The sequence below is a fragment of the Equus quagga genome, chromosome 13 (genome assembly GCF_021613505.1).
Source record: "Equus quagga isolate Etosha38 chromosome 13, UCLA_HA_Equagga_1.0, whole genome shotgun sequence".
Classification (NCBI taxonomy): domain Eukaryota; kingdom Metazoa; phylum Chordata; class Mammalia; order Perissodactyla; family Equidae; genus Equus; species Equus quagga.
In genome coordinates this window covers 39,570,027-39,637,038 of record NC_060279.1, presented here as the reverse complement: position 1 = coordinate 39,637,038, position 67,012 = coordinate 39,570,027, and the positions used below count along the sequence as shown (strand labels likewise).

The 67,012-nt window shown below is 48.4% G+C and overlaps 7 protein-coding genes and 1 non-coding gene across 16 annotated transcripts; 4 read left to right on the top strand and 4 right to left on the bottom strand.

Moving 5' to 3' along the window:
• Positions 1-9,913: 9,913 nt before the first annotated feature.
• Positions 9,914-15,975, bottom strand: S100A16 (S100 calcium binding protein A16). 3 transcript variants are annotated; one of them, XM_046683390.1, is made up of 4 exons: positions 15,825-15,960; positions 13,128-13,237; positions 10,977-11,154; positions 9,914-10,694 (listed from the first exon to the last, which is right to left on the bottom strand). In XM_046683390.1, exons 3-4 carry the CDS (start codon positions 11,127-11,129, stop codon positions 10,536-10,538), a joined length of 312 nt encoding a protein of 103 aa, XP_046539346.1. In that variant the 5' UTR covers positions 11,130-11,154; positions 13,128-13,237; positions 15,825-15,960; the 3' UTR covers positions 9,914-10,535. The 3 variants fall into 3 exon arrangements, with proteins under 3 accessions (XP_046539346.1, XP_046539344.1, XP_046539345.1); XM_046683388.1 differs by lacking the exon at positions 13,128-13,237 and having other exon boundaries at positions 15,825-15,975; XM_046683389.1 differs by lacking the exons at positions 13,128-13,237; positions 15,825-15,960 and adding an exon at positions 11,871-12,006.
• A 1,139-nt stretch (positions 15,976-17,114) lies between these two features.
• S100A14 (S100 calcium binding protein A14) lies at positions 17,115-19,352 on the bottom strand. Its single transcript, XM_046682511.1, has 4 exons — positions 19,198-19,352; positions 18,718-18,824; positions 18,139-18,285; positions 17,115-17,916 (listed from the first exon to the last, which is right to left on the bottom strand). Exons 2-4 carry the CDS (start codon positions 18,745-18,747, stop codon positions 17,779-17,781), a joined length of 315 nt encoding a protein of 104 aa, XP_046538467.1. The 5' UTR covers positions 18,748-18,824; positions 19,198-19,352; the 3' UTR covers positions 17,115-17,778.
• Positions 19,353-21,520: 2,168 nt separating this feature from the next.
• S100A13 (S100 calcium binding protein A13) lies at positions 21,521-29,983 on the bottom strand. 3 transcript variants are annotated; one of them, XM_046680411.1, is made up of 3 exons: positions 29,851-29,983; positions 28,732-28,925; positions 21,521-21,747 (listed from the first exon to the last, which is right to left on the bottom strand). In XM_046680411.1, the coding sequence occupies exons 2-3, from the start codon at positions 28,882-28,884 to the stop codon at positions 21,604-21,606; spliced, it is 297 nt and encodes a 98-aa protein (XP_046536367.1). In that variant the 5' UTR covers positions 28,885-28,925; positions 29,851-29,983; the 3' UTR covers positions 21,521-21,603. The 3 variants fall into 3 exon arrangements, with proteins under 3 accessions (XP_046536367.1, XP_046536368.1, XP_046536366.1); XM_046680412.1 differs by lacking the exon at positions 29,851-29,983 and adding an exon at positions 29,083-29,632; XM_046680410.1 differs by lacking the exon at positions 29,851-29,983 and adding an exon at positions 29,113-29,623.
• A 734-nt stretch (positions 29,984-30,717) lies between these two features.
• On the top strand, positions 30,718-34,556 carry S100A1 (S100 calcium binding protein A1). Its single transcript, XM_046682841.1, has 3 exons — positions 30,718-30,851; positions 32,906-33,058; positions 34,228-34,556. Exons 2-3 carry the CDS (start codon positions 32,918-32,920, stop codon positions 34,369-34,371), a joined length of 285 nt encoding a protein of 94 aa, XP_046538797.1. The 5' UTR covers positions 30,718-30,851; positions 32,906-32,917; the 3' UTR covers positions 34,372-34,556.
• Positions 34,557-36,261: 1,705 nt separating this feature from the next.
• CHTOP (chromatin target of PRMT1) lies at positions 36,262-45,575 on the top strand. Of its 5 annotated transcripts, XM_046682281.1 has the most exons (7): positions 36,262-36,553; positions 37,484-37,565; positions 38,899-39,052; positions 39,670-39,753; positions 41,597-41,783; positions 42,449-42,586; positions 44,254-45,575. In XM_046682281.1, the coding sequence occupies exons 2-7, from the start codon at positions 37,501-37,503 to the stop codon at positions 44,457-44,459; spliced, it is 834 nt and encodes a 277-aa protein (XP_046538237.1). In that variant the 5' UTR covers positions 36,262-36,553; positions 37,484-37,500; the 3' UTR covers positions 44,460-45,575. The 5 variants fall into 5 exon arrangements, with proteins under 5 accessions (XP_046538237.1, XP_046538240.1, XP_046538239.1 ...); XM_046682284.1 differs by lacking the exon at positions 42,449-42,586; XM_046682283.1 differs by lacking the exon at positions 39,670-39,753 and having other exon boundaries at positions 36,263-36,553; positions 41,600-41,783.
• A 10,412-nt stretch (positions 45,576-55,987) lies between these two features.
• On the top strand, positions 55,988-58,089 carry SNAPIN (SNAP associated protein). The gene is made up of 4 exons (XM_046682478.1): positions 55,988-56,182; positions 56,398-56,444; positions 57,148-57,266; positions 57,863-58,089. The coding sequence occupies exons 1-4, from the start codon at positions 56,040-56,042 to the stop codon at positions 57,962-57,964; spliced, it is 411 nt and encodes a 136-aa protein (XP_046538434.1). The 5' UTR covers positions 55,988-56,039; the 3' UTR covers positions 57,965-58,089.
• An 819-nt stretch (positions 58,090-58,908) lies between these two features.
• ILF2 (interleukin enhancer binding factor 2) lies at positions 58,909-65,709 on the bottom strand. The gene is made up of 14 exons (XM_046682477.1): positions 65,622-65,709; positions 64,881-64,940; positions 64,625-64,667; positions 64,058-64,162; positions 63,599-63,676; positions 63,159-63,261; positions 62,591-62,656; positions 61,672-61,788; positions 61,111-61,189; positions 60,766-60,853; positions 60,093-60,154; positions 59,906-60,020; positions 59,582-59,672; positions 58,909-59,427 (listed from the first exon to the last, which is right to left on the bottom strand). Exons 1-14 carry the CDS (start codon positions 65,624-65,626, stop codon positions 59,267-59,269), a joined length of 1,173 nt encoding a protein of 390 aa, XP_046538433.1. The 5' UTR covers positions 65,627-65,709; the 3' UTR covers positions 58,909-59,266.
• A 253-nt stretch (positions 65,710-65,962) lies between these two features.
• TRNAM-CAU (transfer RNA methionine (anticodon CAU)) lies at positions 65,963-66,034 on the top strand. The gene has a single exon. It is a non-coding gene; the product is annotated as a tRNA-Met (tRNA).
• The last annotated feature ends 978 nt before the right edge of the window (positions 66,035-67,012 follow it).

Here is a 67,012-nt window from a genome sequence, read left to right as displayed (position 1 = left end):
AATTTCCTAAATGATAAGAGCAATACAAGTGTCTTGATATTCATAACAAACCTCTTTCAACCATACCTGAAGTTATGTTAATGAGGTGACTTTTGGAAAGCACCTATGGACAGAGGCTGGTTGCCAGGGGAACCAACCAAGTGTGATTAGAGGGTTAGAACTTTCAGTCCCACCCCCCCTGACCTCGAGGGAGAGGAGAGGTGCTGAAGGTCGATCATGCCTCTGTAATGAAGCCTCCATAAAAACCAGAAAAGGATGGTGTTCAGCGAGCTTCCAGATTGGTGAATACCTGGGGGTTTGGGAGAGTGGCGAGCCTGGAGAGGGCATAGCTCTGCACCCCTTTCCATGTACCTTGTCCTGTGCATCTCTTCCATCTGGCTGGTCATGAGGTATATCCTTTTAGAATACCTGATAATCTAGTAAGTAAAATGTTTCTCTGAGTTCTGTGAGCCACTCTAGCAAATTAATCGAACCCAAAGAGGGGGTCATGGGAACTTCTGATTTATAGCCAGTCCATCAGAAGCACAGGTAACAACCTGGTGTCTGAAGTTGGGGACAAGGGGACAGTCTTGTAGGACTGAGCCCTTAACCTATGGGTGGGATCTGATGTTATCTCCAGATAGTGTCAGAACTGAGTTGAATTGAAGGACATCCAGCTGGTGTAGGAGAATTGCTTCATGCGGGGGGGTAAGGGGGGCACACATCAGAATTGGAATTTGTGTCAGAATTGGAGATGCTTTTTAGCATCTCCTTCTCTTCTCACTCCATGCTCTATCCCTTGGCAGCTCATCCATGCCCAGTGCTTAGGTTTCCATCCGTATGTTTCTGACTCCCACATTGCCAATCCAGCCCTCTGCTCTGAACTCTAGATGTGTAAATCCAACTACTTCTTTGACATTACCACATGACTATCTCAAAGGGATGTCTAAAACTCAACTTGCAATACCCACATACCTACCCCCCAAAAATCTGGGCCTCTTCCAGTGTTCCCTGTGTCAATGACCATCCATCTGGTTACACAAACCAGAAATATGGGAGTTGGACGCCTTCCTCTCCCTGGTCCATCATGTCCAGTCCATCACGGCCTCTTTTTATGCCTTAAAGTCTCTCACAAATCTATTCCCTTCTTACATCTCCCTACCACCCGACTCCCAGAACTCACTGTTCCTCTTCTCTGCTTTATTTTTCTTTGCACAACATATGATTTCCTTGTTTGCTGATCATGGATCTCCACCTGAGCGGACTACAGGCTCCATGAGGGCAGACGGAACAGTAGCTGGCATAGAGTGAGCACTAAATAAGGACACGTTGTCTGGATGAACAAGTCTCCACTGTGACCACCCTAGTTCAGGGGACAACTGTAGTTAAGAGCAGCAGCTCTGAAATCAGGCTGCCTGGGTTCCACCACTTATCGGTTCTAGGATCTCCAGAAAGTTATGCGACTTCTCTGTGCCTTGGTTTCCTCTGCAAAAAGGAGGCAACGGAAGTATTCACTTCAGTGCATTGTGAGAATTAGGGAGTTAACACATGCAAGACGCAGAACAGCACCTCGTGCGGAATAAGTACTCAGTAAAAATCAGCTGTTATTTGTTGAAAATTACCTCCTCACTGGTCTCCCTGCTTCTACTCTGCTCCTCTTTCTTCATCTTTTCCATATTGCAGCCTAAGTGAGATGTTTCAAAATGCAAGTCTGATCATGTTGCACACACAAGTGTGCTCACACACATACTCACATCACTGAAAAAAACATTCCGTGGCTACGAGTCCTTAACGTGTGCCCCAAGGTCCTGCCTGCCTCTCCAGCCTTGGCTTGTATCTCTCTCTACTTTGTTCTTGGGCTTCAGCCACACTCACTTTCCCCAGTAACTTAAACTCATCATGCTCCCCACCCTGCCACAGGGCCTTTGCATATGATGGTCCCTCTTTCTGGGCAGCCCTCTTCCTCTCAACTCCACTCTCACCTTCGCCCTTTGCCTGGACAACTTTTACTCATCTTGCAAATCTTAGCTGAAGTGTTGCTTCTGCCAGGATACTCTCCACTCCCAGGCTAAGTCAGATTACTTTATTAAAAATTGCTACAAATGTGATCCTTAGAAGTTACCTCAATTTGTAATTATCCACTTGTTTGTGGAATCACATGGTTATTTGCTGTCTTCCCCTCTAAACTGAAAGCCCTATAAAATCAGGAAACATATCTGTTCCTGCTCTTTTTGTTGCAGCACCTGCTGTCTGGCACATACAAGGTACTATATTCTGAATGAGTGAATGAAGGGGTCTGCAGCAGAAGCAACCACAGCCACCATTCAGGGGCCTTAAGCAGTCACTGTTGGCCCTCCATAGTTATTGGGACCAAGATGTAAACAAGAGCCTCTGCCCTTTGGGCGATCTACACAGAGTTAGTAAAAGAAGGAGTCCGAGTCACAGGTCTGCTGGTCACCATCTGTGCATCCTTCGCTAAGTCACATCACCTCTCTGAGCCTCAATGTCTTCATCTGTAAAATATGGATCATGATTCCTATCTCACAGGATTGTCAGAGGACCAAATGAGCCTTGGATGAGAAAGTGTTTTTTAAAACTTGTAACATTGGACAAGCAGAAAGGAATTTTTCATTTTTAAAAAGGAACTTTACTAGGAATCTAAATGGAGAGAAAAACCAAATGTACAGGAAGTACAAAAGCTGACACAGGTAGTTTGAGGCTCCTTGCCTTCATATGACAAGATAAGCCAGGTTCTCACTCCATAGAATGAAGAGTCTGGCTACAGATGGGCGCAATTTATTGGGCGCCCACCATCTCAGTCCCAAGTGACTTAGATAATAGGCCAGGCCAGTGTGAGACCCCAGACAGAGAGATCCTTCTCAGCCCGCTGTAGGACCTCTCAGGAGCCTGCGTCTGGGCCCCTCTTCTCTGCTCTGCTCAGGCGCTGCTCACACTGTCTGGTTCCTGCACTGACAGGAGGAGGAGGAAGACCAACCCTTCTGTCGCCCCAACACTCCCCAGGGAGGCCTCTGGCTGGGCTGCCTGACCCTGCAGTGGCTGCTTTTGCCCCTCTGGGGCCTCTGTGGCTCCTGGCCCTGAAGCCCAAGCCCTGACTGTCATTAAGGTTCTCTGACCTCTGCTGAAGCTCAGTGTGCTCTTCAGGGCTCTAGGCTTAAGCTTAGACCCCCAAGAAACAGACCTCTAACTGAGGTCACACATCTGCTCTTTCCCGCCAGTTGTTCTAGTCTTGGAGGGGTAGAAGTGCTGGGCTCCAGACGCATACCAGGGGCAGTGAAGGGAGCACAGCCCTTCTGTCAAAAAAACAGAAGTGGGTCCTGGGGAACAGGGCTGGGGTTGGCCCACCTGACCCCTGACTCCCTCTCGTGCCTCCTAAGAGAGGCTCTCTCTGGCCTCTGATATGGAGGTAACATTTCCCTATCTCCCCAGTTTCCTCTCTCTTTGGAAGGAAGGATGGGAATGCTGAGTGGGGCGAAAGGGGACAGGCCCAGTGTGGAGAGTGGAAAATGACTGAGGAGTCCATCATTGGGAGAGAGGAGGCGGGAAGGGTAGGTCTATTCTGAATTGCTTCTGAGATTTCTCATGGCATCCCCCATACTTTGAGCTTCAAGGAACCACCTCACCTTGGCACCTGACCGTCATCCCTGCTCTATTCTCCAAGAGGATCTCTGCCCCTTTTCCTCCCCACTAGATCTGTCCCTCTCCTGCTTCCATTCCAGTTCCGCTCATCCCTCCTCCACAGCTTTCCCAGGTGGCCCCCACCCTGCGTCCCGGTGACCTGGCTCTCTAAAGCAGCGGTCTTCACAGGGTTTGCTTCTGTGCTCCCTAAGGGCATTTTGAAAAAACTATGTACTGCCTCTCCTGTATTTTAAGTTGACAGCTAAGGTTTTTCATCATAACTTTAAATCATTGCAAAAGGTATAATTTCTGAAATGTTTTAGGTATTGTGACATTTTTAAATAAAACCATTGAGACTGTTTTAAATGTGTGTTTGATGAAATCTAAATCTAATCATAATGGTTTCATACTCTTCATCGTCCATTTAAAAAATGTGTGTGTGTATATATATGTCTTAACAAATTTAAGAAGATTGGAATCACATCAAGTGTCTTTTCCAATCACAATGGAATGAAAGTAGAAACTAACAGCAGTACAAAAAATGGAAAACTCACAAATATGTGGAGTCAAATAACAAACTCTTGAACAACCAATCGGTCAAAGAAGAAATCACAGGGGAAATTAGAAAATATTTCAAAACAAGGAAAACAAAGAGACAGCATATCAAAACTTATGGGTTGCTGCAAAAGCAGTACCAAGAGGGAAGTTTGTAGCAGTAAACGTCTACATTAAAAAAATAGAAAGAGAATTTTTAGGGCAGTGAAAATACGCTGTATCATATTATAATAACAGATACATGTTGTTACACGTTTGTACACAGAATGTACAACACCAAGAGGAAACTGTAACGTAAACCATGGTCTTCAGGTGATCATGATGTGTCGAAGTAGGTTCATCAATTATAGCAAATGTACCACTCTTGTGGGAGATGTTTATAATAGAGGAGGCTATGCATGTGTAGGGGCGGGAGTATGTGGGAAATCTCTGTACCTTCCCCTCAATTTTGTTGTGAACTTAAAAATGCTCTAAAAAAAATAAAAGAAAAAGAAAGAATCTCAACCTAAATTTACTCTTCAAGGAAATAGAAAAAGAAGAACAAATTAAACACAAAGTTAGGGGCCGGCCCAGTGTCGCAGCGGTTAAGTTCGCACGCTCCACTTCTCAGCAGCCCGGGGTTCGCCAGTTTGGATCCCAGTTGCGGATATGGCACTGCTTGGCAAAAGCCATGCTGTGGCACGCGTCCCACATATAAAGAGAGGAAGATGGGCATGGATGTTAGCTCAGGGCCAGGCTTCCCCAGCAAAAAGAGGAGGATTGGCAGTAGTTAGCTCAGAGCTAATCTTCTTCAAAAAAAAAAACAAACCAACCAACCACAAAGTTAGCGGGAGGAAAGAAATAATAAATATTAGAGCAGAAACAAATTAGCAAATTAAAACAATAGAAAAACTCAACAAAACTAAGAGTTTAAAAGATCAACAAATTTGACAAGTCTTTATCTATATTAACTGGAAAAAAAAAGAGAGAGGACTCAAATTGCTAAAATCAGGAATGAAAGAGGAGACATTAAAATTGATGCCACAGAAATACAATGGATCATAAGACACTACTGTGAACAAGCATACGCTAACAAATTGGATAACCTGGAAGAAACAGACAAATTCCTAAAAACATACAACCTACCAAGACTGAATCATGAAGAAATAGAAAATGTGAGCAGACCTGTAAGTAACAAGGAGACTGAATCAGTAATCAAAAACCTCCCAACAAAGCAAAGCCCAGGACCAGATGGCTTCACTGGAGAATTCTACCAAACATTTAAAGAACACTAATGCCAATATTTCTCAAACTCTTGCAAAAAATTGAGGAGAAACTAATACTTCCAAATTCATTTTATGAGGCCAGCATTACTCTGATACCAAAGCCCAACAAAGATACTGCAAGAGAAGAAAACGACACACCGATATCCCTGATGAATATTGATGTAAAAATCTTCAACAAAGTACTAGCAAACTGAATTCAACAGAACATTAAAAGGTTATGCTGTATGACCAAGTGGAATTTATCCCTGGGTTGCAAGGATAGTTCAATATACAAAAATTAATAAATATAATACACCACATTAACAAACAAAGGGGAAAAAACACATGATCATCTCAACTGAGGCAGAAAAAGCATTTGCCTAAATTTAACACCTTTTCATGATAAAAACACTCAACAAACTAGGAATAGAAGGAAACCAGCTCAACATAATAAAGGTCGTATATGAAAAACCCACAACTAATATCATATTCAACAGTGAAAAAACTAGAGGCTTTTCCTCTAAGATCAGGAACAAGGCAAGGGTGCCCACTCTCACCACTTCTATTCAACACAGTACTGGAAGTCCTAGCCAGAGCAATTAGGCAATGAAAGGACAGAAAAGGCATCCAAACGGGAAAGAAAGGAGAAAAACTCTCTCTGTTCCCAGATGGCATGATCTTATATGTACAAAATCCTCAGGATACCACAAGGAAACTGTTATAACTGTTATGTAAATTTGTTATAACAAATTCAGCCAAGTTGCAAGATACAAAATAGACACTCAAAAATCAGTTGTGTTTCCATACGCTAACAATGAACAATCCAAAAAGGAAATTAAGAAAACCATCCCATTTACAGTAGTATCAAAAAGAGTAATATACTTAGGAATTAACCAAGGAAGGAGAAGACTTGTACACTGAGAACTACACAACATCACTAGAAGAAATTAAAGACACAAGTAAATGGAAAGGCATCCTGTGTTCATGGATTAGAAGATGTAATATTGTTAAAATGTACGTTCTACCCAAAGTGATCTGCAAATTAAATGCAATCCCTATCAAAATCCCAATGGTGTTTTTTGCAGAAATAGAAAAAACTATCCTAAAATTCATATGGAATCTCAAAGGACCCCAAATAGCTAAAACAATCTTAAGAAAGAAGAACAAAGCTGGAAGCCTCACACTTCCTCGTTTCAAAATGTATTACAAAGCTACAGTAATCAAAACAGTATGGAACTCACATAAAGACAGACATATAGACCAATGGAAAGAATGGAGAGCCCAGAAATAAACCCGCACATATGACATCAAATGATTTTCAACAAGAGTGCCAAGACTGCACAATGGGGAAAGGATAGTCTCTTCAACAAATAGTGTTGACAAAACTGGATATCCACATGCAAAAGAATGAAGTTGGACGCTTACCTTACACCACATACAAAAATTAACTCAAAATGGATTAAAAACCTAAACATAAGACCTGAAACTATAAAACTAGAAGACACATAAGGGGAAATTTCCATGACATTGTAATGGCCAATGATTTCTTGGATATGACACCAAAAGTAAGTAACAAAAGCAAAAATAGACAAATGGGACTACATCAAATTTAAAAAACTTCTGCAGAGCAAAGAAATCAACAGAGGGAAAAGGCAACCTACGGAATGGGAGAAAGTATTTGTCAACCATATATCAGATAAACAGTTAATATCCAGAATATATAAAGAACTCCTACAACTGAATAACAACAACAACAAAAACAGACAAATAACTCAGTTAAAAAATGGACACGGGGCAGGCACAGTGGCGCAGCGGTTAAGTGCGCACCTTCCACTTCGGCGGTTGGGGTTCACAGGTTCGGATCCCGGGTGCAGACGTATGCACTGCTTGTCAAGCCATGCTGTGGTAGGTGTCCCACATATAAAGTAGAGGAAGATGGGCATGAACCTTAGCTCAGGACCAGTCTTCCTCAGCAAAAAAGAGGAGGATTGGCAGCAGATGTTAGCTCAGGGCTAATCTTCCTCAAAAATAAATAAATAAATAGATAAAAAGTAAATAAAATAAAATAAAAAATGGACAAAGGGAGCCGGCCCAGTGGCACAGTGGTTAAGTTCACACGTTCCGCTTCTCAGCAGCCCAGGGTTCGCCAGTTCGGATCCCGGGTACAGACATGGCACCGCTTGGCATGCCATGCTGTGGTAGGCATCCCACATATAAAGTAGAGGAAGATGGGCATGGATGTTAGCTCAGGGTCAGTCTTCCTCAGCAAAAAAGAGGAGTATTGGCGGCAGATGTTAGCTCAGGGCTAATCTTCCTCAAAAAAACAAATGGACAAAGGACTTGAATAGACGTATCTCCAACACAGATATAAAATGGTCAACAAGCCCTTGAAAAGAGGCTCAATATCACTAATCATCAGGGAAATGCAAATCAGAACCATGAGATATCATCTCACACTCATTAGGATAGCTACTATCAGATAAACAGAAAATAACAAGCGTTGGCAAGAATGTGAAGAAATTGGAACCCTTGTGTACTGTTGGTGCAAATGTAAAATAATGCAAACAGGATGGAGTTTCCTCAGAATTTTGAAACTAGAACTACCATATAATCCAGCAATTCCACTTCTGAGTATACATACGAAAGAATTGAAAACTGGATCTTGAAAAGATTAGCACTACTTTGTTTTTTGCAGCATTTTTCACAATAGCCAAGATGTAGAAGTCACCTAAACGCCCATTGACAGATGAATCATAAAGAAACTGTGGTCTATGCATCCAATGTAATATTTTAAATATTATTTAAAATGAAGGAAATGCGACATATGCAACAACATGCATGAACCTGAGGACTTTATTCTAACTGACATAAGCCAATCACAAAGAGACAAATACTGCATGGTTCCACTTATATGAGGGACCTAAAGTAATGAAACTCGCAGAGGCAGAAAGTAGAATGGTGGTGGGCAGGGGCCGAGGGGAGGGGGAGATGGGCAGCTGTTCCCTGGGTATAGAGTTTCAATCACTCAAAATGAAAAAATTTTAGAGATCTACCATAAAGCAATGTACATATAGTTAATACTGTGATGTACACTTAAAATTTGTTAAGACGGTACGTTTATTTTGTGTTTTTTACCACAATAAAATATATATGTGATAAGATTCCCCCCTCAAAAAAATGTGAACAAGTTCTTCTTCTCCATCCAGTCAAGGCAGAAGAGCAAGAGCAACCCCCGGGGCAGATGAAGGGTAAGCCTTCTATTTTTAGCTGGGGAAGGGTTGCTGTGAAGGAGAGGTGGGAAGGGAGACCAGCATGCTGCCTGGACTGCAGGCTGTTCTGAGGCAGACCAGTTTTAGAAGGTTGAGGATCTGTAAAGGGATTGCAATAAATTTGTCTGTGCATCTTTTGAAAAATCTTAAACCTTGGGGTACACTGCCCCAGGCTGAAAATCACTGATCCAAGTCTCTGCAGGCTGGACTTCCTGCCTGTTTCTCTGCCTTCCCATGAGGTAGGGTCTCTCCCTGGCAGGGGCTCCCTCAGGGCAAGAGCAGTAGAGAACAGAGAAGCTGGCATTGTCCCTCCAGCAGCTACAAGTTATGGTTTCCTTTTCCCCTCCCAGTTTCACTCTGGTTGACTGAACCATCTTTTCTTTTCTTTCTCTTTGGCTGAGACAGACTCACCCCTGAGCTAACATCTGTGCTAATCTTTCTCTATTTTGTATGTGGGTTGCTGCCACAACACAGCCACTGACAAGCGATGTAGGTCCAGGCCCAGGAACCAAACCTGGGCCACCCAAGTGGGGCATGCTGAACTTAACCACTAGGTCATGGGGCCGGCCCCCACAACCCTCTTTTCTTGTACTCCTTCTTTCCCACCCCACAAACTTCTCTGAGTATTAGAATAATCCATTGATGAGGACTCAGGGTCTCAGGGCTGCTCGTGACCCAACACTGAAGGTGGTGGCCCCTCTCTCATGAAATTGCAGTGAGGACTAAATGGGACACACTCTGTGCCTGGACATAGAATATGAGTCTGAGGGCCAGCCCAGTGGCGCAGGGGTTAAGTTCACACATTCTGCTTCGGGGGCCCGGGGTTCGCCAGTTCAGATCCCGGGTGCAGACATGGCACCACTTGACAAGCCACACTGTGGCAGGCATCCCACATATAAAGTAGAGGAAGATGGGCATGCATGTTAGCTTAGGGCAAGTCTTCCTCAGCGAAAAAAAAAAAAAGAGGAGGATTGGCAGCAGATGTTAACTCAGGGCTAATCTTCCTCAAAAAAAAAAAGAGTCTGAGTCTGGGCTGTGAGGGCCCAGAGATGGGGACATATGGCCTTCGGCCCTTAATGGAGCAGGAGGGACGTTGCTGCTGGCCCAGGGCTGACAGCACCTGCTGGAACCCAGGAGCTGTGGCTTCTTTCTTGCTCTGCCCTTGGGGTTTCTCAGTGAGATTCCCATTTGCCTCCGGGCCCAGGGTAAAGACCACCAATGCATGAGAGGTTCCAAGGAGTGGAAAGGTTTTAATGAGCATCACAAAAGGACCCAGTGAGAGGGATACAGACTCCAAATCCAGCCTTTATAGCCATTGTTTCAGTGGCTAAGCAGGAGGGAGGGGCTCAACCCTGCTTAGCTGTTCCCAGACCTAGAGGTAGCTGGAGAGGAGATCCTGGAAGTGTTCTCTACCCAACAGAGGGGCTAAGGGAAAGGGGAGAGGTCTCTGCTGCTGCCAGGAGCAGCGGAGACCTCAATCAGCAAGCTGACCTCCAGAGGTCAGCAGAGACCCAGAAGCAGGCAGGAACATCAGACATTAGAAGGATAGATGGACTGAATAGGTGAGAAAACTCTCAGGGATCCCCAAACAGCATTGAGATCTCACAGAGGGGCCCCCCGGGGCCTGCTGGCTCCAAGGACTGAGACCCTTAAGGAGGTACCCCCAGACTGAGACACTCACAAAGGGGCCCCGACATCCCCCCTTCCCTGTTCAGCAAGGGTCAGGAGAAGGTCTGCCAGGAGAAGTGAGGACAGAGGCCTGGGTGGGCGGGAGGCTGAGGGGGGAGCCTGGAAAGAACATCAGGGGCTGGGTATTGGGGCAGTGCCATGAAGGGACAGAGGGAGGGGTCCTCTAGCTGCTGCTCTGTTGCTCCTGCTGGCGGATAAGGTTGGCAATGGGACTAGTGATACCACCTATCAAGGTCCAGTACTCGTCAAAGCTGATGCGCCCGTCGTGGTTGGCGTCCAGGTTCTGGATGAGCTTGTCAGCAGCCTTTCGGTTTCCTGTGTCCTAGGGAGGAACCAGGATCAGCAATGCTGAGGGTGATAGCCCCAAAGATCCATCAGGCAGGACCCTAGACAGAGTCTCAGGATCTGGCCTGGGCAGCTGCTGCCCTTGGAAAATGAGAACACAGCCCTCACTGGCTCAGGCCCAGGTACCCCGAGAGGACAGAGGACTAGGTGAGGTTGAGACCCCAGTTTGGGGGGATAACTCTGAAAGTACAGCAGCTACACTGGGGAAGGATACCCTGAGAGGATAAAGGCTTCGGGGGCTTGGGTGAGGGGAACTTACTGTCAGCATATGATTGAGCTCTTTCTGAAGCATCTTCCGGAAGCTGCTCTTGCTGATCTTGTTCTTGACCAGGCTGTGCTTGGACACGTATTTGTAGAAGTTTTCCACCAGCACGACGACCGCCTTCTCCAGCTCCGTGTAGCTGTCCGCCATCTTACTGCCTCACTCCTCGTGGGGCCTGGGCACCATGAGAAGGGAATATAAGAGACCCCGTGGGCCAAACCTCCTCCTGTCTCTCTGCCCTTGTCCTCCTCCCGCATGCCTCCTCCCCCTGCACCCTTGGTGGCCAGGCTGGCTGGTCCTCAGGAGGAGGGAGGAGGCAGGAGGCAGGGAAAGGGGGTTACAGAGAGGGTGTGGGGGTGGGCCTGGAATGACAACTATGTGGCTCCTCTAATCCAGGTGTTCTCCAGCTCAACTGCTTCAACAGGTTCTTTAGGCCCTTCCCCAGCCCCAGGCACTGGGCTTGTCAGAGCCCCAGTGAGAGCAAGAGGCTCCCGTGGGAAGAAGAGCAAAGTAAGCGACCATCCCTCTGCCCTCTCCACGTCTGGCCCACGCAGGACACCTACCCTGGGGCCAAGCATAGCTAGGAGCTGCCAGGATGAGCCAAGGGGCCTGGGGGGACAGGAGCCATCATCCACCACCCCCACAACTGTCTGAGACCCCAGCCCCAGGCAGCAAAGCAGGAGGTAGGAACCTAGGCCCTCCCCAATCCCTTCAGCCAGGTTCCTGGACAGGGAGCCCAGGGTCTCAGGCTGCCCGTCTCTGGGAAAGGACAATGTCCTGATCCACCAAGTCAGACTTTGTACAGGCCCCCAGCCACACCCTGCTGGCCTATCCTCCCTCACACCTACTCCGAAATGTACAGCAGGACGCAAAGACCCCCCACTCCATTACCTAAGGAGGAGCCAGGCCCTCTTCTGCCCCAGATGGAGATGGAGCCGCAGCAGCCAGAGGCCACACACGTCACCCCCTGGCCCCAGGACAAAAGGCACTCACATCCCGAACGGATACAGCCTACTGAATAACAGGATATGAAGGGAGCAGGCGGGTCTACTCTGTGAGTCGCCGCCCATGCCCAGAGCCCCCCCAAGTGAACCCTGGCAAATGAGCCTCCCCTCCCGCCCCCAAGCCCAGGAATGAGCTGCAGCTGCCCTGTCCATTGGGTCCTGGCAAGGGAAGGTGGACACAGCCACCCTCAGAGCCTGGGCATCCCACTGTCTGATTTGGAAGGGAGATCTGCTTTGCCAGGCCCTACCGCAGCCCCTGCCCCTGCCACCTGCTTTCTAATCCCCCTTGTGGCCGTCCCTCCTCCGGTGCCCACTGCTCTGCCCTCTGCACCTAGCTGAAGCCCGTCCAAATCACACGTCCCACGGAAGCCTGCCCTACCCCTGCCCTCAGCACTCTCCTCTGCTGGCTCCCGTGGACTCTCAGCCAGCATTGTCTGGGGCCCACAAACTGATGTGGCCCCAGTCCCTTCCTGCATCTTGTCTCCCCAACACCAGACATTCTTTGAGGCAAGGATAGGGTTTCTTACATGCAGCCATTGTATTCTCTGAACCAAACAGCAGAACTCACAGACTTTAGGACCACTTTTTTAAAATCCTGGATATACAACCTCCCAGCATCTCTCCTCTCCCACGTTGCCGGGCCCAATCCTCACTCAAGGTGGATGTTCTATAAATATTCCACATCCTTCCAGCCCTGATACCAGGTACCCAAGGGCCCTGGCCACGCTTCTAAGATTTTTCTTTGACAAAGCTTTTTCTGAAGGAAGAACGGTTCCCAGACAGACTAAGGCAGGATGCAGGAAGGAAGGAGAGGGGTCAGGCTGGGGCATCTCTGACCAGGAATCCTGCCCTTCTCTCCTCTGCCTTGTCCATCTGACCATTCTAGTCTGTGGCCAAAAGGATGAAGTATGGAACCAGATCTGCAGGAAACCACATTCTTTTTCCATGCTCTTTATTTATTAAGTGTGTAACTGTGTGGTTCAATGTTTATATCTTTGTAAGACTTCCATACAAACACTCTAACATTCACAGATGAGGAGGAAAATAATTTTGCAATCCACGAACTGTCTGCTCTCCTGCCCTTGGGTGAGGAGTAGCCCAGGCCCATGACCAGCATGCTGGGAATTCTGAAAATTGTACCCACCTCAGCAAGAACTGTGGCAAGCCTACTCCCAGCTGGCCTTGGGAGTGGGGAGAGAGTTCAGAGAGCCCCACCCTTAACCATCCCAGACTTTGTTCCCTAAGTGAGGAATCCTGTGGGAAATAGTGAGGGAGAGGAAAGAGAAATAAGTCAGTTTTGGGGGTGGTGTGCCTCTGCCCCTCTCCTCCTTGGCCCGCTCACCCGTCCCACTACCTGTCTTCTTGGAGTCTTGTTTCTCTAACCAAGGGAGCCTCCTCCTGCCCTTCCTCCACACCAGCCTCTCCCCACCTGGCAAGACACAGGTGAGCACCCAGAAGACAGCTCACCCATCTGCTGTCAGGTACATGGTCACACCAGAGAGGTCGCTTCAGCATCTCTAGGCTTCAGTTCCCAGGCCTCCCACTAGTCTGCCCCCCAACCTGCTTCTAGTCAAATGGGCAACTCCAGAGATAATCATCTGGGTAAGTGCTTTTCTGAAGTTTTTCTGAAGCAAGGGTGTCAGAGTGGGATAGTCAGGTGTCATTACTCTCTTCCTTCCTCCCTCCCCTGGGGGCCAGGAGAAGGACTCTGCCACCACACACTTCCTACAGTCACCTGCTCCTCCTGCCTGCCCCGTACTCCTCCCATGAGCCAGGTTGGAGGGTCCCTAGGGTGGGGTTGGCAGGGGCGGGGGGAGGGGGTGCTTCCCATCAGCACCTGACTCAGAAGGGTAGGGCAGGAGGTAGGTCCTGCATTGACTTTGCCACAGGTAGATCGTGACTTGAGAGAGGGGGGAGGTGGACATGTACCTTGGAGCCTTCCAAAACAATGGAAATGGAGGGACCACTTGTTCTCCAAAGGGCGCTCTCCCCTGGGGCCCCCAGCCCTTCCCCAGTGTTCTCATTGTCTTCTCCTTGGCTGATTCATCGTTGAGCAACCAAGAGGCCCCTACCTCCACTCCACCCACCTCAGCCCAGCTTGCTGACTTCTCTAAAAGCCCATATTGCCCTGACACCTTGCCCTTGGGTCTTAGCCACACAAGCCCGGCCCTCCCACCCCAGGTTCTGGGCCCAACCCCTCCAAGTGCTTCCTAACCACCCTCCATCCCTTCGACTCCCCAGTCCACTTCAATGTGGAGCTCAACATCCACCACATCCTCCAAAATTCACCTTCTCTTCCCACCCCAACACACACTTTTTGAGTCTTAAATTGTTTCCAAGTGTTGGGATAGGTCCCTGGCCTCCCATGCCTCCTGGTCACCATCCTCTCTAGGGCCCAGCCCACTCTCAAGCCTAAACTAGGCATTCTCTGTGTCCCTTCCTTCCACCTCAAATTCATTCACTCGTTTCTTCATTTGCTTACTCATTCATTCACTAATTCATTTATTCATTCTCATTCATTCACCTACTCGTTCTCTCATTCATTCCTTCATCTCCTTCTTAATTCACTCCTTTGCCGCAACAGCCTTCGATCCCCAGGGGAGGAGCAATCTGCCCTGTGCCCCTAACACTTTCCTCTATCTGCAAGGCTGTTTCAGACTCACATCTCCAGCCTCAACAGCCCCGTTCTCTGCTCTCTTTTCTCAGGCTCCATTCCCAGTGCCAGAGGCTAGTATCTCGCACAAGTGTCCCTGCCTCACCCCTCCCCACCCTCACGAGACTCACTGCATCTACTTCACACATACACATACATGGAGCAAGGAATTCTGTCATTCCTGACCCCCTCTGCTTGGGTGACCCATCTACCTGCCACCCACTTCTGCTTTCGGAGCACGTAGCCAGAGGAAAAAGCCTGCTCCTCTGAAATGTTTTCCAGACAAGTGAAGTTGGAGGAGTTTGGTGTGGACACACTGACATGCGCTGCTGCCCCTGCCTCACCAACACCCAGACAGCTTTTTACACAGGATGGGGAAAGGCTATGCCTCACTCCCCAACACCTCCAGGGCTCCCTCTCCCAGCACCCCTGCCCTCACCCCACCCCACAGCGCTGGGCAGCAGAATGCTCCTATAGTGCAGGTGGCTCCACCAAGCAAAGCCAGTCAAGTCAGAACCTGCCTGGGTCCTGAGGTGGAGGAGAAGCTGCCCAGGTCCAGGCCCCTCTCCCAGAGCTCCCAGGCTCCCGGGAGGCCTCACCCAGGCTCCTCCCAGCTCCCATTGTCCCTCCCAAGGAACAGCTCCCAGAGCACAATGGGGCCTGCGGCCAGGGACCTGCCTGAGTCCCAAGGTGGAGAAAAGCCACCTCAGCACCTGTTTCCTCTCCTTGGGCTCTCGGACTCCCTGGGCCCCCCCTGGCTCCTCCTGGACCCCATCACCTCTCCCAGGACGCAGCTCCCAGAGCTCAGTGAGGCCTCTGGCCAGGGTCTGACCACCCCTCAACCCCCACCAACACGCATTTGCCCTTTCTCTGTTAGGGGGTGATCAGAGCAGCTGTGGGCAAAACTCCCAAACACTCTGCCTGGTGGCCTAGACCCTGGACAGGAGCCCAGTCAGCTGCTGGGCCGGGAGGGGGTCTCCCTACCCTGTCCACTCCTCTGCAGGCCTCTCCAGCCCTCAGTCCCACCAGAACTCTCCATTCCCGTACCAGCCTTGAAAGTTAACAATTAACGAAACCTTCCTGCCCAGTCTCTGGCAGGCCCCCTTCCCTGCCCCTTCTCCTGGCCTCCCAAGCCTGTGGGGCCCCCCAGTAGCCGCGGACCTCCAAGGACTGGCCTGGGGTGCTCACCTGCCTCTCCAGTCCACCTCCTCTCCAGCAAGGCTCTGGGGCCTGGGCTCTGGCACTGCCAAGCAGCTCCCCGCTCAGCCCAGCCAGGACTCCTCCCCGCTGCACTCCCAGAGTCTGTCCCACTCCCTCCCGGCCCTGCCTGGCTGAGCTGGCTCTGTGGGGAGGTAGTGACTGAGCTCCCTCTTGACTTGGCCCTGGGGTTGGGCCCTTGTTAAAGCGATACACACCTTTTTTAACACCCCTCCACCCCAACCCCAGAGGGAGTGGTAGAAGCTGGAACTCCCCCAACCCCACCCTCCTAGCCCTGAATGGCCTGAGCAGAACCTACAAGGCGGATAAAGGAAGGGAAAGACTGTCACCTGCCCTTCTCACCTGGGTCACTGGGAGCCCAGTTTCAGGGGACCCCAATAGACAAGTTCAGCTGGCATTCCAGGCCAGCCTGGCTGGCCACAGAAACTTCCTTGCTGTTGGGGTTTCTGGAGTAATGCCTGATTTCTGTGGGCTCAAGTCAGAAAGTAGACACCAGGGACCAGATCTGGCCCCTTGGTCTTCCGTCTCCAGTTCAGCCCACCAGAAGATCCTGGCACCCATCCCTGGGGCCTCTCATGGGCAGCAGAGGACTCCTCTGGAAATGCCCCTCCATCCTCTCCCCAAGACATCCAAGGAAACTGTCCAGTTTGACATCCTTATCCGGAGGTAACAGCTGAAACCAGAGGGGACCTATTCACCCACTCCAAAAGTGGTGACTTCAGCTCACTGGACTCTTACTCCGTGTCAGGCCCTCTGCTAAGTACTTGACGTGATGCGTCACATTATCCTCCTAACAATCCTGTGGGGGAAGTACTATTAATATCCCCATTCTACAGATGAGGAGACTGATACTCTGACAGCATGCCCAAAGTTCCAAAGATAATAACTGGCAGAGCTGGGTCCAAACCCAGGCTGGGCAGCCTGTTTCTCAGTCTCACATTTCCCTGGCTACTAGTCAGCCAGGCTCCAGCACACCTGGGTTCATATCCTTTTCCCCAGGTGTGCACACACGCCCTCTTCTCCTGTCAGAGGGCCGGCTCACGGCAAAGAGAAGCCTATCCCTCAGAGGAGACCAAGTCTCCCATCTTTTTGGCCTGGTACCATCCTCAGCCTAAATCCACAGGGAAAAATGAGTCCCCATTCACTTCCACTGCCCACCACTGCAGCCCCACGTCCCGTGCCGCCTGATGACTCTGCCATTCACCCCAACCTCCCCCCGTGGACCCATGGACCCCAGCTATGTCCAATCAAGGCAACATCTTTCACTTTTTCCATTTTTTTATTAATCAAATGATACAAAACAACCATCATTCTGTAAATGCCCAAGCACCCAGCTGGTCCTCTCATTCCCAAAGTCACACCCTTCTCAGCCTCTCCCCAACCCTGCTCTCTCTCTTCCCCTGCCCTAGCCCACGGACAGAGTCCTGGCAGGAGGCTGAGCAGAGCTGGGGGCAGGAAGGGCCAGCACTGGACAGACAGCTACGGTTTGGGTTGGGGGAGAGATTAGGAGGGGTAGCTTCTCAGAGACCCTTTTTAGTACCAAATATCCAGCCCTATTCCCAGCTTTCTTCAATCATTTCCCACAGCCCAGCTGCTGTCTGCCCTTGCCCCACTACCAAGTTACTTGGCCCTCACACCATCCTTATCCCTCCAACATCCCTCCACATCCATCCCTGGCCCCAACCCGCCCCCTGAGCCTCCCTCTGGTGGAGACTCCTGGACCCATTAGCTCTATAGAGCTCCCAGGGATGAAGGGCACAGAGCCCCAGGGAGGGCCATTATAAATCTGAACCTTGCAGAGGTGAGGCAGGTGCGGGCTGGGGAACAGTGTGGTGGTACTGGAGAGAAGAGTTTTATTTCCAGGCCCACAGTCTCTAAAGTCCCCTTTCCCCCACATCCTCCCACAAATTCCAGGGGAAGCTTCTCAACTCCCCCGGACAGGGCTCTCCAGCTTCACACTCTTGGCGGCTTCTCCAATGAGTTCCCAGAAACTCCCGAACTCCAGTTTAGAGTCGTTACAGCTGCCCAAGTTGGCAATTTTCTCTTCCAGCCCAAAGTTGCTCTGAGGGAAAGAAGACACCACAGCTCAGTGAGGCAGCACCTTCCAATCTTCCCACCCTACCCTGCCCAGGATCAGGAAGCAGGAGCCGAGCCTACCTGGCCCTGGCAAGGGGGAAGGGCTGGGAGTGGCTAGTGCCAGGGGCCATGGCAGACTGTGTGGGGTCTGGAGCACTTATGTAGGAAGTCAGGGTACTGCCTGGGGTGGGGTCCACTCCCTCAGTACCGGCATAAGGTGGGGCAGCTGCTGGGTGACCAGGTCCTGCAGCTCAGAGGGCGTCAGCGTCTCCTTCCCACCCTCCACTGAGTACTGGTGGAAGTTCTTGATGAGGGTCTCAATGGCCTTCTCCACATCACTGAATTCCTGAGCATCCTGAGGGCGGGGGACATCACCCACGTCAGAGAGGTCACCCACCTTACAACACCCTGCTTCCCCAGGAGGCCAGCAAGGCAGAAGAGAGCTGGAAGGCACACAGGCTCCCGCCCACTCCAAAAGCCAGCATGCAGCCCCCTTCACCCCCACTGGCCTCAACCCTGAGCCACAAGTTGGACAAGGCCTCCTCCCCATTACACCCCGGCACCCAGGCAGGGCAGGTCCCAGCAAGCGGCCAGGCATCCTCTTCCTGGGAGGGCGCCATCTGCATCACCCTGTGTGGGCACCAGAGAGGGGCCTCAGGTCTCATACACAGGGTCTCAAGTGCAAAGCAAGGCCAAGGTGAGGGGGCAGAAGTCACTGAGGGACACAGACCCTCAGGGTGAAGGAGAGGAGTACAGAAGCAGAAAGGCCAGAAATGAATGCGCCCACCTCAGCATTGGCTGACCGACACTGTCCCATGGTGCCCGTGCACTTGGTCCTTTGGTGAGCGTTTGGTGGTCCTATTGCCTGCCCCAGAGGAGCTGACGGCTCATGATCTGCTTAGAGGAGTGGGGAGGCCCAGGTAAGGGAAGAGCTCAGCATTTCTCAACTACCCTGTTTGGCTCCACCCCAGACACTCTGTGCCTCACCCAGTGGGTCAGAGCCAACTCCACACAAGGCCCTGTCCCTGCCCAGGATCCGGGAGCTAAGGTCTGGCCCCTGGGCCAACCCATTGAGAGGAATCCCTTGGGCCTCACTTTAGCTTCACTCCTTCCACCTCCTCCAACCCCCCACCTCTGTTCCTACACACACACCAGCCTCCAGAACCTGGTCCCCAGCCCTTCCCCTGGCAGACTAGAGCAGGACAGGCTAAGTGTGCCCCCTAGACAGGGACAGCCCACTGGGGTGAAAAGCCCTGGGTCTCCTTACCTGCTGGCAGCCACTGAGACAAGACTGGAGGAGCCAGCTCACCTGAGCTCAGCTCTTATACCTGGGGGAAGGGAGGGGAGGCAAAGGGCTGGGCCTCATCCCTAAGCCACCCCTGCTATTGCAGCTGCCTGGGCTGTGAGCCAGCTGTGTGGGCCCCACCCTCCACTGGCCAGAGCTCCAAGAGTCGGCCCTCACCCCTGCCACGGGAGGGAATCATGGAGCGCTGGGTCTGGGACACCCCTGGCGTCAGACCAGCAGGCAGAGTGGAGGGGAGAGGGGAGGGGCGTTGTGGAGGGAGAGAAGGAGGGCTTGGAAACACTGTGGAGTCTAGCCTGGGAGGTGGGAGGGCCTTAAGGAACTATAGGGCAGGAAATTGGAAGGGCTCTGAGTCAATAACCTGGAAAGAAGGAGCAACAGAGGCTGATCCAGGCAGGGTTTGTGGCACAGAGGGAATGAGGGACGTGTGAGTTGAGAGAGGTTGTCAGGGCCCCTCTGTGCTTTGGTGTGTGTTGCACACGCGTGCACACACAGATACACTCACACACTCCTCCCACCACAGCCAATTGGGACAGTGGCACTCAAGCCTGCCCAGATCCCAGATCCCAGGCTTCCCCTGTCCTGATGGCAGAGATGAATGAGGACTCCGTCAGGAGGAAGGAGCCAGAGAAGGGCAGCCTGGTAGGGGGCCAGATGGGGTGCTGTCCTGACTTCCTTTCTGCTCCCCTCAGCTCAGCGTGCACATGTGGGTTATCTCAGACCCAAATGGGTTATCTGGCAGCAAACGACTTCTGCAAACTGGTTAGGCTGCCTGCTCCTCCCTCCCTCAGAACCCCATGATTTCCCTAACCCAGTGACTGCACAGTAAACTCCTTCCCAATCCAGCACCCAGGATGACATCCCAGGGAGCCTGGACGGTAGGTAGGTCCAGGACTCGGCACAACCCAAGTGGCTCTTCTCACCTGATGGGAGGAGGAAGGGAGAAGGGCAGGGAAGTCAGTGTGGGTCAGAGAACAGTTGGGGTGGGGCCGAGAGACCAAGTTCCTGGGCTCCTTTCCTAAACTCTGGGATCAGAGCATACCTCCCAGTGCCCCTCCCTGTGTCTCCTTCCAGGGCTCCCCTGTACTTTTGGCCTTAATAGGGGGTGTCTGTTAGTGTCCCAATGAAGGGAACCTCCAAGAGTGTCTCATTCTGAGAGTTCCTCTGAGAGGTCTGTCTGGGGACCTTTCCGAGGGTCTCTCAGTCTGAGGGCTTCTCCAAGAGTGCCTTAGCCTGGGGTCCGCCTGGGGGTCCCTCCTAGGGTCTTTCACTAAGGGGGAGCCCTGTGGAATGTCTCCACCAAGTGGCTCCTCAAAGAGTCCCAGCCTGGGGGTCCCTCTGAGGTCTCTCAGTCTGGGGGCACTTAGATGGAAGATCTCAACCCAGAACCCTTTCTCCGTGTGTGGTGGGGCACTTGTCTCAGCCTAAATGTTCCTCTGGAATAACAGCCCCGCTTAATGGACACCTGAATGGACAGCCCATGGAAGGCCCCACCTGCTGAGCTGCTCTGCCCCTGCTCCCTCTGGTGGCCCACAGTGCAAACCACATACCCCTCAAGCCAAGAAGCACAAGGAGAGTGGCGCCAGGGCACCCTAAAGTTCCGCTTCCTGCAGGACCACTGCCACCCTCCCTCCACAGCCCTCCAACCTGAACTTCCCATCCTTCTGCTTCACCCCTGCTAAGGAGGAAGGGAGGAGAGGAAGGCCTGGTGTTCCCAAGCGCCCATCCAGCTAGGATCCCAGTTCATCACAGAGGTTCTGGAATTTCAAGCCAGTTCCACTTATTCTTGTCTTTTTTACTTAACCTCTCTAAAATCTGTTTCCTCATCTTTAATACGGGACTCAAAAACAGTACCTACCTCAAAGGGCTGTGAGAATTAACTAAGATAATGCAAGAAAATGTTTAGCACCCGGCCTGGCACACAGCAAGTCCTCAGCACATGTTCGCTGCCATCAGTATCACCCAATGGCACAAAACCCAGGAATACGAAAACTGAGCCAGGACCATGCCCCTGAGCCAGCCCAGGAGGCACCTGGTAGGATATGAGTCTCCTCACCTGCCCCAGAAATCTGTCTCTTTCTTCTATTCATTCATCAACGATTTATTTATCAAGCACCTATCCTGTACAAGACCTGGTGTTAGATGCTAGATGCACAATATTCAAAGACAAATAACATTCCTGGTCCTCAAGGAGCTCATAATTTTTGGACCCACCCTCAGGGCAGAGCTTTCCCACCCCCTAATCTGAAGAGAAGAAATCAGGGTGGAGTGTGAACAAGAAACATTGTATTTTCAAGGAGGAGGCTTTATTTAGGGGAAGAGGGTTGTGCCTGGCCCTGCCCTGCCCACCCCCACCCCAGTCAGCCAACTTCACTTCTTCCGGATCTCTTGGGCCTTCTCCTTCCTGATCTCTTTGGCCAGCTCCCCAATCAATCTCCAATACTCATGGAACTTGAGCTCTGAATCCTGATTCACATCCAAGCTCTTCATCTTCTCATCTAAGGAGCCCACATCCTGAGGAGACAACAAAGGGAAGGGTGGGGTTAGGAACGAAGGTTCTGGAGACAAGGAGAGAGGGAAGAATTGCCAGTCCCCTTCCTTCCGAGAGCACTAGGACCTGCCCTACACCTTCAGGAGGAGGCTGCAGCCCCAAGACGCACTGCCTTAGTGCCCAACTCCAAGAGGCAGCAGCAGAGAGGGGTGGGGGTCTTGACTTGTAATGTTTGCCGTGGTAAATTATGGCAGATTATGAACCACAAACATGATGTCACTGAACACAGAGCTGGGAAGAGATGACACAATGGGCCCTCGCCTGCAAGTACCAGTGGGCTCCAGCACACCACCGCGCCAGCCCTGGGATTTGCCCAAGGACCCTCGGGGAGCCCTTGTAGGGATGGACCCTCTCCCACCACCCTCAGAGCCTTCTCAGGCCACCCTCCTCCTTCACAGAAAGCTGGAGAAGTCCACAGTACTTGGCTGCTCATTTGCATAACCCTAAGGTCTTCTCATTTTTCCAACTGGATCACTAGCCTAGTAGGCCAGGGGAATGGCGAAGACACAGGGTATCTGGTTTTCTAGGGGGCCCTTGACAATGTCTCTCATGACAGACCTGTGAAATCAAAGGAAACTGTAAGCTGGACCATCATGATCAAAGGATTTGTTGCCAGATAAACAATCACAACCAAAAAGTTGACTGTTGAACAATAGATGGATGTCAACCAGAGAAGGGCGCCTCAGGCAGAGCTCGAAGTTTGAATCAACATTTGGATGAAGACTTGCCAAATCTGTAGATAGGACAAAGCTAATTCACAGAAGACCTAAACAAGACTTTTTTAAAAGCCACAATCATGCTTAATTGTAAAATACTATAAGCATTGTCAGTGGAAGGCAAAGATGCCCAGTGTAACATCATATTGGCAGGGGAAAAAACATGCAATTAGTCAAGAGAAAGAAATAAAAGGTATAAGTATTAGGAAAGAAGAGGCAAATGCACTTCTTATTATATTAGCAAGTATATAATTGAATACCTAGGGAAAAAAAAAAAGAATGATAATGGCTAACATTTCAACAAGAGTAAGCACTTAATAGCGCTGACTGTTCCAAGTATTATGCTAAACACGTTATAGCTCTACTTCATTTAATCTTTACAATCTCCTAGAAGGAAAGGTTCCATGGGCACAGGGCACTTGTCCACTGTGTTCACCACTGTGATCCCAGTGCCTGGGAGAATGTCCAGCGCATGGCAGGTGCTTGTCCACCACTGTATTCCAAAGCCCAGGACGGCATCAGGACGGGACACAGTGGGTGCTCAATAAAGACTGATTAAATAAACGCAAGACCAATCCAATACGGAAGGTATTATCCTGGGTCCATTTCACATACGAGAAATTAAGGCTCTGAAAGACTGCATGGCTAAGCAAGGGCGACCAGCTTGAACCTGCATTTGAACCCAGATTATCTGACTCAGTTTGTGCTCTTATCCACTATTCTGTCCCAAAAAGACCATTAGAAATGATAAAGTGTCTGGTTACAATATTAACACGTAAAAACCAATACCCTTTAGGTATACGAATGTTAACCAGTCAGAAATATAATAGGAAAGATCCCACTTAAGATCATAAAAAATAAATAAATAAAGCACTTAGGCATAAATATAGAAGTCTACTAAGCTTTTGAGAAGAAAACTGAACTGAAGGATACAAAAAAACTTGAATAAACAGAAAAACATACCATTTTTTAGAGACAAAGAATCAATAGCATAAAGATATGTTTTCCCTAAAATATCATTTTTATATGATCCCAATTAAAATATCTACAGAATTCCTAACATGATTAAATGTTATTAAAATTCTTCTTGAAAAATAAACATGTGAGATCCACCAGTGAAATTCTGAAAAATAAGAATAATGAGAGAACCAACCCTATAGGTTATGAAAGCATATTACAAAACTATAGTAATCAATGAGATTACTAAATAATAAACAGATGAATGATACAGCAGAAAGAGATCACAAATACACATAGGAAGTGACTAAATAATAAAGGTAGTATTTCACATCAATAGGAAAATTTTAATAATAAAATAAAGTCTGGGGTTTTTCTTAATATGTTAAATTGGGGAATTGGGGAAGACCCTTCTAAGCACAGCATAAAATACAGAAGCCATTCAGGAAAAGTTAAGCTGATTTGACTACATAAAATTTTTTATATTCTCTTTGGCATAAAACTACCAAAAACAAAGTCAAAAGACAAAGGGCAAATTAGGAGAAAATATTTGCAACACACATAATAGACAAAGGCTAATTTCTTTATTCTAGGAAGAGCTACAATAAATCAGTATGGAAAAGAAAAACTCTTTGATAAAAGAAATAAGCAGTTCACAGAAAAAGCAGTATATATGTCCATCAAAAATATTTTTTAATATTCCATTTCACTCAGAAGTAAAGAAGTGTAAATCAGAACAAGATACCATTTTCACATACTAGATTGGCAAAAATTAAAAGCTTGGTAAGAACAAGTTTGGGCAAGGACATGAGAAACAGGCATTGGCATGCACTTGGTGGCCATGAAAACTGGTACAACCTTGTTGGGAGGCAAATTGGTAATATCCGTAAAAATTAAGAATAAACATGTCTTTTGACCTAAGATTTCTACTGCCAGACATTTACCTTATGTTGATATTTTCCCTTAAGTATTTAAAGATATATAAACAAGGATGTTTACTACAGAAAAAGATGGACACAAGAGAAATGTCTATCAAGAGAGGATTGGCTACATAATTTGTGTTAACATATGTAATGGAATATAGTGCACCATTTTTTTTTATGGGAAAATAGCCAGTCTATACGCACTGTTACATTGTTAAAAAGCTATTTGTAGCACAGTAGGTAAGATGCATTTATTTACTCACTCAACAATTTTTACTTTTTTTTTTCCACTTTTTTACTATCTACTCACTCACTCACATTTTATTGAGCACCTACTAGGAGACAGACACTGTTCTAAGTGCTGGAGATAAAACAGTTAGCAGGGGTGCCAGCCCCGTGGCTGAGCAGTTAAGCTTGCACACTCCAATTCCACCGCCCAGGGTTTTGCCAGTTCAAATCCTGGGTGCGGACATGGCACCACTCATCAGGCCATGCTGAGGCGGCATCCCACATACCACAACTAGAAGGACCCACAACTAAAAACATACAACTATGTACCAGGGGGCTTTGGGGAGAAAAAGGAAAAATAAAATCTTTTTTTTTTTTTGAGGAAGATTAGCCCTGAACTAACTACTGCCTGTCCTCCTCTTTTTGCTGAGGAAGCCTGGCCCTGAGCTAACATTCGTGCCCATCTTCCTCTACTTTATACGTGGGATGCCTGCTGCAGCATGGCTTGCCATGCGGTGCCATGTACTGTACCCAGGATTCTAACCAGCGAACCGAGGGCCGCCGAAGCGGAATGTGCAAACTTAACAACTGCGCCACCGGGCCGGCCCCTAAAATCTCAAAAAAAAAGCAGTGAGCAGGTTCCTTTTCCCATGGGACGTACATTCTTGGTAACATGTAAGTATGTAATGGAGGTCAAGGTGTGATGGAAGTGTTACAAAAGAAAATAAAGTGGCGTAAAGGACTACAACACAAGGGAGGTGATCTTTGTATTCAGTGGTGAAGGAAGGCCACGCTAAGGATTTGCCATTTGAGCAGACACATGAGTTACATGAAGAAAAGGCCTAGCAAACACCGGGGGAGGAGCGTTCTGGACCAGGGGAGGGGCAGTGGAGACAGGAAATATAAACAACTCTCATTGCTTTTGAGGAGTTTTGCTATAAAGGGGAGCTGAGACAGAAGGCATAGCTGGAGGGAGTTACAGGGTCAAGGGAGGTTTTCTTTTCTTTTTTTTTTTTTTTTAAGATGAAAGACGTGACAGCATATTTGTAAACTGATCAGAACAATCTAACAGAGAGGAATAATCTGACGATGCAAAAGAGAGGGAGAAGAGTTGAAAGAGTAAAATCTTCAAGTAGATGAGAAGAGATGGGATCCAGGGCACCAGAGGCGGTGCTGGCCTTAGGAGCAGAGACAGATCATTCACTGTAGCCGGAAGGAAGGCAGGCAGGCAGGGTGGGTTTGGGGGAGGGAGCATACAAAAGTTTCCCGATTGCTCTTATTTTCTCAGTGAGAAGATTTCTCAGTGAGAGGGAGAATGTGGAAAGAGGGACTGGAGTTTGAGGAGAAAAGAAAAGTTGTGAAATCATCTGAAAGAGCTGGCAACCAAATCAACTAGGGAAATGTGGTAGAATTGCCAGGCATTGCCAAGGGTCCCCCTGGGGGTTGTGGTTATAGATTTAAAGTGAGACAAGCGAATGTGGCGGTGCAATTTTCTCCAGCCAGGTTCAGCTATATGAGTGCAGACACAGAAGGGCGGATTTAACCAGCAAGCTCGTAGGAGTGAAATGCTGGATTTAACCTGGGTTGGGATTTCGTCTAATAAAAAGGACACAGAGAAACAGAATCAAGGCAGTTGGGGGAGTGACTGTAACTATGAGCCTTAGAACCCAGCTGAGTAAGAAGGGAAATGAGGACACGAGGGATGATGATGGAAGACGAAAAAGCAGTCAAGAGACTGAATGTCCCAATGGAGTCAAGGAAACGCTGGAGTGGAGGAACCAGATAGAGGAATAGAACTGGAATGACAGAAGGTAGCTAGAAATTGAGAATTTGAGGTGGCGTGTTATTTTGGTAATGACAAGATCTGAAGCATTAAGAGAAGAGTGGGAGGCCGAGATGCAGGCAGACAGAATCTTTGGAAGGGAGGAGTTCAAGAAATTGAAAGGCCGGCTGTTGCATGAGTTGTCTATGTGGATACCAAGGATAACAACAGTAGCAGTGATGAGAAGAAAAACAGTAAGTCAGGAGCTGAAAAGCTATAAGGAAGGCAACAAGAAGGGTGCCAGGTGGGAGTGGAGCTTCCGAGGAGCTGGGCATCTTAGGAAGAAGAAACTAAGATCTGGAAGCAGCAATGAAAAGCAAAGAGGTCACTTCCCGAATTTCCAAGCCCAGAGGGAGTTGGATTTGGAAGAAAAACAAGTTACTATTTGATGAGGCTGCAGGGAATGCTGTACCTGCAGGGGAGAGTCTGAAGTTTCCAGTGAGAAGAGGAAGGCGAAAGTCTGAGAAGTCTAAGGATGTAGAATATTTTTCAGATGACAGCCTATGAGCTTCAGAGATTCGTTTGTTTTTTAAAATCCATATTCACACGTTTTTATGTGCCTGTGAATTTTCAGAAAAGATATAAAAGAAACTGTTAACATTTGACATCAGTTTCAAAAGAATCTTTTCGGACACTGTAACTCCTCAGTTGAGGGAAACAATAGAAAGAATAAACAAATGGGACTTCATCAGACTAAAGAGCTTCTTCAAGGCAAGGGAAGACAGAATTGAAACAAAAAAACAGCTCACTAATTGGGAAAAAATATTTACAAGCCACTTATCCGACAAAGGGTTAATCTCCATAATATACAAAGAACTCACACTGCTTAACAACAAAAAAACAAACAACCCGATCAAAAAATGGGCAGAGGACATGAACAGACATTTCTCAAAAGAAGATATGAATATGGCCAATAGACACATGAAAAGATGTTCATCATCGCTAATCATCAGGGAAATGCAAATCAAAACTACACTAAGATATCACCTTACCCCCGTTAGATTGGCAAAAACATCCAAAACCAAGAACGACAAATGTTGGAGAGGTTGTGGAGAAAGAGGAACCCTCATACACTGTTGGTGGGAATGCAAACTGGTACAGCCACTATGGAAAACAGTATGGAGATTTCTCAAAAAGTTAAAAATAGAAATACCCTATGACCCAGCCATCCCATTACTGGGTATCTATCCTAAGAACCTGATATCAGATATCTCAAGAGTCCGTTGCACCCCTATGTTCATCGCAGCATTATTTACAATAGCCAAGACGTGGAACCAGCCTACATGCCCAGAAACTGATGATTGGATAAAGAAGATGTGGTATATATACACAATGGAATACTACTCAGCCATAAAAAAAGACGAAATTGGCCCATTCACAACAATGTGGATGGACCTCGAGGGCATTATGTTAAGCGAAATAAGTCAGTCAGAGAAAGACGAACTCTATATGACTCCACTCATAGGTGGAAATTAGTATATTGAGAAGGAGATCTGATCGGTGGTTACCAGGGAAAAGGGGGGGTGGGGGGAGGGTACGGAGGGGGAAGTGGTGTACCCACAACATGACTAACAAAAATGTACAACTGAAATTTCACAAGCTTGTAATCCATCATAACATTAATAAAAAAAAATAAATAAATAAATCTAAAAAAAAAAGAAACTGTTAACAGCCTGGGGTGATGTGCCCACCCAGAGTGGATAAAATTTAAATCCCTGCTCCATCCTGTGAGTAGGAGAAAAGGAATGACCTTGTCAGGTGCATTATTGAGGGGATTCCCAGAGGGGGTGGGAAGTAATCACAGATTACATACAGCTCCCTCCTAGCCTGAGATGCTAGACTCCATGAATTTGGCTGTGTTTTTATTTTTGACAAACCCCTTCCCATGGCTGGGCCTTAGTTTCCATAAATGAGAAGTGAGCAGTTTGGACTGTGTTTTCTCTTGGCCTCCTTCTAGCTCTGATGGTCTATGAATCTCCTGAAAGCCAGCTCTGGGTGCAGTCCTGTGTTGGGGAAATGAGACCAGAGAGGCACAGAGCAGACAGAAGAACGCAACAGCTTCATTTGATGGAAGCACAAAGCTCAGTAACACACTTCCACTCACAAAGACACAGTGTTACATAGTTACTTACACACACACCAGGCAAGAACATGCAGAACCATTTACACATGCAGTCACCTACATCCTTCTCCACAACACACCTGTGGTCACATTAGCGTGCCCAGCAATATGACCTCACATACACAGTGTCCCACAGCCCTGTCTCCCAAAATCTCAGGCCCAGAGATCCCCCCACCTACCTTGAGCAGATGTGGCAACTGCTGAGTGGCCAGTTCCTTAAACTCATTGACGCTGAGGCTGCCCTTCCGGCCCTCCCGTCCTGCAAAGGTGAAGAAAGTGGTGACCACCGTCTCGATGGCCGCCTCCAGCTCAGTCAGTGGCTCGGCTGCCATTAGGACCCTAGGGCTGGAGCTGATGTCTTCACAGGGCTGACCTGCAGGAGCAGGAAGGACAGAGAGGAAGAGTCAGGATAGGCCAGAGTACCCCTGCCCTGGCATTGCCACCTCAGACCTCAGCCTGGAGGAGGCGTTATGGGGAAGGAAGGAGGGGACACGGATGGAGCTTGGGGTTAGGAAACCAGGCAACAGTACCTCAGCATAGGTGGGAGAAGGGGTACTCACTTGCTGAAACCCCTTACTCTGTAGGTCTCACAGTCTGGGGGTCCTTTGAAAGGTCTGGGTCTTAGGGACCCCTCTGTGGGGGCCTCTCAGTGGAGACGCCTCTGTCTGGGAGAAGGCCTTCAGTCTGAGGGTCCCTCTTTGGACTCCTCTCAGTCTCGTGGCCCCTCTGTGCGGTCCAGTCCCAAGGGCCCTTTCTTGGAGTCCCACCCAGCCTCAAAGGGTCATGAGGCTGTTTGTCTCCAAAGCTTGTTTGTGTAGGGACCCGGGTCTCCACCCGCCGGCACTCCGCCCGCCCACACGCGCTCCTGCCGCCCTTCCCAGCAGAGACGCCGGGGTCTGGCCACTGCCCAGCTGCGGTCAGGGGCGGCTCGGTCTGGACAGCCCCGGCCTCCGCCGCCCGCCCCCACCTCCCTCAGGGGCAGCTGCGCAGAGCGCTGAGCCCAGGACCCCGCAGGCGCTCCCCGCCCCTGTCTCCCGGCCACAGGGTCCTGCACGGGACTCGGATGACTGCCCGCGCCCAGGGAGGGCTTGGGACCGGCACTCGCCGCCCTGGGGGAGGGGACGGCGGCAGGAAGGGCACACGCCCACACATCCCCCCCTCTTCCAGCCTCCTCCCGACTTGATCTCCCAAAGCCACTTCCTGAATCCCTGTTTGAGCGGGCTCCGGAGGAGGGACCTGGAAGCCCAGGGAGAAAAAATGCTTCGCAGCCTCCTCCAGGGCGAGGGGACGCGACTCACCCGGGCAAGGAGCAGGGGTGCCGCGAGTACCAGCCCTGGGGCTGAGCTTTATAAGCGCCCCGGGCGGGAGGCGTCAAGTTTCCGCGGCTGATTCTGAAGAAAGGAGGCGGCCCAATCACGGCTCTAGCCCTCCCCGCCTGCCCCCCCACCCCGGCAATCAGGCCTTGAACCCTGGCCACCCAACCCAGCCCACGCGCGCCCCCACTCGCCGTTGGGGAGGCCCTGCCTGGAAATGCCTGGACAGACCCCACTCAGAGGGTGTCCTAAGGTCCTATCCCTCCCAATACAGGGAGCCTGCTGCCCTACCACAGCCCCGTCTAATCAAGCCTGTGTCTGTTGTGGGGGGGGGGGGGGGGGGCGACTGCAGACTGGAAGAACCAACTGAGGGAGCGCAGCACTGAGAGGCCCGTTCTAAGAAACAACACACAGGGCCCTCAGAATGAGATCCTGCAAAGGACCCTTCAGCCCAAGACCCACTCAGGATCCCAGGCTGAGACCTCCATAGAGGAGACCTTGGATTGAAATCCCTCAGCGCGTTCTCAGGCTGAAACAACTCAGGGAGAGTCCCAAGACTCAGTTATTCACTCAGAGGTCCCCTCACCGAGACCCCTCAGCGGGCTGCTCCTGTTCCCTGCCTAGCAGCCACAGCCAATACTGCAGGAGGTCGGAGGAGGCCTCTCAGTGTCCCTCCCAGGACCTTTCCCAGCCCCCTCCCTCCTGGGCCCTGCCTGTTGGGAACCAGCAGCAGGGGGAGGCAACCAAGGCTAGAGAAGAGGACACAGGGCAGCCTGTTCCAGCCCAGGAGACAGAGGGCGCCTCTGTCCACTCCTGGCCCCTTGCCCCACTGGGTGTCTGTCTGTGAAGGGGTGGAGCCGGTGGGGAGGGGGGGTCAGCGGGGGAAGGCCGACTAAAGACAGGTCTCCCCACACAGCTCCGCCAGCCACATTTGCAGCTTCGGCTGTCTGTCCAGAACCTGCTCCCACCTCAGGCTCAGGCTGACAGTGAGTATTCTGCCCCATCCTGCCCTGGCCACCTTGGGGGACTGGGGACTTCAGCGGGGCTCCAAGAGTCTGGGGATGACGGCCTTGTGGTGCACTGAGGGTCTGGGAGGAATGCTGATGAGAGCACTTTGGGATTTGGGAAAGATAGGGTTTGGAAGGTCGTGAAGGAAGGCAAGTGAAGGTCAGAGGGAGATCTGGGAGCTCAGTGAATAAAGAAGCCATCGAGGAGCCCAGCCACCAAGCTTCCAGGAGACCAGGCCCTCCTACCTCAGAGCCCTCCAATGTCCTCCCAAGGCTCCCTCAATCTCCCTGGGGCTGGCAGGGGACCCAGCCCTCGCCTCGCTTCCAGTGGGGTAAGAATAAGAAAACAGATGGAACAGCTGCTTCTGCCCCGCCCCCTCTTCGGTCTCTGTCTCTCTGCCACCCCCACCCAGCCTTGCCAAGAGCTTAGGTCCCAGGGAAATCTGGGGGTGGCGGAGCAGGGACCATGTGATGTCAGGAAGAGGGGGCACTAGGATACTGTACCCAATCCCTACTCTCCCTTCATATGACTCCCCTTTCTCCTCTTCCTCTTTCTTGGCCCAGATTCTTCTCTCCAGATTCTTCTTTCCCCCAATTCTTTCCTCTTTGTTTTCCTGTCTGCCCGCTCCCTGCCAAAGTCCTTTCAGAATGGCCCCTACATAAAATCCCAGGCTGCTCGAGGGCTCCAGGCAACCTTGAGGTGCCCCTCCTGGATAGGGCCGATAACTGAGCCACCAGCACCCCTCCTTCACATACCCCACTTATCCCCACCATCAGCCCCAGCTTGGGTTCCATCTCCTGCATGTCTCTGTGACAACTGCTTCTCATGTCCGGAGTTCAGGTGACACTCACAAGGCCCCCATTGAAGAGCTGGGATGTCATCTGATCAGGGCCCATTGTCCAGCCTGTCAGGCCTGGGGAAGGATGGGGACACCTGATCTGAGACACCTGAGCTGCCCCCTGAGACCATGGAGGGGCTGGCTGTCCCAAGGCCAAAGCAAAGAGGCCCCCTGGCTTGACAGTTCCCTCTCCTCAACAGACCCCTCCATTTTTCTGCTCTCTCCCAGCCCCTTGAACTCAGAGGACCCATGCACTCAGCCCTTTATCTCCCCCAACACATACTAATCCATTCTCCCTACTGCCACTGTCCCTACATCAACTAAGTCGGGCTGTGGGTGGGAGTGGCCAGCAGCTGGGACAAGACCCCACAGGATTCCTCTCCCTGTCCCTGAGAGCCCTGACTCCAGGGAAAATGCTGAGATATTCCTCTCTCCCTTCCCACCACCACCCCATGGAAGGGCTGGTCCTGCAGAGGAGTAAGAGGAATGCAACTAGAAGTAATGGAAGCGTAACCCAGGGAAACCAACATGATGTGGTCAGGAGAGAACAGAATTGAAGGACCAAAAGAGGCCTCCAGTCTGCTGACAGGAAGCTCAGAGGCAGTGAGAACCCCCCCTCCTCATGAAACCTTAGGCCAGCCACTCAGGCTGCCACCCTCTCCGTCAGACTGACCAAGGACACCAGACTGACCCCTTGCTGGGGTAGGCAACAGAGACAAGGCTATGGAGGGGAGCCTTGCCCATCACCGCCAACAGCAGAGCTTAGCTGTGCTAGGCAGGCAAGGTCCAGGGTAATAACAGAGCCAGAGGAACCCTGGCCAGGTCCTGTGACCACCCCCGCCTGCCTGCCCCACCCTCCTCAGTGTCTGCCCAGGCAGCCAAGAGCCACTGCAGAGTCCTCTGCAGGCCTCCAGAGCTAGCTCAGCTCTAGCTGCTCTGTCTCCACGCCCCAAACCCTGACTCCTTCTAGCTAGGGTATGGATTGAGGGACATAGAGAACAGGTCTGGATTTAGGGCTCTTGGGTTCCCCTACAACATAAAATTTCACTGAAGGATAAATTTCGGTAGAAATCTGATCTCATGGCTATTTGAGCTGTGGGACCAGGGCCATGGCTGAGGGCCCCCCTCACCCGGACCCCAGATACCCTGAGCATGGTCCCCAGCTCACTTCCACGGCCGGGGGGGGGGGGGGAGGTGAGCTGCGCAATGGGCTCTGAGCTGGAGACGGCGATGGAGACTCTCATCAGTGTGTTCCACGCCCACTCGGGCAAGGAAGGGGACAAGTACAAGCTGAGCAAGAAGGAGCTGAAAGAGCTGCTGCAGACCGAGCTCTCCGGCTTCCTGGACGTGAGCACATGGTGGGGTACAGGGTGGAATGGGCAAGGGGTGGCAGAACAGAGTGGGTACCTCCCTGCCATCTCCCCACCCCACCCCAGCTCAGACCAACCATCTCCTTCCTCTCCCAGGCTTCTCTCCTGGGTTTGCCAGGCTCCCCTACTCCTCCTGGGCCAAGTCAAAATGCCCTGATTTATTGATCACCTGTTAAGCGCTATGTTAAGACCCTATGTAGTGCCTCAATAACAAGGCTCACAGCCTAGAAGGGAAAGACTGACACTTGAAAATAAACCATGAACACCAGGAAGTGAGTTCAGGAAAGAGCAGAGTTAAAGGGCCAAAAGAGGCCCCCACTCTGCTGAAAGGAAGCTCAGAGGCAGTGAGCCCTTCCTCTGCCCCGAAGCCTTCGGCAGCCCCTCAGGAAGTATATAAAGCCTGAACAGAAGTGCCAGAAAGGATTATGGGAGAATATTAACCTGACTGAAGTGAGACAGCTTCTCCAAAGAGGTGGCACTTGAGCCATGGGTTTCCATCGCAAGGTTCTTAGGGTAAAGGTAGATGTTTGAGGAGGAGGTATTTGCATGAACAAAAGCATGGGAGAAAGAAGAATGTGGAGAATGCTCAGTGGTTTTGACCAGAGTGAAGGATGCAGACAAGTAGGCTGCAAATGCTAACAGGGGTCATATAGTAAAGGAGAAGCCAATAGAAAGTGCACCAGGGGCCGGCCCAGTGGCACAGCAGTTAAGTGCACATGTTCCACTTTGGCGGCCCAGGGTTCACCGCTTCAGATCCCAGGTGTGGACATGGCACCACTTGGCAAGCCATGCTGTGGTAGACATCCCACCTATAAAGTGGAGGAAGATGGGCACGGATGTTAGCTCAGGGCCAGTCTTCCTCCCCAAAAAGAAGAGGATTGGCAGCAGATGTTAGCTCAGGGCTAATCTTCCTAAAAAAAAAAAAAAAGAAAGAAAGAAAGAAAGAAAGTGCACCAGCTTTGAGGTTTTATTAGACCTAGTTTCAAATTTTGGCCCTGCCACTTTCTAGCTGTGTAACTTTGGGCACGTTATTGAACCACAAACTGTTCATCTCTGCCTCCTCCTCCCCAATCAACCACCCACCTTGCCCCTGAGCATGCTATTCATCTCCCTGTACACCTAACTCTCCATCTCTTCCCTCCACAGGCCCAGAAGGATGCAGATGCTGTGGACAAGGTGATGAAGGAGCTAGACGAGAACGGAGACGGGGAGGTGGACTTCCAGGAGTACGTGGTGCTGGTGGCTGCCCTCACAGTGGCCTGTAACAACTTCTTCTGGGAGAACAGTTGAGCAGACAGCCCTAGGGGGCAGCGCCCTTCCCCTCCACCCTGCCATACCTGCCCCTTTGCCCTGCTTCCCCTTCATCCCTTTTTCCTCTCCCCACACTCCCACCTTTGCCCACCCTCCAACAAGGGCGCAAGAGTAGTGGGCCAGGCCTGCCACTCATCTTTCATTAAAGGCTCCTCTCTCGCCAACCGCTGTCTGTCTCCTATGGGGTCTGGAAATGGGTGGGAAAGTGAAGGCTGCTCACTCCCAGCTTGCCTTATTTGAGGAGGGCTCTTATTTGGAGAGAGGTCAAGGGACCATTACATCTTCCTACCTGAGGAATGCTCAAGGCCGGGAAGGTAGGGGTTCAAAGTTCCAACCAGAAGTGGAGGAGATAGCTTCTCAGCTATAAAGCCAGAAAAAGAAAGAATTTCCCTTCAACCTTCAAAGAATAGTTACTGAGGACCTACCATATGCTAGACATTGTGTAGGAACTGGGGATACAGCAGTGAACAAAACAAACATGATGCTTACCCTCACCTAGGTAAAGTCCAGTAAGGATGCTAGACCAGTAAACACACGCACACGGGCCAGCCCGGTGGTGCAGCGGTTAAGTTCGCACGTTCCGCTTCTCGGCAGTCTGGGGTTCGCCGTTTCAGATCCTGGGTGCGGACACGGCACCGCCTGGGACGCCGTGCTGTGGTAGGCGTCCCACATATAAAGCAGAGGAAGATGGGCACGATGTTAGCTCAGGGCCAGGCTTCCCCAGCAAAAAGAGGAGGATTGGCAGTAGTTAGCTCAGGGCTCATCTTCCTAAAAAAATAAATAAATAAAATAAAAATAAACACACACATACAGGTAAATGCTAGGAAGAAAAATGAAAGGATCCTGATGTGCCTGTATGGGGAGGGAAGGAAGGGTTGAAGATGTGCTTATTCACTCATTCTTCAAACATTTGAGCATTTTACTGTGTGCCCAGGCATAAGAAAAATCTCGGATAGGTCCGCATCAAAATCCAACATAGGGGGCCGGCCCTGTGGGTGTGTGGTTGAGGTCCCCCGCTCCCCTTGGGTGGCCCAGAGTTTCTGCGGTTGGGAACCTGGGCATGGACATGGCACAGCTCATCAAGGCATACTGAGGTGGCATCCCACATGCCACCACTAGGAGGACCCATAACTAAAAATATACAACTATGTACCCAGGAGCTTTGGGGAGAAAAAGGAAAAATAAAATCTTTGGGGAAAAAAATCCAACACAGATGGCAGATGGGAAGAGAGGACATGGAAACTGGAGCAGGGTTGCAAAGATTCCCCCCAAATAAGGATTTAGAAATATTCAGGCCAAGTTGGGGAGGAGAGGAAGCGAACAAGAAATACGGACGGGCGGTCATGTCCAGCACAGAACCCAGTAGAGGTGTGCTGCCAGCACCGGGCCCCCAGGGCGATTGTGATACTCCACAACTCTGAACAGGGCGAACGATGATGAGGGGAAAGCCAGGGCTAATTACTCGGCGGGGCGGTAAGGAAGAGACCCAGGCAAGTCCGACGTAAATAATTTTAGACAGTCAGCCTCGGCTTGGGGCGTGGGGGGGGCGGGATAGCACGTGAGGAAATAAGACAACCTTCCTCCTCAGGACCAAAACCACTCTGAGCCGCCCAGATCCCGAGAAACCACACCTCCAACAGGAAACTGCCACAAGACGCAACCGCAAGGCCGTTGGCCACGCCCCCCTATGGGCGGGTCACTGCGTGTAACTCAGAGACCTTTGCTAAGGCCCCGCCTTCTCCCTAGGGCTCCGCCCCCATCCCCGCGCAGGCGTAGCACAAATCTTCCCGCTCCCTAGTCGTGCGTGGATCGGACGTCTGACGTAATTGCGTCGACGCCATTTTAGCCGGTCCCACTCCGCACTGGGCGTGGCGGCCATTTTGTTTTGGACAGCGAGCGGGAGTTGGCCGCAGCGGCTGTGGTGGCACAGACGAAAAGCAGGCAAGGGCAGGTCGGGCGAGCAGGCGGACCGGCCTACCAGCCAGCCAGCCAGCCAACGGCAACGAACTAACCTAGCAATTTACCGCTTACACCTCTGACCAACCGCCCACCAACTTAAGCCGAGCCCGTCCACCGGCCACTCAGGTTCGGCCGGCCGCCGGCCCGCCTGCCGCAGCCGTGGTGGCAGCCCCGGGAGGAGCACTGGCGTCTGTTTCCTTCGGTGCGTGTTTGTGGTGAGGAGGAGGGAGAAGTGTTGGGGGTGGCCGCGGCCGGGCGACGGCGGGCTATGGCCCCAGATAGGGTGCTGGAGCGCGGGGGCCCGCGAGGGGGCGGAGCCCCGGAGGAGGCGGGGGCGGGCCCGGGTTGGGGACCCGTCCGGCGCCGGGCGAGAGCTTGGCGTTTGGTGGGATGGAAAGGAAAGTGGTTCGAGCGGAGTTGGCGGTGTCGACAGGGCTTTGAGATGGCTGGGAGGTGACACGAGGACTACAGGATTTGGGGGCGCGCTGGGGAGTGATGGCGGCGGGAGGGTTAAATCTTAGAGCGCGCGCTCTGGGAGCTGACTCCCAGGCGAATGCCCGCCCAGGAAGCCTTTCCTCCTCCCTCCCCCGGTCCGCAGTCCCTTGCTGAGGCCCTACTTGATTTCGGAGTCGAAAGCCGGGTTTGAGAGTAGGTATGCCTGTATCACCTCTCTGGATCAGTGCTTCTCAGTTGTGGCTGCACGTGAGAAGCACTTAGGCAGCCTGTTTTTTTGCTTTTTCCTCCTTCCAGTTGCTGGTCCCCAGACCTCACCACCAGAGATTGTTTTTTGATTGGCTCGAGCCCTGGCTTCTGTATTTTGTTTAAAGCTTCTTGCAGCCGAGGTTGAGAAGGACTGCTCTAGATTAAGAGCCAAACTCTTAGACTTCGGTTAGCTAGGTCCAGGGCTGCCATTTTGGAGTCTCTGGCAGATATTTCCTATCCTGTAGCCTTGAAGTTTGTTTGTTGGAGGTAACTATCTTAGAAATGTAAGCACCTGAAAGGAGTTTTAGTGTGACCATCAGTAATCATTGATACAGGCCTATTCAATGGTTATCGGTTTGAGACTCTGGCCCTGGTAGAAATGAGGTGGTGGTTATTCTGATTTGCTCTTTCTGCCTATTGTCCTTTATAGATTCTCGGGATTTGAAGATGGCTGCACAGTCAGCGCCGAAAGTTGTGCTAAAAAGCACCACCAAGATGTCTCTAAATGAGCGGTGAGGCAGCCAACAGCAACTTCAGCTCGTTCATAAGAAAACATTACTTAAATTGGCCCTGGGGTCCAATGCACAAAAACCGGTTTTAAACTAAATACCAACAGCAGGCTACAGACCTCTGTTCTTAGTTGCATCTTATGTGGTACACAAAACAAATTGGGCGGTTGTTTCAAAACCCCTTATCAGTAGATTTTTATGTTAAGCTGTCTGAGAGATTTATCTGGTGGGATGTATTTTAAAAAGACTCCTCACATCCTCCCTTTTCTTCACGTTTTTTACATTGATACAGGGGTGGTGCAGCTCGGTAGCATGGTACCTGGCTGCAGTAGGCTTGCTGCCCAGTCCAAGGCCGGCAGTGTTGTGTCTGGCCTGTAAGAGGCAGGTAGCAAGCTGTGAATATGTCCAAAGGCCCTCGAATGTCATTCTTGGGCCTTGTAAGAGGCACTTGCTTTGCTCCATTTCACTTTCTTTCCGTTCTGCTCTTAGTTTGTTTTTGTTTTGGATTCTTTCACAGTTAAGTGTTCTTCTCTTCCATTCTATTAAACTTACCTTGACAGGAGTAGTAGAACAGTGTCTTCACAAGCTCTTAAATGATTGAATGAATCAAACGTTTTCAGAAGTAACCGCTTGGAGTCAGAAAAAGTAATCATTTGAGACTAAGGAAAGTTAAGGTATTTAACAGCAGTTTCTGTCTCCAAGAGCTTTGTTCATTAAGTGTCTTTGATCAGTGATTTTATTAAGTTGATGTTAGACCAGTGAAAGATTTACCTAATGTTTATTTTTGCTTTTTCTGAGGCCTATGTGCTTATCATCTGTTAGGGTATGATACACTAATTCTTCATGTTCACATGTTACTAAGTGAACAAATGTATAAGAAAATGTGATACACTCCTATAATTTATATGTGTTATTTTCATGGGCTGTGAAGGTCCTTTAGTCCTTCCTTATATTTGCCCTTAAAATGCACCCTCAGGTCCCCCAAGGTTTTGGCTTTCTTCGTTTGTCTTTGAAACTACATCTTCTGTCTCTTGTTGTCATCATATCTGCTTATTGCGTGTTTTTCATACCTTCCATCTCTCTAAAAGCCGTTACCTGAGCCCTTGTTATCACTTTTGATTGAATGTGCTGCACTTAGCTGCGTTTCTAAGTTTCTGATTCTTGCAAGTTTGTGGAAGCAGAGGAGTCTTTAACCCACATCAGCCTTGATCCAAGTGTACCACTTTACTTAAAGTTCGTGGGATCTGGAGCTCCTGGTCTAGCAAGCCATGAAAATGCCAATAAATGTCTTGTAATAAAGCTTTTATTTAAACATCCATTCTGTTCGACCTTGAAGCTTTACTAATATGCTGAAGAACAAACAGCCGATGCCAGTGAATATTCGAGCTTCGATGCAGCAACAACAGCAGCTAGCCAGTGCCAGAAACAGAAGACTGGCCCAGCAGATGGAGAATAGACCCTCTGTCCAGGCAGCATTAAAACTTAAGCAGGTGAGAGAATGGGTCTTAACACTCCAGAAGCAGCTGATGATCTCTGTCAGGCAGTCCACTGAGTCTGTCAGGACATGATGAATGATTACAAGGTGGCTCAGGGCAAAAGCTGAAACTTCTCTGGAAGGAAGAGAAGTTCAGAGAATTCCCATTTTGACAGGTACCAATAAATAACTTTGTTGTCTTTCTCTTTTAGGGAGTTACCGTCAGTGTGGCCTGTTTCTATGTTGTCAATGAACATTAATCTCTCGTTTTCTGATCCTTTGCCCTTAAAGTAGATTCACTGGCTTTTTCCACAAAGAAATTTTGGTTTCTGTTTTACATGATCTTCAAAAAATTGTTATTCCCTGTTAAATGATGTAGAAATTAGGGAAATAATTTTATTCTTTCTCCCCTGGTACAGGGAGTCTGAATGGGCTTAGTCAAAGGTTTTCACTGCTAAAATATGGAAAGAGTAAGGTGACCCTTATCTCCACTGCACCTAAAGTTCTGTCAGTAAAGTACAGCAAGCGAGAGCACTGAGTAATTAATTTAAGTTAGTGGGTTCTCTTTCAAATTTCCAGTAAGACATAATCCTATTCAGACCTGAAATAAAACCTGCTCTTTATTATTCATAGACTTTATATGCAAGTCCGGACAGTGGCTGTGGAAGGATATGTCCAAGCTGTGGCTGGGCGTCTGGAGGGCGGTGCCATGCAACTGTAAGGACTTTAACTGGTAGCACTGCATGGCTGCGCATAAATTCAGCAGTTAAATATAACACCCTCCCACCCCCACCCTGAACCATCGGGCTCACTGACCAAAAATAAACAAGGCCTTCTGCTTCAGCTACCTTAAGCCTTGGAGTGACTGCATTCGTCCCTGACTCAGGAAAGCAGTAAAAAGCACCACCATTTTCCAAGAGTAAATATAAAAAAATTGGCTGAAGATAAGTCTCTTGAGAGATCATTCCACAGGACCTTTAAACATAGCCTTAAATATAGGCTGTGCAGAAAGCAGCCTCCAGAGCAGCGCTGTCCCAATAGAACTTTCTATTGTGACGGAAATGTCCTATATCTGTGCTCTCCAATACAGTAGTCACTAACCAAATGTGACTGTTGAGCGCTCCGAATGTGGCTAGTGGCTGCCGTAGGATACAGCACAGGTCTAGAGTGGAAACTGGGTGGTATAGTTGACATCGTTAAGCTTCCTGTCAATGCTAGAGACCAGTATTGGTGGCAACTAAGGATTGGGAAGGAAGAAGAACTTCTAAGCACTGTAGATTCTCCCCTTAAAGCACAGATCCTAGGAGAACATACTCAGGATGACCAAACACAAGGAACTTGTAGAATGAAGTCCTGACGTCGTAATTGTGTGCTATCAAGGGAATGATGTGACAGGCTTTTATGGTTGGTTACACCTATCCATGCTGGGTGAATAACGTTCAGAGCCTGCCCCTCTGGTTAGAAGCAGTTTATAATCTTGTGTTAGAAAGCTGATAATAATAACTCGGAGCATATGGTTGCAAAAAGAAATCACTGGTTGTCACTCGTGGATGAAGCTTGAGGAAGCATAGAATTTATTTCCGTTCATTTTGACTGATGGCTTTATAGGAAAACAGGTTTGCTAGGACCTTGGTTGTGTTCAAGGCTACACAGTCACCTTTTCCTTTGAAAGAATTTAATTCTCTGACATGTGATCTTCATAGTTTCTCTTTGAGGAACAGATTCTTGACAGTCTCCGTCTCTGATGTATATGTCCTTATCCTCAACTGTGTAGCCCTGAGTTTTGTGATTATAGCTCACCTGTCTTAAGTCTAATACAAGTTTGGCTGGCGCTTTCTGGAGATACATTTGATTTATATGTTTAGTTTGAATTAAAGGTCATACAGGCTTACAGGAGCTGTTTGCAAGGGTAGACACGGCATTATGACTGTTTAAGAAATGTAAGGAAAGGGGTTTGACTTTTTTGTGTTTATTTACATCTTAAGGTAAAAAGTGGACCGTCTGGAGATAGATACTCAGAGGAAAAATGGAGCACACTGACCTCTTTGACTGAGAAATCAAATCTTGTTCTTAAGTCACAAGAATTCAAATGAACTTGTGGTTTAAATTTTGCCCCGAGTGTGATGAACTTCCTATGGTGTTTGAGTAAGCCTTTGAAGACAGTGGTAGTCCTTGGGCAGGTATGAATCAAGTCGTATTATTGTCAACCTCTGGTTCAAAAACAGCAGAATCTAGGATTTGAAATATAGAGTGTTCTTACTAAAACTTAAGTTCCAAGCAGTGGCATATGACTTCTGTAGCCAAACTAGTGAGGTAATTTGTGGTGATGCCAATTTCATGAGACCATACTCAAGCTGCTTAGAAGCAGTGGATCAGAATTCAGCTTTTATACCGTGTTCTGAGGCAAAGGCTTGCTTCTGGTTTGGGATCCTGACACCCACAGCAGGTTTATTTCCCTCCACGCAGACATCTCACTTGCTTCTTTTTCTCTGCACTTTGAGTTGCCACGTCCCACTGGATTGCTTTTTTGATCTCAATCCCCCAAAACCTTTTCTTCCAGAAGAGCTTAAAGCAGCGCCTGGGTAAGAGTAACATCCAGGCACGGTTAGGCCGACCCATAGGGGCCCTGGCCAGGGGAGCAATCGGAGGACGAGGCCTGCCCATAATCCAGAGAGGCTTGCCCAGAGGAGGACTACGTGGGGGACGTGCCACAAGAACCCTACTTAGGGGCGGGATGTCGCTCCGAGGTCAGTGCTATGTACCTGATGATTGTCGGGCCCTACCCCCTTCCCTTTTCTCTTGGGCTGCTTATGGACACATTGTTTAACATCTTTAAGCCTGAATTTGTATTAATATAATTAATAACTTTTGAAATCACATATTTTTAATAGTGCTGCATGTCTTTTATCGATACCATTCCTTTTCTGATAATGTGCAATGGTGAGAGGCTATGACCTGCATAACAACAGGTAATTCATGTCATCTCCATTCCATTTTAAAACACCCTGCTGCTGCTTGAATCAAAGCACATTCAAGTTCTAGAAATAAGTCAAATCTAAGAAATTTATAGGTCTGTTGGCCTGTGTATCTTAATCAACCATCTATATTCCTGTGCTAGTGAAACCCTCTTATTACATTGGAAAAAAAAGAGAAAACAAATTGACCCATAGCACTTAGCTACATGTTACATTAACTCCCAGCTTCTTCCAAAAACAGATTTGTGGTCAGACTTGTTGAATTGATTAAATAAAGAGCAACTTAATCTATTCACACCCAGTGTGCAGCTTGCCCCACCCAACCTAAAAATTAACTGAATTAATTCTCATTTAACCCTCACCGCCTTCCTTTGGTTAGAATCTACTTTGTCTCTCTTGGATTTACCTGCATATACATTGTATGCCTCCTCTCCAAGGTCAAAACCTGCTCCGAGGTGGACGAGCCGTAGCTCCCCGAATGGGCTTAAGAAGAGGTGGTGTTCGAGGTCGTGGAGGTCCTGGGAGAGGGGGCCTAGGGCGTGGAGCTATGGGTCGTGGCGGAATCGGTGGTAGAGGTTAGTCAGCTACCAACTTCAGAGAATAGCTCCCCTTTATTTCTCTCCCTTCAAAACTCAGAGCCACCTTTCTGCAGCTTCAAGTCATAGGCAGGCTTATTTGTTTGTCTTGTTTTGTTTTTTGAAACTGGCTTATTTTCTGAATTCACATGCTGGTAGTGCAAAAGTCTGTAGTGGGTTTTCCAAGAAGCAGTCAGGTACATATTTCAGAGCCAGATTATATGCAGTCTTCTTCCAGGCTCCTGTGAGTTTACATATATTGTTAAATGACAAAATGGTCAGTTGGGGATTTTACCTTTCTCTGTCCCTGTTCCACCACCACACACCCCACCCCATAGCTCAAAACCTCACTTCTAGTCTAAGAATAGAGAAGGAGATTTACAAAAATGAAGCAGAGTTAAAGAGGATTGTGAGGCTTGGAGCTGGGTATTGACTCTGAAACCAAGTAAATTCAAGCTAAAGTTTGTGTCTGGGAAACCAGAGATGACTTTTTTTGATCAAGGTAGAAGGCGAGATGAGTATCATGTCAGTTTAACTAACTGACTCTTGTTGATGATCGTAGTGTTTGAGACTGTGATATTTGTTTTGTGACCTCATGACCCAGATTGGGAAAGAGTTTAGTCGTGGTGTTGTTAATGCCAAATCTCGTGGGAGTTTTCTGGCTTAGAGCTTAGTGGAAAACTCCCAACAACACCTCTCCAAGAAAAAAAAAATTCTATTCTTGTAGCCCCTGTGTGTATTTGCTTTGGTCCTTTTAAAGTGTGTGGTGGGTCTTCCATAATTTATGACCTTGAAGTTGCCAAGGGATAATAACTGTTAGGAAAGGAAATTTGATAACCGAGGGCTTGTTTTCTTCTCTCCCATTATATGTTGCTTGGCTTATTGAGTGAAGTGCAAGCTAGTTTGAGTTTCAGGATGAAATAGCATGTTTCCAAATTATCTTGACTTGTTTTCTGAGAGAGACATCATGAGGGTGGGGGAGTCTAAAGTAGCTTTTCAGAAAGCTGGGTATGTTTTGTTAAGTGAATTGAAACCACCTCTCAAATAACCATAATTGTTATAAGGTGACTAGAATCAGAGATAGAGGTGGCTAAGACTACTCAAAATGTTTTTCCCCATCTCCCCACATTGTTCCTATGTCAGAATAACTCCTCAGTCTCCTGACGTGGGGTCAGCCCGTTAGGTTTGATAAGTTTAAGGAAAGATGAGCTAATTTTCCAGGAGGATCTCCAATAAAGCTTAATTTGAAACCGTCTAGCTTCACCTCTCTTTTTCTCTGTGCCCTTGTTACTTCCTCCCTATCTTACTAAATGGGGTTATCTATAATATTGTATTTTAATTATGAACATACAGTGAGTCTCAAACTTTAGATAATTTCTTCATTTTAGGAGAGTAAGATTTTTTAACTGTCAATTATTTTCCCTTACTTTGTTGATAGAATAAGTCTTTTTAAAATAGCATTTAGAGATGAGCATGTAATAGGGGATTCATTATGTGTGCTTTCCATGTGTTGCTTTCTACCCAGTGTGTTTCCTGTTTTTCCAGATTTCTCCTCTTTGCCCTGCCCTTCAGCCTTTCTCAGCTAGGCCCCACTGCTCTAAGGGGCATTTACCATAGCACCCATTAAACCTACTTGTAACTTTTTTTTTTTTTTTCCCTTTGGCCAGGTCGGGGTATGATAGGTCGGGGAAGAGGGGGCTTTGGAGGCAGAGGCAGAGGCCGTGGACGAGGGAGAGGTGCCCTTGCTCGCCCCGTACTGACCAAGGAGCAGCTGGACAACCAGTTGGATGCATACATGTCGAAAACGAAAGGACACCTGGATGCTGAGTTGGATGCCTACATGGCACAGACAGATCCTGAAACCAATGATTGAAGCCTACCCGCCCTCCTGTGAGAGACTCTTGTTAAAGTCACCACGTCTGTACATAACCTTGAGATAACAGATGAGAAGAAACCTGATTGATGCTGGAAGGACCTATCACAATAGGCTATGGATTTACTTGCCACCAGTTTGTGCATTTAGTGTGTTCCTTTTACTTTTTTGATACTGTGTTGTATGAAACCCTTTTTTCTCTGACTTGGGTTTTGTTTTGTTATGTTGTTTGGGGTTTTTTTTTTTTCCTTCACTGAAATTTCTCCTTGAACGTGAATGTGTTGGCCTTGTGGCTAGGACACCCTCTTCCCACCTCTTTCTCCTGTCACCTGTTATACTGATGTTCTAACATTTCCTCGGTTGGTCTCTGTGCCCCCATGAAACAAGTCCCCGAAAGGAGCCCATCAGTGTTCCTCCCTAATGCATAGGTTTCTGAGAGTTAGGTCTGTTCTACATCATCTTTAATAGCCTCTTAGAAGTGTTTAGAAAACATGGAGCTCAGAAATGTGTTATACCTTGTTGATATTTTAGTGTAGTAAATTAGGAACATTGACATAGCTACAGGGCCACATAATAGGTTACACATGGTAGCAGTTCTGATTTGATTAAAGTTGCTGCCATGCACATTGACACATAACCAGTGTGCTGGGTAGTGTATGTGCACTTTCTGTCTTGGAATGAGATTTATAAACTTTCCTCTTGGCTTTGCATCACATCTAAAGAGGTACTATTGGCTTGACTTAGACTTGCCATAGAGAGGAATAAGCCATTTGGTTTGGTGGATGCTTCAGGAGGAGAAAAGAATGGGAGACGGTTGGCAGATAACCTGCTGAGGGGGGTCAGAAAATACCCGTGCTGAAATGCTATTCTTGTGTTTATCCCAAACCAGTCTGGGGCTTCTCCATTTATTGGCTTTGTTTGACCCTTTTCTTATTTCCCTTGAAGTTTTAAGTTCACCCATATTCTGTCAACTGTTCGAGTTTCCGTGGAATCTTGTATTTCTGGTTCATTATAACAAGAAATTGTTCTCTCATATCCAGCCAGGATTTTCTCTTTATTTGTTGGGTTCTTTGAAATGCTATGGCCATGATGATAATATCTTGATAACACCCCTTACAGAGTTGAGAGTCCTTTTCTTCATAGTTACATTAAAATTTGGGTTGGGGGGATGTGGCTTTGGTGCAAAAAGTGAAAAATTTGCCATCCTTTGAGTAAGACCTGCAGGAAGATTATTAACCACATAAAGCAGTGTACTCACCCGTTTACCTGTAGAAAACTCAAGCATGATGGTCCCTGGCATCCTGAACCCTCACACTGGTTTCCCTTTTTCCCTGTGCTGTGTAAGGGAAAAGAATCTTAAGAACCTCCATCCAAACTACCAGGAACTGTTGGGAAGTTGTATTGCAGGCTGAAAAGGGAATTTGGGTCAAGACAACCTGAACTTGAATTCTTTCTCTATGACCTGCGCTGCTTAACCTCTGAATTGTGAAGCAAGTGATTTAGATATTCCATAGAGGGAGAGGTTGAAAGGTCTTGTGGGTTAGCAGATGGAAGTTTGCTGACAACCAAGTTGACTTGGTTTCTAAGTGTCTATACTGTAATTACTTCCTCTTAAGAATGGACTCGGGCGGGCCCTGTGGCCCAGTGGTTAAGTTCACATTCTCCGCTTTGGCAGCCTGGGGTTTCAGTGGTTCGGATCCTGGGGGCAGACATGGCACCATTTGTCGGCCATGCTGAGGCGGCGTCCCACATGCCACAACCAGAAGGACCCACAACTAAAATATACAACTATATACGGGGGCGGGGAGGGGCGGATTTGGGGAGAACAAGCAGGAAAAAAAAAAAGGAATGGACTCTGAGGCTGGAGGTCTTTAGCCCAGACAGGTGTTCATAATCTTTAATTGGAGGAGTGAGAAAAGTTCTTTTTGTGTGGGCAAAGCCAGTCCTAAGGATCGCTCCTTAGGCAGACCCCAGACTGTGGTCAGCCCCCAAGGCTTCTGTGAGGGAGGTGCTAATTGGCAGTCGGCAGGCTATCCTTTGCAAACTTCACTGTCTTGCATCAGGCACCTCCCAGGGCTTCCAGGACACCTTTGGGAAGAAAGAACGGGAGGGAGCTGCAAGGTGAGTGGGTTCCTTACCCTGTTCAACCACACAGCCTTGGATGACCCATCTCTGGAATTTTTCCCTAGCCCTCTCCCTCTTCCCAAATACTTTGCCTCTCCCCCAAGGTAGATAACAGGTGAGTGCCTCCAAATACGACTTTTTTTACTTAGCAGTTGCCCAAAGAAAATTTTTAATGTGGTGATTTTTGAGGTCCCACTCCAGATAATCCACTGAGATCCTCTGTAGGAAAAGGAGTGAGAGGCACCAAGAGCTTTGGAGCATATGTGAGGAAAAGGGAACCTAGCTGGACAAGAGGGGGAGTGGCCCCGATGGGGGCCTCCAGCAGGGGCGGTCCAGCTCTCACAGTGCCCCATTCCAGTACTGCAGCTCACATACCTTTATGCCCGTGCCCTGCCTGTCTTCCCTTGGAGATTGCCCTGCACTCTGGCCAGGTTCCAGGAGAAGAACGAAGTGTTGGACTCAGGAAATGGGGAGAGGGGCACAAGATGGAAGTGTCTGACGCTGACACCTCACTCCTACCACGGCCCCTTCATGCCCTGATGAAATCCTTTCAGGAGTCTGTTTCAGGACAGAGTGCCTGTATGCCTCAATCCCCTGGGCTAAGGAAGAGATGCTGGGGCCAGAATACCTGGGTCCTTGAGAAAGGGGAGCTTCCCAAGGTGCTGGGTATGCCTTGGCTGCCCTCTCTCCTAGCTTAGACTTCCAGCTCAGGCTCACCCTGCCCCGAGTGCTTCCCATCCCACCCCACCCCACCCTGCTGACTGAGTGCTCTTAGTGCGCTGTCCAAAAGGACTTGCCCCATGACCACTACACCTGTTTCTTGAACTGGCCCAATTTGCAATGTAGTGAGCTAAGACCAGGTTGGAGCTACTGTTTCTAGCATCTGTGTGAATCTTTACTACTATGAAAATGTCAAGGCTCAACATGGTAGTGAGGGGACATGGAGGCATCCTGAGGCGGTGATGGGGAGGGATGTTTGAGGGTCCCAGTGGAGATGGGTGATAAGGGGACCACTGGAGCCTAAGCCCCCTTCCCTTTCTGCCTCTCTGTACCCCTCTTCCTATCACAAAAACTCATTCCCAACAGTGGGCACAAGGTCACAGGCCCTCCAGCTCCACCTGCTGCTCACTTGCAGTTCCCAACATCTGAGGCCTATGCCCACTTCTGCCATCCTCGGTCCCTAGTGAGCCTCCCGGGTAGAGTGGGACAAGGAGAGTCAGCTTCGCTCCTGGGTCAGCCTTTCACTCATTCTGCCACCACCTGCAGAGGGCTTGCCGCACAGACATGAACAGACATTTTTTGTTAGAAGGGCATTGGAAACACAGAGAAGAGATTGGTGAGATGGATCTGGAAAGTCAACGGAAAGTTTAACAGAGAAGGGAGAATATTCCAAGTAGAGGGAACAACAAATATAAAAGTACAGAAGCCTACAAGAACATGTATGCCAGGGAGAGTGAGTATTCAGTGGGCCTCCAAGGTAGGATGGGAGATGCAACTGATAAAATCAGGCAGCCTGGAGTCTAATTGTCTGCTAAAGAGTTTGGACTTTATGCTTTGGGCAGTGGGGAGTCATTGAGGGTTTTAAGCAGGAGAGGACCATGGGGCGATTAACACAATACTAGTGGGAGGTGAAGATGGGCTAGAGGGAGCCACCATGGAGGCTGGGAAACCATGGGGGCTATTAGGTTAGTCCAGAAAAACTAGAGCGGGCCCGAACCTGGGCAGTGGCCTTGAGGATGGGGGAAGGCCACACTCTCAGCAGTTTCCTAGCTATCTGTTGTCTGGGATATCTACTCGAGCAAGAGAAAGGAGTCAGGGGTCACCTGAGCAAACACAACGAGGGAAAGCACAGGCATGTGCTGCTCCCTGGCCTGCTCTTGCTCTGTCTCCTTAGTGCCCCCGTGTGGTGACCCCATGATGCCGGATCTGGAACCAAAGGAAGCACTGCTACTCACCATCCAACCCAGCCAGGCTGCACCACAGCTACCCACTCCCCATGGCCTCATACCCTGGAAAGAGCCAGGCCTCCAGGCAAGAGGGGCTGGCCGAGGACAGGGCTCCAGCTCCCATAAGCCCAAATGGCAGCTCCTTCCTCCCCTCCTCCAGGCTCCCTGGGGCCTTGTCAGCTGGTTCCAGCTAATATCACCCCACCAGCCAAACAGTACCTAGACCAGCACTAAGTAGGGCAGGCCTGGGAGGGAGGCTCCTAGAAGGGAGGCAAGGTGCCCAGAGAAGTTGGCACCTGGGAAGAAGTTCTGGCCTGGCCTCTGTGTCCCCTTTCCTCTTCCTGTGGGCTGTCCAGTCAGTCCCGCTGCAGCCACCGCTCTCCCACCTCTCCTCCCACTGATTCCCCAGGCCATGTGGGAAGGGCATGGGTGCCCAAGCCTTCATTTCCCTAAGGACTCACTTCCTGCTCTAAGGAGTGTCAATGCAAAATAACCAGTAATCATTCTAGGGATAAGGTGAGTTTTGCTTGAGCTAGACTGAGGATTATGACCCAGGAAGGCATTTTCCAGAAAGGAAGAAAGTGTTCAGCAGAAGCAAGGTTTTTCAGTACAATCATACATTTTTAGAACAAAGTAACATACATTAAACACGCCCAGGATACATATTCATCTAAGTTTCAAAGAAGTATTCAGTTGCAAATTAGCAGGTCAACATGACCCTGATGTTGGGAAAAGGACGAATACCAGGTGGGCGTTACCGATAGGATGTTACTGGTACTGGTCCTGGCGTAGGAGGGGAAGTATGCATTCCTAAGAGAGTGCATTCCTTAGTAGTTAAAGCAGATGTACAATGTAAGTTTGATAGGCCTTAAGTCTGGCTTCTTTAGTTCAAGCCAAATCAGTTTTGAACCAGAAGTTACCCCATATACCTCAATACGTGAAAATCTCGTCAGGAGGTTCCTCTAAGGACTCACCTCCTGCTCCCTCTCCCTCCCCACAGACACACTCACATACACACCACAGTTGCCCCAGTGGGGGCATATCGTCTGGTTTCTGACCCTGGACCTTCTCCAGACACCACCTCCAGCCTCTTATTAGGAATCTCCACAGCTTCATACTCTTGATGTTCTGCCTCCAAATTTTAGCTGGTCGGTCGTGCCAATGGAGAGGTGCTCCAGGTGCCATGCCCCTGCCTGGGTGGGCTCTCCAACCTGCACCCCACCCTGTCTAGTGATCCAACCAGGCATGCTGCGGGCCCTGACTGACCACATGGCCCAGGGGCAAGGACAGCAGAACAACACCTGAGGGTGAAGACTGAGACCCAGGACGGGTTTGGGAGCTGTGATGGTGGCAACGGCCCCCTGTCCTGGGCCTCTTAGCCTGTAGGGCAGGCGGACAGTGGTCCTGAGGCAGCTAAGGCCCTGTGAGGCCTCTTTAAAGGATTCACTTGATTCTCCATTTAGGCTTGATTTATTTAATTTCTTTACACTTTAAGCATAAGGTGATTATCAGCTCAAGATTTAAACACATCCACGGTGTGACATTATGATTTATAAGTATATATAGTCTTCAACTCTGTTCCTGGCACAGAGCTCCTAAAAACTTTGGAATGTCCTGTGTTAAGAGCACTAAAGGTATCTTTTGTTGTGTTAATGAGGTGACTCTTGGAAAGGCCTCAGGTAACCTAAGGATGGGGGCTGGTTGCCAGTGGCGCTAACCATGTGATTAGAGAATTGGAACTTCCAGTCCCTCCCTCAGAACTCCAGGGAGGGGAGAAGGGCTGGAGACAGGTATGTTAATGAAGTGCTTTTGGACCCCACCTAAGGATGGGGGCTGGTTGCCTGGAGAACCAACCTTGTGATTAGAGGGTTGGAACTTTCAGTCCCACCCCCTAACCTCCTGGGAGGGAAGAAGGGCTGGTGGGGCCAGCTGGGTGGCATACTGGTTAAGTTCGCACCCTCTGCTTTGGCAGCCCAGGATTCACCGGGTTGATCCTGGGCACAGACCTACACACCGCTCATCAAGCCATGCTGTGGCAGCATCCCACATAGAAGAACTAGTAGGACTTACAACTAAGATACACAACTAGGCACTGGGGCTTTGGGGAGGAAAAGAAAAAAGAAAAGAGGAAGATTGGCAACAGATGTTAGCTCAGGACCAATCTTCCTCACAAAAGAAAAAAAAAAGAAGGGCTGGAGGTTGAGTTCAATCATCAGCAATGGCCAATGATTTAGTCAATCATGCCTATGTAATGAAGTCTCCATAAAAAACCAAAAGGACTGAGTTCAGAGAGCTTCCAAGCTTTCAAGTTGGTGAACACGTGGAGGTGCGGGGAGAGTGGCACACCTGGAGGGCATGGAAGCTCCGTGTCCTTTCCTCTTACTTTCCCTACGCATCTCTTCCTTCTGGCTTTTCCTGAGTTATATCCTTTTATAATAAACTGGTAATCTAGTAAGCAAAATGTTTCTCTGAGTTCTATGAGCTGCTCTAGCAAATTAATCAAATCCTAGGAGGGAGTTATGGGAACCTCTGTCTTACAGCCCATTGGTCAGAAGTACACGTAACGACCTGGGCTTAGGACTGGCATCTGAAGTGGAAGGGGTGGGGGGCAGTCTCATAGAACTGAACTCTTAAACTGTGGAATCTGATGTTATCTCTGGGTAGGTAGTGAGAGAATTGAGTTGAATTCTCAGACACCCTGCTGATGTCTGAGAATTGCTTGTTGGAGGTGTGGGGGAACCCTGCACACACACATTGGAATTGAGTCAAGGAACCCCAAAGACTCGGGGATGGGAGACACACACAGTGAAAAAGCTATCTGGAAGAGAACTGGGTGAAAAGAGTTCCTCCAAGATGTCCTAAACTTTTAACATCAATGGATGCCCTTTGATTTTAACCCAAAGCACATCCTCGAAAGGAATTTCATTTCAGGGGGAAAACCAAGTCAACAAATAGAGAAGCGAGAGGAGATGGGGGAAAGCTAGATGAGAAAGATTAAAGAAGAAGATGGGCTTTCTCAGCCTCCTCACACTCCCCAGCACTGGGAAGGCCAGGACCTCACCCTCATCCTCTGACCCCTTCGTGATAAGCAGGAGTCCTACAGTCTGACCTGATCCTGGTCTGACCAGAGAATTTGCCCATGGTGGATGTGGGGATGGCAGCTCTCCAGGAGCACCAGTTGATAAAAGAGCTGGAATCTCAGGCCTCCTGACTGCCTGCCCTACTCATTCCCCACTCTCATCCCTACGCTGCCCTGTTCAGCTCCGCCACTGAAGCATTGTAGGGCTCCCCAAAGTTCTGACATCCCAGAAAGCAGGGTGGACCAGGAAATCCCTGTCCCTTACCTGGATTCGACAGAGGCCCAAAGAAGTTTGACTCTCAGCTCCCCTTCCCCAGTTAAGCCATCACGAGACACTATTCTGTGCCTCCCCTGCCCCCATCCACAAGAAGGACCCTCTGGTAACCCTGACCACCCGCTTTGCCCCACCCAGGCTCCACACTGAGTGTGGGGCGCGGCCAGCCCGCCAGGCTGAGGGCACTGTGTGGCTATACTGCCTGAGCCCGTGCAGCCTATTCCTGCAGAGCTGCTTCCAGGCTCTGTGGAGAGCCAAGGACTGGAGGCCACTGCTATGTGATATGGTGTAAGCAGGGAGGAGGGGCGTTTTGCACTGAATACCTTGTGCCATGATGCCTGGAACTTGATAAGTGTTTAGAGAATGAATAATTGAACCAGCACTGGCCTTCAACCTCTTATCAAACTTCAAGGTTTCTGTAAGACCCTTGCCCAGAGGTGTCCAAGAAACCAAGGCAGGGTGGATTCTAAAGTCCCCTTCAGCACTTATTTTCTCTGAGCAGGGTTCTTATGTAATCTGACTGGTATTTGAGAGTCATTTCAGACTGACCTGGAGGGTCGAGAGACCAGAGGCAAGAAGATCAGTCGGGAGGCTGTTGCAATGCCCCCCTGAGAGATAAGAGCTAACTCAAGGTGATACGAAGAGAAGTGGAAAGGAAAGCATAAAAGTGAAACACAGAGCGCTTTTGCTCAGAGAACCAGCCTTTGAAGTAGGATTACCAGATAAGATACTTATACTAAAAAATTATTTGTTGTTTATCTGAAATTCAAATTTACCTAGTGTCCCAGGTTTTTCATTTGTTCTGTTTTCTAAGTCCAGCAGCCCTACTTCAAAGAGGTACCTGAAAGGACTGTGGCCTTAACTGGGGGGCTTCTTGTCTGGACAGTGGGCCATCAACAGCCTTTCCCAGCCCAGGCCAGCCCCCGGCCTCTCTCCCAGTGCGACACAGGCCTCGAGGACTTGGCCCTTTTTCCTTTTCTCTTCAACACTGTCACCACTCCCTCTGTCCCCTGGGCTTCTTTTGAAGAGCTCAGTGTGAAGCAGGCTGCAATTGCCCTGGCTACCCCCTTCCTTGCTGCTTGCTCCCAAAAGAAGCCCCCAGCCTTTCATGAGAATTTACCTCTAACCCCTAGAGGGAAAGATACAGGGAAACAGATATAATAAACAACAAAGAGTGTACAAGGCTTCAAAAGTTACCACAGTCAGGGCCTCAGGTTTACAGCTGCTGACCACCACTCTCCCACAGTGATTTAAATACCTTTTCCTTAATTCCTGAGGATGAAGCTCAAGGTGGAATATTCTGGCACCCATTCATCTCTATGGACCCCTTTGACCTCCAGGAGCATTTCTTTTTTTTTTCTTTTCTTTTTTTTTTTTTTTTTTGAGGAAAATTAGCCCTGAGCTAACTGCTGCCAATCCTCCTCTTTTTGCTGAGGAAGACTGGCCCTGAGCTAACATCAGTGCCCATCTTCCTCTACTTTATCCGTGGGACGCCTACCACAGCATGGCTTTGCCAAGCAGTGCCATGTCCGCACCCGGAATCCAAACCGGCGGACCCCGGGCTGCCAAGAAGCAGAACATGCGAACTTAACCACTGCGCCACTGGGCCGGCCTCCCAACCAGGAGCATTTCTGCACACACACCTTCTCCCATGGCTCACAGAGCTGTGAGCCACTGGAGCACATTAGAGCTTAAATGACAGAAGACTGTGCTTATTGTTGAGAATTCAACAAGAGATATAAATTCTCTGGAAAGCCATGAAAAATGAAATAAAACTAAGGAAAGTTTTTTTTGTTTGTTTTTTTAAAGGAACTTTTTTTTTTTGAGGAAGGTTAGTCCTGAGTTAACATCTGCTGCCAATCCTCCTCTTTTTGCTGAGGAAGACTGGCCCTGAGCTAACATCCGTGCCCATCTTCCTCCACTTTATATGTGGGACGCCTACCACAGCATGGCTTGCCAAGCAGTGCCATGTCCACACCCGGGATCCGAACTGGCGAACCCCAGGCCGCCAAAGCGGAACGTGTGAACTTAACTGCTGTGCCACCGGGCCGGCCCCAGAAAAGTTTTTTGAGGAAGGAAAAAATGAAAATATAGAAATGCAGTGGGGCCGACCCAGTGGTGTAGTGGTTAAGTTCACAAACTCCACTTCAGTGGCCCAAGGTTCACAGATTCAAATCCCAAGTGAGGACCTATGTACCACTCATCAAGCCACGCAGTGGGGGTGTCGCACATATAAAATAGAGGAAGACTGGCACAGATGTTGGCTCAGGGACAATCTTCCTCAAGCGAAAAGAGGAAGATTGGCAACAGATGTTAGCTCAGGGCCACTCTTCCTCACCAAAAAAAAAAAAAAAACCACTTTAACCATTTTTAAGTGTACAGTTCAGTGGCATTAAGTAAATTCACCTTATTGTGTAACCATCACCACCACTCATCTCTAGAACTTTTCTATCATCCCATACTGAAACTCTGTACCCATTAAACATCACCTCGCCATTCCCCCACCCCCACCCCACCCCTGGCAATGCTCTTCTGATAAAGAGACAAAACCTTATTTACCTCCATGAATTTGACTTTTCTAGGTGCCTCATATAAGTGGAATCATAAAACATTTGTCCTTTTGTATTTGGCTTATTTCACTTAGCATAATGTCTCGTAGTGGAGGAAGAAATACCCCTCTACCCTCTAGGTTCTTCTGGCCGGTCTAAGAACTTAATTGACATGAGACAGAATAACAGGAGAAAATCACTTTTTCTGGTTTTTTTTTTTTTTTTCTGCTTGAGGAAGATTAGTGCTGAGCTAACACCTGTGCCAATCTTCCTCTATTTTTTATATGTGGGTTGCCACCATAGCATGGCTGACAGTGGTGTAGGTCTGTGCCCGGGGTCCGAACCCACAAACCCAGGCTGCCGCAGCAGAGCTCACCAACTTAACCACCAGGCCACAGAGCCTGCCCCTCAAACAAATTTAATTACATGTATACATGAGGGAAACCCAGGAAAACTGAGTAAGGTGCCAAAATAGCTGAAGCCACCACCTTAAATACCATCTTCAGCTAAAGGCAAAGGAGGATGTTGGTGGTAGTGGTTTGTGACTTCAAAGGGGAGGAAGGCAATTCATATGGAGATGGAAAAGCTAATGTTTGGCAAACTAACGTTTGCTGGGCCATCTACAGACAACGGGAGCAGAGAGAGAGAGAACTTTGATAAAAATGGGCCTTCCTGTGCTTTCCTGTCTACCATATGTATACTTCGCTATGGTGATAGCTCCTCCCTGGGACAGGCCTTCCATCTTAAATTCTTTCAGGCACTTAGGAGGAAGGTAAAAGTTTCTTTCTGAGTCTTCCGTTCCTAAAAATAATCAAGCCAAAGAGACACATTTTGGGGTGGTGAATTCTGATCCCCTACAGTCTTCAAGTTTAATCCGTATTGTAGCATGTATCAGAATTTCATTCCTTTTTAAGGATGAATAATAGTCACATGCAGTTTTATGCATATTTTAGCGCCATTAAAAAAATACACTCTTGGGGGCCAGCCCCGTGGCCGAGTGGTTAAGTTCATGCACTCAGCTTCGCCGGCCCAGGGTTTCATCAGTTTGGATCCTAGGCACAGACATGGCACTGCTCATCAGGCCATGCTGAGATGGCATCCCACATGCCACACCTAGAAGGATCCACAACTAAAGCCACACAACTGTGTACCAGGGGGCTTTGGAGAGAAAAAGGAAAAATAAAATCTTAAAAAAAAATACACTCAAATTTAGAAATACAAAAGTATACTATGAATATAATCTGGTTTTCTCATAAAGTTAACATGGGAAAGCTACAGACAACTGGGGATATAAGCATTTATTTTTCATCTTTGGAGAAAACAAGAAGTACCCACCCTACCAAAATGGTTCCTTTCCCAGCTCCCGGTGTCTGGAGATTTTCAGAGCCCACAACTTCAAAGACTATAAAGAACTACAACTCCCGGGAGCCCTAGGGCCCCACAGCCCTTTTCCCCGCCCTGCTCGCTCCAGAGACTGCATTTCCCAGAAATCCCACCGCCTGGGACGGAGCCCGCACCTCCCGGGCGCCCCCTCGCGGCGCACTTCAGCGGAGCCTCAGTTCCCGGCGGCCCTCGCGGCAGGTTCCGGGGACGTAAAGGCGTTTCGCGATGGCGGGGGCTGGTTCTGCTGCTGTGTCCGGGGCAGGGACCCCGGTGGCGGGGCCCGCGGGCCGAGACCTCTTCGCCGAGGGGCTCCTCGAGTTCCTGCGACCGGCTGTGCAGCAGCTCGACTCTCACGTCCACGCCGTCAGGTGCCCGAGAGGGAAGGGCGGGGCGGGACCAAGAAAGGGCGGGGCCACGATGGGCCCAGCTGGCTTCAGGTGGGAACTGATTGGCGCCAGGGCAGAAAGGCGGAAGGCCGCAGGTAGGGGGTGGAGGCTGGCTTCTGCCAGCACTTGGGAAACACGTAGGGGAATAGGTTGCTTGAGTTCCGTTAACTGTCAGTAGGCCTTGTACCTCTTTGCAGAGAGAGCCAGGTAGAGCTCCGGGAACAAATTGACAACCTAGCTTCCGGTGAGTAAACATCCCTGAATATCCAGAATCCTCCAACTCATTTTCTTCTTCTTCTTCTTCTTTTTTTTTTTTGGCGAGGAAGATTGGCCCTGAGCTAACATCTGTGCCTGTCTTCCTTTACTTTGTATGTGGGATGTTGCCACAGCATGACTTGATGAACAGTGTGTAGGTCCACACCTGGGATTCAAACCTGTGAACCCCAGGCCACCAAAGCAGAGTGCTCAAACTTAACCAGCCACTGGACTGGCCCCCCAACTCACTTTCAGCACCTACGTTTTGCCAGCCTCTGGGCTGGGTTTCTGTCACTTGCTTCCAGAACATCAGGGCTGCCAACAGACTCCTCCTTTCTTAAGTTTTTAGTGACTGTGGTCCATGTGGGTACAAGAGTGTTTTCCAGGGGCCAGCCCCGTGGCGGAGTGGTTAAGTTCTCGCGCTCTGCTTCAGCGGCCCAGGGTTTCACCGGTTCGAATCCTGGGCATGGACATGGCAGCACTCATCGGGCCATGCTGAGGCGGCATCCCACATGCCACAGCTAGAAGGACCCACAACGGAAAATACACACCTATGTACTGGGGGGCTTTGGGAGAAAAAGGAAAAATAAAATCTTTAAAAAGTGTTTTCTGTCCCATATGCTAACCTGCTTTCCATAAGAACAAGAAATGAGCCATTAGGTGTTAGTTGCACCTTTCTTTCGTCCCCACAGAACTGTGCCGTATCAATGAGGATCAGAAAGTGGCCCTGGATCTCGACCCCTATGTGAAGAAGCTACTTAATGCCCGGCGACGAGTTGTCTTGGTCAACAACATTCTACAGAATGCCCAGGTAAAAGAATTTCCTACCAACAGCGGTTCTTTGTTCTGCTAAGTCCTCAGGGTATTCTCCAGTTTTCAAGGATGTCACAAAGTCCCCAACACAATGAAAGTCACCATAATTTTTAGTCTTTAGGAAAAAGGAGTTGTCAACTGAACTAGTGTCAGCCATAATAGAACTCACTGTTCTTTTTTTTTTATTTTTTATTTTTTTGAGCAAGATTAGCCCTGAGCTAACATCTGCTGCCAGTCCTCTTTCTGCTGAGGAAGACTGGCCCTGAGCTAACATCCATGCCCATCTTCCTCTATTTTATGTGGGATGTCTGCCACAGCATGGCTTGACGAGTGGGGCCATGTCCACACCTGGAATCCAAACCAGCAGACCCTGGGCCGCCGAAGCAGAACATGCGCACTTAACCGCTGTGCCACCGGGGCGGCCCGAACTCACTGTTCTTATTCTCAATACCCAGTTGCTGTCATTTACATTCTCATATACCTTAGAAGACTTAACTTGAGATGGAGCAAGCCTAAGGTATTTTCCAGCGCCTGGTTGACAGTTCTAAGGCCTCTCACAGAACAGTTTAATTACATTCCAAATCTTTCTTGTAGGAACGGCTGAGGCGGCTAAACCACAGTGTTGCCAAGGAAACAGCCCGCAGGAGGGCAATGCTGGATTCAGGAGTTTACCCCCCTGGTTCCCCAAGCAAGTAACAGGCCAGAAGATGGGCCCATGGCCTCAGAATAGCACAAGTACCATTCCCTAGCTGCCTTGTTTCCTCCAGGACTCCCTTAAACCTTAGGACATTAAAAAGGCAGCCCTGTGGTTTGTGTTTGAAGCACTTAGGTCTGATCCATTTATGTGGGGCCCCAAAGAAACCTGTGTACAGTAGGACTCAGGATCCCAATGGATTATGGCTCTTGCTTCCTTCCAAGAATGAGCTGAGGCCTCTACCTTTATTTTTGTTTGTTTTTGAGGAAGATTAGCCCTGAGCTAACTGCTGCCAATCCTCCTCTTTTTGCTGAGGAAGACTGGCCCTGAGCTAACATCTGTGCCCATCTTCCTCTACTTTGTATGTGGGACGCCTTCCACAGCATGACTTGCCAAGTGGTGCCATGTCTGCACCCGGGATCCGAACCAGCGAACCCCCGGCTGCCAAGGCAGAACGTGCACACTTAACTGCTGCGCCGCTGGGCTGGCCCTAACATTTGATTTTTTTTTAAAGCTACATATTCAAGGCCCACCTACTCTACCTTCAAGCCTAGTTAATCAGGGAGGGCTTCCTGTTACATGTGTGGTTGTTGGCACCTGGGCAACATGTCTGCTCCCTGTGACTTCTCATTTCCCTTTGTTTACACTGAGAATTTGGAGGAAGGCAAAGTCAAGGTGAATGACCCACCTACCCTCTTTTGTTGATTGCACTGGCTTGAATACAGTAGCAGTGTTGCTAGAACCATTTAATTGAATAAATGCTTAAACAGTATTCTAGTTTACTCTGGTATATGGAAAGGTTCCAAGTGTCTTTGTACTTTACAGCTTCAAATTGTGATCTAGTTGTTTATAATGAAGATTCAAGTATCATTTTCAATAAAGAGTCTAGAAAGCAAAAGGAAGCAAACAAGGTCGTCAGGCACCCAGGAAAAACAGGACCAAGAGCCCTACTAGGAAGTACTTTAATCATTTTTCTTAGAAAAAACATTTCTAGACACTAACAGTTCACAACATTTCAACAACAAAGTACTGGTTGAGAGAGGTTTCCAGGACCCGGGGATTCTAGAGTATTAGGAAGAAAAGTTGGTATCCTGCTTCACTATAGATGGCATAGGTCATAAACGGGAGACTTCTGGCTACTGCGTCAATATCAGAACCCAATGGAATGACACTTCCTTCTATAGAATTCATTTTTGTTTCCCTTCCTGTCTGCCCTATCCCTCAGAAATGCCACTGTACAAAGACCAGTAGCTTAGGCTCCAGTCTTCCCCTTGGGTAAGAAAGGAAGTGAAGACAAGGGAAGGTCACTCCTGAGTCTCCATGCTTTCCTCCTCTTCTCCTTGAGGTTGCTCTTCTGTATTTTCCTCCTCTTCCTCTCCTTCCTTCTTCTCTGGTGGCTTCTCATAAGCCTTTTCTGAAGGTGTCACTATCACTCCATCCCAAGTAGATATCTCAGAAGCAAGATCTAAAAGAAAAAAAGGTGATTTCAGACAAGTAGCCCAGCATACAAGTCAGGATCCACAAGGCAGAAATATTCAGACATCTGAGTAGCATAGAGCTGCTTTCTTTGTAGACCACAGAGTACCATAAAGAACCCTTGACCCACAGTGGTCACTCACAGCTGGCATCACCCTCCTGGCCAAGGATCTTCCTAAAGCCACCATGTGAGAGGATTCGGACCAAAGTCTGAGCTGTGTAGCAGACCATGTCCTGAAGGGGAGCAAAGTGAGGGTAAATTAGCAAGGAAAATCTAAGTACCTTATTTTGCAAGGAAAATCAAAATACTTTATTTGACTGATATTCTCATAAAAATAGAGATGTAGACAACTTTTAATTTGAAAACCAAAGTCTGTAAGAACCCTCAAATCCCTGACCCTTTTGCCTTCTGATCAGGAGCATCCAAGAGTGGGGCATAACAGACCATTCCAGAGCTGTCCTAATACCTGCTGTTCCAGAGTCATGACTGTGTGTACTCTGAAGTTGCCACTCTCACAGGGGTCAGTGATACCCACTGACCCTGGTAGGAACAGTCCTGCAGCCAGAATCTGCAAGCAACGCCTGAAACACAGGGAGGTATTAAAAGAACACACAGCTTACATCCAGCCCCAAACCCAAAAACACATGCTATACCTGTATGCTACATTTAGGGCCAAAGGCTGTCTGGTGGGATTGTTCATCACAGCATAGTGCCCCTGAAAAAATAATAAATCTGGTAGGTATGCCATAAATGTGGCAAGTGTATCTTCAAACAAACTAAAAGTTAACCATCATGAGGAAAACTGGTTATTAAGGTCTAGCCAAAATTTTCAGGTTCAGAAGCAATTCTGAAATGACTGTTCATTCAGTAGTTTCTCTCCATTATCACATTAATGAAATGACAGCAATAATGAAAAAGACCCAGGAGCAGTAATAACTACTCAATTTAATTGAATACAGTCATGCACCACATGATATTTCGATCAACCACACACAGCGTATATGAGTGTGGTCCCATGAGATTAGTACCATATAGCCTAGGTGTCATAGGCTATACCATCTAAGTTTGTCTAAGTACACTCTATGATGTTCACACAACTACAAAATCGCCTAACAACACATTTCTCAGAACATAGCCAGTTGTTAAGTGATGCATGACTGTACTCCAAAAACCCAATGAAATAATAAATGTTGAATCTTTATTGGGTTACTTGCCCACCAATGAGATTTCTTTTAAGCTTCACCAAATTTCAGATTCTGGTAGGTTTCAAAGTAACTACTATTAAATAGGGATGATCAGGAACTCCAAATGCCCTTCTTTACTTACAAGTAGGTCGAGGATCCAGGGTGTGAGAGGCTCGAAGCCAGGAAAACGAATCCTCAGGTCCTTCAGCAGCCTGATAAGAACTTTAACTCTGAAGGTAAAAGAGACCCAGGGATTAAAGGTAGTAAGATCATGTACCTTCCACACCTGAGGTACGGAGCTGAAGCTATTTCCAGAACTACACATTCTCTTCTTTCTCTCAATCTAAATTTGCTTATTTAAGGTAAAAATCAAAATCGAGACAGAAGATCACAACTGAAAAAGTCCTGTAAGAGGAGGTATGGGGTATTCTGTCTTTCACTGTAATTAGAAGGTTGGGTTATCTTAAACAGTGAGGGAGGGACTCACGTGGACTGAGAAGCGTTTTCCTCAAACCAGCGTGCGTGACGGATGGCTGCTAAGGCACTCTGCAACACCTTGATATCCACTAGACGACAAGCATGACAGGACAAGATGAAGCATTCCTATTAGTAAGCAAGCAATTCAATCCCATTGCCACACTCCAAGAACTTGGAAGGAGGACAGGTTAACTTAGTAATTCCTTAAACTACCACATATTCCTCAGGTCAGCAAATCACTTGTCCCCAAATCACTATTCCTCCCCCAAACTAAATCTAGAAGCATGCAAGATCATGATTTTCTCCCAAAGCATACCCCCTCCATAAATATTTCCTCAGACCTTTTTCTTAAGTCCTCATACTGCTTTCCTGGCCATCCTGTCTGACAGTTTCACTAATAAGCTGGTAAAACTGTCTCCAAATTACAGAGGGACATAGCAAAGTTTGGAGGCAAACATAGGTCCCAGAGGTTTCATGTGGAATAGCAATAAGCTAAGTAAACGCAACAGTAACTTTATACCATATTTTGACTTTCCCCCAAATTTCCCAGCAATGGAAAAAAAGGACTAACAATGGAGTTCTGGATCCAGTTTTCGGAGATTGGGTGGCACTGTTGTAATAAGAATCTTCACCGTAGCATCAGAAGAACTGATCTCAAAGCCAGTTTCATTGGTCAGCATGGTCAAAACTGAAAGAAAAGAAAAACCAAAAGTTATAATGCTCACATTTCCATTAGACTACCAAAGGTAAATCCGGGTTGGGGTGCGTGGGTGGAGGAACAGATATAGTTTTAAAAACACCAAGAGGGGGCCGGCCCCTTGGCCGAATGGTTAAGTTCATGCGCTCCGCTTCGGCGGCCCAGGGTTTCACCAGTTCGAATCCTGGGCGCGGACATGGCACCACTTGTCAGGCCATGCTGAGGCGGCGTCCCACATGCCACAACTAGAAGGACCCACAACTAGGATATACAACTATGTACTGGGGGGGATTTGGGAGGGGAAAAAAAAAAAAAGAGGAACCAGCCCAGTGGCGCAGCAGTTAAGTTCGCACATTCCGCTTCTCAGCGGCCTGGGGTTTGCCGGTTCACATCCCGGGTTCGGACATGGCACCGCTTGGCAAGCCATGCTGTGGTAGGCGTCCCACATATAAAGTAGAGGAAGACGGGCACAGATGTTAGCTCAGGGCCAGTCTTCCTCAGCAAAAAGAGGAGGACTGACAGCAGGAGTTAGCTCAGGGCTAACCTTCCTCAAAAAAAATAACTAAGAAATAAAAACACCGAGTCCAGAATGAGGATTTAGAGTACAGAGTTTTTAAAAGTAAGGGAGATTGACTGGATTTTGAACACTGGAGATCTCTGCAAAAACTTCCCCAACATAAAACTCTGCATTCACTCTTCCTTCTTGCCTGACCTGACTTTATTAAAAGTGTACTTTTAACTATAAACCAGGCTTCTATGACCACTAAAGACATGTTCAGCAACAAACTCAAACCTTCAGAAGGATCCTGTGCTCTTAGGCTTTCGACAACTTTGTTCCCTAGGGCAGCAACAGCTTCCACTAGATTGAGAGAAAAGGAGATAATGAACATTGTTATTATTTATGTAGACTTTCTATAAATCTCTAAATTAAATCTGCCTTACACTCTGATTCTGCCCCATGTTCAAGGCTGGAACAAGGGCAAGCGACAGAATTAACACTTTTACAAGTGGACGCTAATGCCGGGACAGAAATATTAGAAGGCTCAGGAAACAGGACAGGACACATCCTCCTATATCCACACCCTCTTCCCACAGTAGGGCTTCTCATCAGTGGCACTAATGCCATTTTGGGCTGGATAATTCTTTTTGGGAGGGGTTGGGGGTAGGATCTGTCCTGTGCACTGTAGGATTCCTAGCAGCATCCCTGGCCTCTATCCCCTTGACGCCAGTAGCCCAAAAACATCTCCTGATACTACCAAATGTCCCCTGGGGTGCAAAGAAGAGAAATTTGGGCTTTAAAGATCCCTATGCTTCAAATCCAACTGCTATGTTCTCCCGTGGCCAGAAAGAGGTACACTCACATGTTGGCAGAATCTTTAGGATTACCACCAGGTCAGCTACATTGTGTCCTGTAGTCATCGTTCCCTTTTTATATGATCCGACCTGTCGGACTTCTTCAATTTGCTGTTAGAAAAGGGATTTCAGGAAGAAAAGATCAGAAGTGAAAAGACCTCCTTGTTCCTCTCAGAACTCAATTACAACACAGCTTCTTATTACCCAGATTTGGATGTAGGAGAGGTCAAGTCATATCCCCAAACACACACATGACAAGCCTGATACATCATGACTAGATGCCAACAGTGATCCCCAAAATCAGTACTACAAAGGAATTCCACTGTACTTTCCCATTTTAGGCTTGGCTTTAGATAACAGTCAACAAAAGAATTAAGAGACAGGAGCCAAGGAAACTTCTACACTACCAAGGCTGCCCTTTCCTAAGACTAAATCATCAAAAACTCACCACTTCAAATGTCCCTGGAGCCACAATCAAATTATCAATCACATTGTTTATTTTTGTCACCAAAGAAAGAATAGAAGCCTGAAAAACAGAAGGAAACAAAAAATAACCTAAGGTGAAAAATTACAAGCAACTTCAAATTTGAATATTTTCCCCTAATCCCTTCCATACAAGCCAAATCAATACTGATATAGGGCTTTGAAAACACTGACCCTTCTGGCCTTGAATATGTCATAAAAGAACAAGTTTTTGATCCTAAAGATAGATTCCCCAATAAAAACATGAATGCATATGTAACCTATTTATATACTCACCTGGTGCTCTCCCTCCACGTATGATGAGAAATAAGAACAATTCAACCCGCTGTGCAGTTTAGGCTCTGATAACAGTAGCCTCACCAGTAGTTATTCACTTCTCTAGCTTTCTTAGTGAAATCTCAGGAAGGAAGCCAAAAGAAGGTACCTGTTCAGCAGAGTTAGGAGCAAGGTCCTGATTCCTCTTCAGCAAGGCCTCACTGAAGGAAGTTTCATCAGGCGCTGGCTTGACCCGGGGGAAGGCCATTTCACACTAAGCCAGAAATAAACCACCATAAACTACTTAGCAAAAATAGTATACAGGACAGATTGTGGCAACAGAAAAAACTGAAAATAGAAAATTCTACAACACTTGTCTTTACTCCTTAAGAAGTTCAAACAAGGATACAAGCTGGAATGAAGAGCCATAATTTAAGTTTTCACTATCTTTATACTAACAGATAAGCCAGAGATAGAATTAATTATTCAGAACAAGGATTATAATCATGTTACTGCTAAGAGTACCCAAGGAATTATCTTCCCCACCCTGCTTACACTGTTTTTGTAAGTAAAGCAACACACAACTGACTGAAAACCCCAACTCCAGTCACTCATCCCTTTTCCTACTCCAACCACTATTTCACTTCATTGACAGGGAGATGCTGGGCTTCTGGAAACTACAAGTGAACAGTGGCCAAGCTCCATTTCTACACGTGAAAGGGGCCAAGATACTCACCAAATAGAAATCAAATGGGATATGTGGCACAAAGGGCCTGAACCTAAAACAAGAAAAACAGTCCAACTTATTCACCACAGAAATCAAGTGACTTAGCATAACAGGGCCAAACTCATTTAGCAGGAGAGCATGAAAGGAAATGCTTCTAAACCACAGCAGGATCTCACAAAAGCAGGTATTAGTCCACTCCAAACTCCTGTTTAGATGATGGAAATGGAAACTAACCACTGCAGAGACGCTAAAAACTGGCACTCACCCTCCTCCTGGGCCTCCTCTGGAACCAAAGCGACCACCACGACCTCGGCCTCTGTCACCCCTAGAAATGTATAAATAGATTTTAACCTGTTTTGACCCGTTGAAGGAATCTCCACCATACTGGCCATTATCATTTCAAATCAGCCTACCTCCATCGCTCTGAACTTACCTTTGGAAGCCAAGAGACCCCATTCCCTCATTCCAAACGCCCCGTCTCACCCCCATGATCTTCCATTCTGGATAATTTAATCACACTCCACGCCAAATAATGATGGGCTCCAACACTGAACGCCTCCAAGAAATACCCCCTCACCCCCGGAACGCACCAACCCTAACACTTCAGGGACTAAAGCGATCGCTCATGCATTAACGTAGTAAGACGTTTAGCGGGCATTTCCCATATGACAAGCACTTGGTATTGAGAATGAATGAGGCACGTTCCAGCCTTCCCAGTCTAGATGGCGGTGCTTCTGCTGGGGCCTGAGGACACCCCTCACCTAAACCCCTCCGAGACCGAGGTGTCGAGCGCCTCCCCACTCCGGGCCCCACCCCCAGCCCAGGCCCAAGTTTCCCCGCCCCGCGCTCTCCGACCTCCCCGCGTCCCCCAACCCGGCGTTCTCAGGTTTTAGGGCAGCCCACAGACACGTGGCCCTTTCAGGTTCTCCGACTCCTTTCGGCCCACCTTCCCAAAGTTTTCGGTCCAACATCCGACACTTTTCTAGAGCCCCCCCACTGCCTTTACCTCATGGCGCCCTAAAACCCGAACAATGGAGGCCACACCAACCGCCCCTTCCCTCTGAGGAGCCGACAACCGGAGCGCTGGCTTGCCGGCGCGTCCCAACAAACTCCGGCGCGATTGGCTCCCGCCTTACTCCGCCGCTTGTGCCTATTGGTTTACTTTGGCAAAGTGGCTTGTGAACCAATAAAAAACGCCTACTGTGTGAGGACCTACCCAATAAGAACAGACTTAATAGTAATGACTTTTTTTTTTACCAGACGCTAGACGGCGCTGTATGAAGCAGTCAAGACGGCCAACCTGCAGAAAGCTTTCTGTAGAAACCATGAAGAGATAGTTCTTCAGATAGCAGAGTGGCGCAGCGGAAGCGTGCTGGGCCCATAACCCAGAGGTCGATGGATCGAAACCATCCTCTGCTATGGAGTGTGCTTTTCTGCTCCTTCTCATTATTCCGTACAACGGTATTTGTGACTTAAATTTCTTCAGTAAATGTAAATGCCATCCTTTTACTTTTTTCTCCGTGAAAAACACAGCCTTTAGAAGCTGTTTTTGCTATCAAGTGAAATAGGGGAATAGGAAGGGACTTTAGGCAGCAATAAACACTACACGTCTGAGTGTAGTTCACAGAAGGCTGGAAGCTCGAGGCAGGAGGAGCAGATTTGAGAAAAGGAGGAAGTATATTGGTGGAATCAGAGGGGGAAAATACTGATGGTGAGAGACTGAGAAGGGAAACTGAGGCAGCCTTTAGAAAGAGAGCTCAGAAAAAGAGAACAAAAGAAGTGGCAAAAAGAGAAGGACCCACCCGTTGTTGCCCGATTCCCCTCCAATTTCTCTTCTCTCCTCACTCCACACAGTACCTGGTGCATTTCACCCTTATACGAGGTCTCACCAGCCATGTACACAGGTATACTGTATTTGTATTTAAATCAATCATATTACTATGTGCTTTTTGTTTCTCCTATAATCGCTTTTCTTCTCCTTCTTGCCTTCTTAAGCGTTAATGTTTATTATTCCTTCCCTGCCTCTGTTATTGCAAGTCATACACTCTTTTTCTACTCTTCTAGGGGTTATCCTAAAAATTACAACATGCATCCTTGACTTAGCAAAATCTAATTTTTTGTAATACTTTTACCCTCCTGGTGAAAATGCAGAAATAATTTAATTCCATTTACCACCATCACTCCCTCCAGAATTATATACCATTGTCGTTGCGTAATTCTTTTAAGTATTTTATTGACGCATAATTTACTACAGCAAAATCCACAGATCTTAAGTCTACAGCTCCATTAATTTTGAATAATGTATTTCGTCCATGTACCCAGATTAAGATAAAGAACACTTTTATCACCTCAGAAAATTCGCTCATATCCCTTTGCCCTGCCCCTAGAGGCAATCAC

Bases quoted from the DNA above. Each gene is read 5' to 3' on its own strand.
- S100A13 (XM_046680411.1), bottom strand. From the start codon at position 28,884: ATGGCAGCCGAGCCACTGACTGAGCTGGAGGCGGCCATCGAGACGGTG. The intron at 21,748-28,731 runs GTAGGTGGGGGG...TTGTCTCCTCAG, and splicing joins AGTTGCCACATCTGCTCAAG to GATGTGGGCTCCTTAGATGA.
- S100A1 (XM_046682841.1), top strand. From the start codon at position 32,918: ATGGGCTCTGAGCTGGAGACGGCGATGGAGACTCTCATCAGTGTGTTC. The intron at 33,059-34,227 runs GTGAGCACATGG...TTCCCTCCACAG, and splicing joins AGCTCTCCGGCTTCCTGGAC to GCCCAGAAGGATGCAGATGC.
- S100A14 (XM_046682511.1), bottom strand. From the start codon at position 18,747: ATGGGACAGTGTCGGTCAGCCAATGCTGAG. The intron at 18,286-18,717 runs GTGGGCGCATTC...CCCCGCCCTCAG, and splicing joins GTCGGTCAGCCAATGCTGAG to GATGCTCAGGAATTCAGTGA. The intron at 17,917-18,138 runs GTACTGAGGGAG...TCTTTCCCTCAG, and splicing joins AGCTGCCCCACCTTATGCCG to AGCAACTTTGGGCTGGAAGA.
- S100A16 (XM_046683388.1), bottom strand. From the start codon at position 11,129: ATGGCGGACAGCTACACGGAGCTGGAGAAGGCGGTCGTCGTGCTGGTG. The intron at 10,695-10,976 runs GTAAGTTCCCCT...GTTCCTCCCTAG, and splicing joins AGCTCAATCATATGCTGACA to GACACAGGAAACCGAAAGGC.
- CHTOP (XM_046682281.1), top strand. From the start codon at position 37,501: ATGGCTGCACAGTCAGCGCCGAAAGTTGTGCTAAAAAGCACCACCAAG. The intron at 37,566-38,898 runs GTGAGGCAGCCA...TCGACCTTGAAG, and splicing joins AAGATGTCTCTAAATGAGCG to CTTTACTAATATGCTGAAGA. The intron at 39,754-41,596 runs GTAAGGACTTTA...CTTTTCTTCCAG, and splicing joins GAGGGCGGTGCCATGCAACT to AAGAGCTTAAAGCAGCGCCT.
- SNAPIN (XM_046682478.1), top strand. From the start codon at position 56,040: ATGGCGGGGGCTGGTTCTGCTGCTGTGTCCGGGGCAGGGACCCCGGTG. The intron at 56,183-56,397 runs GTGCCCGAGAGG...ACCTCTTTGCAG, and splicing joins TCTCACGTCCACGCCGTCAG to AGAGAGCCAGGTAGAGCTCC. The intron at 57,267-57,862 runs GTAAAAGAATTT...TCTTTCTTGTAG, and splicing joins ACATTCTACAGAATGCCCAG to GAACGGCTGAGGCGGCTAAA.
- ILF2 (XM_046682477.1), bottom strand. The intron at 63,262-63,598 runs GTGAGTTTTTGA...CTTTTCTAACAG, and splicing joins CTCCAGGGACATTTGAAGTG to CAAATTGAAGAAGTCCGACA. The intron at 60,021-60,092 runs GTATAGCATGTG...CCTGTGTTTCAG, and splicing joins GCCCTAAATGTAGCATACAG to GCGTTGCTTGCAGATTCTGG.